This window comes from Peromyscus californicus, unplaced genomic scaffold (assembly GCF_007827085.1).
Source record: "Peromyscus californicus insignis strain IS unplaced genomic scaffold, ASM782708v3 Scaffold_8__1_contigs__length_139910024, whole genome shotgun sequence".
Lineage (NCBI taxonomy): Eukaryota > Metazoa > Chordata > Mammalia > Rodentia > Cricetidae > Peromyscus > Peromyscus californicus.
The window spans coordinates 90,685,982-90,757,295 of NW_026294606.1; the positions used below are offsets into that span (position 1 = coordinate 90,685,982).

The 71,314-nt window shown below is 51.9% G+C and overlaps 1 protein-coding gene across 2 annotated transcripts; it reads right to left on the reverse strand.

Annotated features, from left to right (window-relative positions):
• Positions 1–1,026: 1,026 nt before the first annotated feature.
• On the reverse strand, positions 1,027–59,330 carry Crispld2 (cysteine rich secretory protein LCCL domain containing 2). 2 transcript variants are annotated; one of them, XM_052728850.1, is made up of 15 exons: positions 59,232–59,330; positions 44,110–44,426; positions 41,283–41,401; positions 39,406–39,538; positions 38,928–39,043; positions 36,084–36,184; positions 30,969–31,112; positions 29,529–29,589; positions 26,486–26,552; positions 25,939–26,069; positions 24,884–24,927; positions 23,998–24,070; positions 21,747–21,822; positions 15,393–15,526; positions 1,027–2,318 (listed from the first exon to the last, which is right to left on the reverse strand). In XM_052728850.1, the coding sequence occupies exons 2-15, from the start codon at positions 44,347–44,349 to the stop codon at positions 2,264–2,266; spliced, it is 1,494 nt and encodes a 497-aa protein (XP_052584810.1). In that variant the 5' UTR covers positions 44,350–44,426; positions 59,232–59,330; the 3' UTR covers positions 1,027–2,263. The 2 variants fall into 2 exon arrangements, with proteins under 2 accessions (XP_052584810.1, XP_052584812.1); XM_052728852.1 differs by lacking the exon at positions 59,232–59,330 and having other exon boundaries at positions 44,082–44,186.
• Between the last annotated feature and the right edge of the window lie 11,984 nt (positions 59,331–71,314).

Sequence of the window (71,314 nt, forward strand, 5' to 3'; positions counted from 1 at the left end):
GAGCCTACAGATCATGGAGAGTCAGCACACTCCTCTGAAAAGACCGGGCACAACTTGGAAGCAAATGGAAACTATCACAGGACAGAGTCAGGGGATGCAGCTGGCATGGGTGTGGTCACTTTAAACTTGGGAGAGCTGATGGACACAGGGTCAGAAGTGCTCTGACATCAAGGTCTTGTCATTCAGAGCTTTGTTTCCTTTTTTTTTTTCCTTGAAGAAAAGGGCTTCCAGTTTCAAACTATTGTTGAAGATGAGCATGGCCCCTGTGCCCAGTGGAAGTGCCAGTCAGGGAACACGAAGGACCCCAGTGCACACCCACACAGCAAGTTCCCCTGGAAATGGGATTGGTTACTCATTCTAGAAACCCGGGAGGGGAGCGATTTTCCTTACCATCTCAACCTTGCCCCACAGGCTGGGTGAAGCCAGAGTCCCACAGCACTCCTTGAATCTGGAAGTTCCCAGATGTTAGATAGCAACCAGGAGCCTCCCTTCACAGGCTGAGCAGATGTCGGCTCTGACATCTGGGATGGAAGAGCCTATGCCTGCAAAGATGCCACACTCACACACGTAAGGTGGAGAAAGCCCAGTGAAGGCTAGCTGGGGCTGGCTCAAGGTTGTGTGCTTTTTATAAACTCCCCAGAAGGGATGGATTTGGGGAAAGCTATCTCAGTACTCAGGAGGCCAGCCTGGACTACATGATGCAACTCTGTCTCAAAGAAATAAACAAACATTTAACCCAACTAGGTCCACGTGGCTCCCTGGGGGGAGGGCTTTATTCAGACTCCCTTAGGGTTTTTTAAAGAACTACTTGTACTTTTATTCATGTGTATGGGTGTGGTACCTGTGGAGAGCCTAGACCATAGATCACCTGGAGTTACAGGTGGATGTGAACAGCCCGTGAGTGGTGGGAACTGAACTCAGGTCTTTTGGAAGTCACAGAGCCATTAACCACCAAGCCAGCTCCCCAGCCCATCCCTTGGGGGCGGTGTTTCTGTTTTATTTTCTGCTTTTCTTTCTTTCTTTTTTTCTTTTTTTTTTTTTTTTTTGCCGGGGAAATAGTTGGCTGGATCATGAAACCCCACTTGAAGCCAGCCCTCACGGGCAATCTGCAACATCTCCAAGGCTGGGGTGGGATTTCACCTTCTCTAGAGTAAGCTGTTTACAAAAGCATGTTTCATTTTACAGTGGGTTTGGGCCAGGCTCCTAAGTGATGGAAGCCAGGGCTCACCACAGTCTTGGAACCCTGGGGATGCTGGCAAGAGCTGAGCGCACCAATAGGAACAGGAGTCCTTCCTGTGTGTCCCGGCCCCTCTCCCTGGTGGCTGGTGTGTCACGGGCGGTTTTACAACCACAAGCCATTCCATTAACCTCCATGAGGAATGTGCCAGGAGTCCATTCCTCCCACAGCTCAAAACTAGGTCACCCAAACTAGGGGGAATGTGACATTGAGTTATCACTCAAACAGCAGCAGTGAGACAGACATCTACGGAGTGAGCAGACATCGAAGACCCAGAGCCTTGTGCAAAGCCAAGCCCCAGAGGAGGACACTTAGACCAACCCCGGGGTTGGGGCAGAAGCCACAGGGTCGCGGAATGGGGGGAAGGCTCCCGATGCATCGATCCTCCATGGGACCAAAGGTCATGTGAAAACAGGCCACACGGACAAGGACAAAGACAAGATAAATCTCTGGAGTGCTGCCAACTTTAAATAGACCAGCTCTGCTGGACACATAAGCACGTGACTGCCAAGAGGGTTGGGGACAGAAGCAAGGATACCACCAGGGCAGAGCCCAAGTCTCGCCCCAGGTCTCTCCTTGCAGCCTATCTGTCTGACCAGCAAACATAGAACCTATTTCTCTGTTGGTAGGATGCACTGTGACTTTAGGGCTGCCATCTCTACCCAGACAAGAGTCCCATTCATGGACACACCTCAAACCTGTATCCTCAAGGGTTTGAACACCTCCCCCTCCGCCCACCAAAGCAAACGTGGCGAGGAGTGCCTCAGTGAGCAGCTCCTGAAAGGACTGCACCCTCGCCAGGCTGGGCACTGGTTGTCCCATCCAAGACTCCCTGGCATGCTGCTCATGAGCTGATGGTGCTGTGGTACCCTCGCCAAAGGCCACAAAGGGACAGGACATTCAATGGCACTGAAAGAAAGAGTCCTGACTCTCTGTAACCCCCCAACCCCAAAGGACAAAGTACAGATAAAAAGCAGGACCCCAAGCCCAGTAGATGACGTTCCCCTTCTCCCCAGGTCTCCACATTCACTGCCTGACAGCGAAGATCCGGAAGGCATTTCCATTCTGAGGCGCGCTCAGGCTGCAAGAGAAGAGAGAGTGGGAGGTTACAAGAGCCGTGGGCAGGGGAATGGCTGACAGGGCCAGTGTGGTGAGGACAGAGCCCACAGAAGTCACACCCAGCTGGACCAGCTTGCTCGCACTAACAGGAAGCTACAGTGTGAGTTCAGGATGAGGCTTCAAAGTCACATTCTGACTCAAGGGTTTCTGGGCCCCGGGCCCTGGATCTGAGCCCACGCATCACCTCCCCCCCGCCCCCCCGCACACACACGGGCTTTGCTGACATCTATCTCAGACATCTGGTTGACAGATGATTTAAAGGATGGCATGAGGGAAACACACACCAGATGCTACCCGAATCTGCTGTCCTGGGTCCACTATCCTTTCCAAGGCAGGGCTATCGTTACTGTCTGTACACACAGGTGAGACACATAGAGAGCAGGGAATCAGGAGACCAACCAGAGTCGCACAGTCAATCAAAACCATGCTCTTCTAGTGGGAGTCAAGTTCTTCAGGGTCTCTTGTTTGTTTTTTTGAGACAGGGTTTTATGCAGCCTAGACTGATATCAAACTTATTATATAGATGAGGATGACCCTAAACTCTTGATCCTGCTGCCTCCACCTCCCGAGTGCTACCACACCCAGTTTATGCAATGCTAGGGATTGAACCCACCAGGGCTTTGTGCATGCTAGGCAAGCACTCTGCCATTGAACTACAACCCTGGCCCTCAACCAGATTTTTTTTTTTTTTGTTTTTCAAGACAGGGTTTTTCTGTGTAGTTTTGGTGCCTGTCCTGGATCTCGCTCTGTAGACCAGGCTGGCCTCGAACTCACAGAGATCTGCCCGAGTGCTGGGATTAAAGACGTGTGCCACTGCTGCCGGCTTCAACCAGATTTTTAAAACAGCTTTACAGGAATACAACGTACTGTGAAATTCAGCCATGTTCTCTGACCTCTCTACCAGGGCTGTGGTACGTATACACATGAGATGAATTATACACAGGAGATGAATAAACCTTCCCAAAGATCCTCCCAGCCGCCCCTCCTTCTGTGTGCACCTCTGCCTCTGTGGATCTGCCTGTTCTGGATGACAAATACTTTCTACCCTCAGAGTCATATACTTGGAAGGTAGATTGCTGTTAAACTATATCCACCTTCAAAAACTTCAAAACCAGCTTCTTCTAAAGTGGCCACATTGTGTCCATGCCCATCCACAATGCATTGAGCATTCTGGAGGCATCCGCTGTGGTCTTATGGCCATCTTACGGGTGTTCCGGGGACCGTTGCCTGGCTCTCCATGGCTCAGCAGCCATCCCTAGAACATGGCTAGTCAGGTGGATCTCCAAGCACTGGCAATTCTTTTTAACATGGTGGTGGGAATGGAACCTGAGGCCTTGTGCACATTTAGGCGAGAACTTTGCCACAGAGTTGCAGCCCCACCGCGTCTTCCAGTCCTCAAGGTTATCTCAGTGTTGAGTTGTAAGGTTTATACACATGCTCACACACATACACATGCACACTTGTGGTGTGAAATCCTTTAGTACATATATAATTTGCACAATCGTTCTCTCATTCTGTAGCTAGCCTTCCTGCCTCCCTCCCTCCCTCCCTCCCCACCTTCCTAATCCTAACCCTACCTCTCCTTCCCTCCCTTGAGGGAAAGTATATCTTCTCACAGGTCTAGGGCCCAGTCACAGAGCACTCCTGTGAGGCCATTCTCTTTGGCAGCAGCTAGGATTTTTTGTTTGTTTTCTGAGACAGGGTTTCTCTGTGTCAGGATAGCCCTGGCTGCCTTGGAACTTTCTCTGTAGACTAGGATAGTTTACAACTCAGAGGTCCGCTGGTCTCTGCTTCCAGAGTGCTGAGATTAAAGGTGTGCACCACCACACTCACCTCCTAGTCAGGCTTCCTGCGTTCACATAGATTACTCTGAGCACACACACACCTGGTATCTATTTTTTTTTCTTCTTTTTTTTTTTTGTTTTTTTTTTTGTTGTTTTTTTTTGTTTTTTTGTTTTTTCGAGACAGGGTTTCTCTGTGTAGCTTTGCGCCTTTCCTGGAACTCACTTGGTAGTCCAGGCTGGCCTCGAACTCACAGAGATCCGCCTGGCTCTGCCTCCCGAGTGCTGGGATTAAAGGCGTGCGCCACCACCGCCCGGCTCTTTCTTCTTTTAAGACTTCCTTATTTTTATTTTATGTGTGTTTCTGAGTGTTTATATGTGCACCATGTGCCTGCAGTGCCAATGGAGGACAGAAGAGTCAGAACCTCTGGAACTGGAATTACAGGCAGTTGTGAGCCTCTCAATTTGGGTGCTGGGAACCAAACCTGGTCTTCTGCAAGAGTAGTGAGTGTTTTTAACCATTGAGCCTTCTCTCTATCCCCTTCTCTTCATTTCCTTAGTGGTGTCTTCTATTTATTTATTTATTTATTTATTTAGAGACAGGGTTTCTCTGTGTAGCTTTGGTGCCTGTCCTGGATCTCACTCTGTAGACCAGGCTGGCCTTAAACTCACAGAGATCCACCTGGCTCTGCCTCCGGAGTGCTGGGATTAAAGGTGTGCACCACCACCGCCTGGCAGTGGTGTCTTTTTTTTTTTTTTTTTCCCCAGAGCTGAGGACCGAACCCAGGGCCTTGTGCTTGCTAGGCAAGCACTCTACCACTGAGCTAAATCCCCAACCCCCAGTGGTGTCTTTTAAAATACAAAAGTTTAAAATTACCCAATTCCCAATTCGGAGCTGGAGAGATGGCTCAGCAGTTAAGAGCACTGATTGCTCTTCCAGAGGACCCGGGTTCAATCCCCAGCACCCACAGAGCAGCTCGTGGCTGCCTATAACTCCAGTTTTAGGAGACTGGACACTCTCACACAGACATGCATAAAGGCAAAGCACCAATGCACATAAAATAAAAATAAATTTTTAAAAATTTACCCCATCCATCAATTTTTCACGGTTATGCTTTTGGTGTTGTATTTAAGAAAGCAACACCTTGCTCAAGCCCGTACAAGTTCGAGCTCACCTTCTTCTAAGAGCCTCTTAAGTTTTCCATCTTCCGTCCACCTGAGTCTGTCTTTATACATGGTGGGAGGCTGGCCCCACTTCACAATTATGCCTGTCAATTTTCAGCTAGGAGCCCTCTTTTTTTTTTTTTTTTTTTTTTTGGTTTTTCGAGACAGGGTTTCTCTGTGTAGCTTTGTGCCTTTCCTGGAACTCGCTTTGGAGACCAGGCTGGCCTCGAACTCACAGAGATCCGCCTGCCTCTGCCTCCCGAGTGCTGGGATTAAGGAGCCCTCTTTTTACACCAAAATTAAAGTGGAAAATAAAGGCCAGTGAGGTGACTCAGTGGGCAGAAGTCCTGGCTCCCAAGCCTGCTGGCCTGAGTGTGATCCCTAAGACCCTCTGGACTCCATGTACACAAGTGTACACACACACACACACACACACACACACACACACACACTTTAATGGAAAAAGCAGAGTCCTAGCTGTTTCGTGGGAAACCCTGTACACAGCTGTATACTGTAAAGGAGAGAAACCCTTCCTTTCCAGCCTTGCTGCTCCACAGTGAGCTCTGCTCCCCTAAGGCCTCTGCTGCTTAGGTTGCCATACCCCACCCACTACCTTCTACACAGACATCTCATGGATGTGACCACACACACACACACACACACACACACACACACACACACACACACACACACACACTGAGCCGAATCTTGCTTTCTTCACTTAACAACATAATTCAGAATTTTATTTGTATTTGTTTTTGGAGATGGGTTCTGGCTATGTACCCCAGGTGGGCCACAAACTTGTGGCAATCCTCCTACCTCAGGCTCCTGTGTACTGGGATTACAAGCATGGGCCACCATACCTTGCTATAATGTTCATGTACTGTTTTCTCAGCTGCAGAATATTCTGATAGGTTTAGATTATATTTATCTGGGACTCTACAGATGGAGACTGAGTTCTTTCTAGTCATTTCATTGTCTAGAGTTTTCATGCACCCACTTGTGAGTCCTGAAGCCCCTGGGAATAGAAATGCTGGATCAAAGTATGGATGTGAGCCAAATGTGGTGGTGCATGCCTATAACCTAGAACTCGGGCAGAAGGATGATTAGTTCCAGGCTAGCATGGGCTACAGAGCAAGATTCTGTCTCCAAAGGGTAAAGACAGCGTGAGCACTGGGGTCACGGCAACGTAGCTAGTGGTAACGTGCTTACTTAGAACGTGCAAGGCTCTGGGTTCCATCCTCAGCTCCACAAATAATAACAATAATGATAATGACGATAATAATAAAAGCATGGGTGCATCTGAGATCCTGATAGCTGCCAGAATGTTTCTCGTAAACATTGCACTAATTGATACCTCCTGGAGGAGGCGTACAGGGTGGCCAGTTAACCTCCGAGGTTCCGTTCTCAGTGAGGGAGGGCTTCCCGTTCACGGTTGCAGCGTGCACACTACAGACTATGGAAGTGCCCAAGCATGACCTGAACAACCCAGCCATGATTTATCAATGCCATTTCCTGCAGGGTCTCCGCCGGGAGCAGGAGATCCCAGACGGGACCAAACCCCTAGAGTTGACAGCTGGCCAGGCCCTGGGCGGCCTAGGGAGCTCCAGTCCTGCGGGAACAGCTGCTTGGAATTCCTGCTTGTTTGTCTGCCTTCCCCGTGGCAGCCTCATGCTCTTGGCTACCCCAGGGTTGAACCCTGGAAAAACGTATCCACTAGGCATACTCAGTGACATGGTGCTGCACAAAGGTGTGAGACCAGGACCCGGTGGGCTACTCCTAGTGGTTGCCAAGGTCAAGCAGAGGGAGACAGGCAGCTGCCCGGAGCCAGGCTTACCCAGCAGCTGGGCTGGTTTCTGAAAAGTGCCTTCTGCTCCTTGGGTTTCAGGCTGAAGAACTCCCGGGACTCTGTCCATTGAGTAGTAGCTGGGAGAACCACCCACTGCCACGTGCTCCCTGCCTGCCCCACACGTGGACAAGCCACGTGGGGGAAAGAACAAGGGAGCTGGAAAGGGTTCTGGTAGGATGCTGGGTGCTGGCACGCACAACCCTGGCGAGAGAGCCTGAAGGCTGCCAACCAGGCTGGAGGCTCCAGGCTGGAGTACCTGACGTCTTGCCTGGAACTATGGGGGCACTTCAGAGTAGTCTGGCCACCTTGCAGCAGGGAGCCCAGCAGGGGGTCCATGTGAATGCTGGTCCCTCCGTTCTCTTCCTGAAGCCGGGACACACTGAGCAGGCCAGTTGCTCTCCAGCCGTGTGTGTCTGGGAAGGTGTGCAGGGTGTGATGGGTCATAAAGTACTCTTCCCCCAGCCCTGCCTTTCTTACTCGACTCAGATGCTCTTTATGGGTCAACTCGTGACCCCCACATATGTCTGGAGAAGTATAGACTTCCAGGTTGTTTCTATGTAATTGGGGGGCGCGGGGGTTCAGGGGTGGGCAGGAACCAGAAGTTGACATCAGGTGTCTTCCTCAATTGTTCTCCACCTTACTTTTTTTTTGTTTTTGTTTTTGTTTTTTGTTTTGCAGAACAGGGTTTCTCTGTGTAGTCCTGGCTGTCCTGGAACTCTGTAGACCAGGCTGGCCTCAAACTCAGAGATTTGCCTGCCTCTGCCTCCCGAGCACTAGGATCAAAGGGGTGTGCCAGCACACCTGTCTCCACCTTACTTTTTGATACAGGGTCTTTCCCTGAAGCTGGAGTTAGCCCTTTTGGCAAGGCAAGGTGTTTAGCAAGCCTCCAGACTGCATCTGTCTCCACCTTCTTTAGAACATGCACCACCACCATGCCCAGCTTGATGTGGGTGCCTGGGATCTGAACCCAGATCTTCATGCTTGCATATTTTACCTCCCAAGCCATCTCTTCAGTCCTTGGGATAATTGGCTTCCATAAAAATCAAATATAACCAGGTAGTGGTGACACACACCTTTAATCCCAGCACTCGGGAGGCAGAGGTAGGGAGATCTCTGAGAGTTTGAGGCCAGCCTGGTCTATAAAGCGAGTTCCAGGACAGCCAGGGCTACACAGAGAAACCCTGTCTCAAAACAAAACAAAACAAAACAAAAATCAAAATAAAGAATTTGATAAAAGCCATCAGAAATCTCTCAGCTAGTTCCAAACGACTTGCTAGACTCAACAGTTTGTCTATCGTTCAACTGCTGTTTACTGCGGACCTAGGACATGCTGGGCTCTGGGTTCAGTATGTCGGGAGTGGGAACAAAACAGATGGATTCTGGCCCTCGAGGAGCCTACACCAGACAAACATGTGCAAGGAAATTCCACAGAGTGATGACTGAGGAAAGAAACAGGCAGGCCGGACCCGAGGAGGGCAATGTGAGGAGAGAGGAGGAGGGTGTCTCCCAGGGAGGCAGCACGTGTCTTCAGATCTGAATGGCAGGAATGGTCAGCCACAGGCACACAGGGAGTTGAAAAGGCTCAGGGTCAGAAGACAGTAAGTGCAAAGGGCCTGGGGTAGAAATGGGCTCCGCATGTTCCAGCGACAGAAAAGACCACGAGGTGGAAGTGTGGTGTGAGGTGGCAGGTGGAGCAGGCCTCTCTGGGCACCAACAGGTGGGTTTTGGTCCCCACACAGCAGGAGGCCATTGGTGGGAAGGGCTCCACAGGAGGCGGGGGCAGACAGGAAGAAGGTGGCTGTGGTGGTTCTCTATAAGGAAGCTACCTGAGGGGCCTGCTGGGAGTGTGTGGGGTTGCACAAAGATGTTCCTCACCGCTTAGTGCGGTAAGAACAAGGAAGGAAACAGCTGGATATGAGGCCATCCTGGTAAACAATGAGGCCAGCCTGGTAAACAAACAGCTGTCTGTCCGCAGCGTGAGTGCCCTGGGCCACCCAGAAGGCAGGATGGTGAAGCATACCCACAGCGTGCTCAGCCATGCTGCCAGTGTGGTCCCCCCTCATCGCGGCACACCCCTTTAACTCCAGCATTCTGGAGGCAGAGACAGGCAGATTTCTGAATATGAGGTCAGCTCAGTCTGCACAGAGAGTTCTAGGCCAGCCAGGGCTACACAGTGAGACCCTGGCTAAAACATAAAAAGTGATTTTCACTGCCAGAGCCCAGGAGGAGTGAGCAAGTAAAAGAGCTTGCCGCCTGAGCCTGAAGACCTGAGGTTGATCCCTGGAGCCCAAGTAAGAAGCCAAGGTGCTGGAACTCATCTACAACCCCAGCACTCCTACAGTTAGAAGGAAGGTAGAGACAGGAATTCTCTGGAAGCTCACAGGCCAGCTAGTCTGGAGTATGCTACTCAGCAGAAACAAGTGAGACCCTGGCTGAACAAGGTGGAAGGAGGGTACTGACTTCCCACATTTATCCTTTGACCACACACACACACACACACACAACACGTACACATACCACACACATGTATGCACATACCATATACACACACTACACACACACACACACACACCACACACACCATACACACAACACATACACATACCACACACATGTATGCACATACCAGATACACACACTACACACACACACACACATACCACACACAATACATACACATACCACACACATGTATGCACATACCAGATACACACACTACTCACACACACACACACACACACACACACACACACACACACACACCATACACACAACACATACACATACCACACACATGTATGCACATACCAGATACACACACTACACACACACACACACACACACACACACCACACACACCATACACACAACACATACACATACCACACACATGTATGCACATACCAGATACACACACTACACACACACATGTATGCACATACCAGATACACACACTACACACACACACACATACCACACACAATACATACACATACCACACACATGTATGCACATACCAGATACACACACTACTCACACACACACACACACACACACACACACACACACACATCATACACACAACACATACACATACCACACACATGTATGCACATACCAGATACACACACTACACACACACACACACACACCACACACCATACACACAACACATACACATACCACACACATGTATGCACATACCAGATACACACACTACACACACACACACACACATACCACACACAATACATACACATACCACACACATGTATGCACATACCAGATACACACACTACACACACACACACACACACCACACACCATACACACAACACATACACATACCACACACATGTATGCACATACCAGATACACACACTACACACACACACACACACCACACACACCATACACACAACACATACACATACCACACACATGTATGCACATACCAGATACACACACTACACACACACACACATACCACACACAATACATACACATACCACACACATGTATGCACATACCAGATACACACACTACACACACACACACATACCACACACAATACATACACATACCACACACATGTATGCACATACCATACACACACACACACACACACACACACACACACACACACACACACACACACTATTTTTTCTACCTCTTAAAAAAACCTCTTGGCTCCTCTGAAGGAGAAAAGAGGAGGCGGGAGGGGGCAGGGAGGCCCTCTGGAAGGCCAGGGCACAGCTGGTCTGGGGCTCTGCAGAGGCCCTGGGAATCAGGCCTTCCTCGGGGCAGGCAGGGCAGCCCAGCAGAGCTTCCTTCCACCAGGAAGAGCTCTTGCCATCTGGAACCTTCCAGCAGAGCCTGGAGTGAGAGAGGGAACAGCTGGTTCTGGAGCAGCACTGCCTGTGCCTCTGCGGGGTTAGCGGCTGGCCTCGGGGAGCCATGGAATCCTGGGACGCAGAGGGGTCCACGGCTCTGGCCACGGAAAGGAGGGGGTGTGAAGAGCCACTGAAGCTGGGCCTGGTAGTACAGGCCTGTGTTCCCAGCTCCTCAGGAGGCTGCGGCTGGAGGACCCTTGTCTCAAACCCTATCTGGGCTACACAGCATGATCAAGCTCGGCCTGTGAAACTTAGTGAGACCCTGTGTCAAAATAAAACACAAAAAGATGGGTTGGAGATGTGCGTCAGTAATAAGAGTGCTGGCCTAGCATGGTGAGACCCTGGGTTCGATCCCAGTATAATCAGGAAGGGAAGGGAGGAAGCCGTTGCTGGCTCTAGGCCATACATACATGCAGCTCTCTCCCTGGGCAGATACGTGTGCTCAGCCCTGCTTTGCCAAGTCCCACTTCTGTACTGATGGAGACTGCCAGAGGGTACACTTGGGAGGCTGAGGCAAGACGACCACGAGCTCAAGGCTAGCCTGGGCTACATAGTGAAGTCCTGCCTCAGGGGAAAATAACAAAACAAATGAGGCAGACCCAGACTCCAGCCCCATTTGTGTCCCTTTGTCTGAGTCTGTGTCCACACTTGAAAATCCAGGTTTGCCTCAATACTCACTCCCGAGAGACATTATAAGCACTGATCTTAAAATCAAATGCAAGCGACTGTCTCTCTTCTTTATTTTTTTTGCTGTGGCTACTAGTCCTGTGTGGCTCAGTGTGTATGTCTGCTGGCCCTTAGGATAGAGATTTTTATCTCTATTAGGCATGCCTGTCCTCAGCCCCCAGGTCAGTGCCCAGAGTTGCTCGTACTGAACAACTCCACAGCCAGGTGAAAACCCACCTGAACACACCCTCTGCCTATGGCTGACTGTTCACAGGTGACTGGGAATGCTTCTGTCGCCACAGTCTGAGCAGAGCCCTGGCTCACAGGCCTCTATCTGGGTGCCTGCTCTCTCTGAGGATGTGGCTTAGTCAATCTAGGCCCCAAGCCTGAGAGAGAACAGGCTGTCCTGGAGAGTCTCACTTCTACACACCCACCTTTCACAACTTCCAGGAAACCTCCTTCTCCAAGAAACCATTGTGAAATCCAAACGGCCACACCAACCAGTGTGAGCAGCATCCCACGTCACTCAGGATTTAAAATGCCAATTGCCAAGCTAGGCGTGGTGGTGGCATAGGCCTAGATAATCCCAGCACTTGGGAAGTAGGGGCAGGAAGATTAGAAATTCAAGGTCATCCTCAGCTACACGGTAAGTTGGAGGCCAGCCTGGTTTACCTGAGACCCTATCTCACATAAACAAAATAACAGGGCCTAGGGAGATGGCTCAGCAGATAAAGGCGCTTGCTGCCAAGCCTGACGAGAATTCCATCCCTGGGACTCACGTGGTGGAGGAGAGAACTGACTCTTGCAAGTGGCCCCCCAACCTCCACATGCTGCTGTGGCACATGTGAGTGTACACACACACAACAAACGTAAAAATAAATACAGTTAGTTTAATTAGCAAAAATATGCTATTTGGAAAACACTGGCCATAGAATGTCCTATGCCTTAATGACCATCAGGACCATCTGTGAGCCCTCCAAGTTCTCAGCAGCCACTGGGAATTGACCCACCCTCTGGCTCTGACACTGGTTCCTGCAGCTCACTGGTCTGGTTATAGAGGGTCCCCAGCCACGTCACTTCATGCGTCAAGGGTGGCTGAGGCCCTTCAGACACAAGAGGAGGCCAGAGCACTGCCACACTCAAAGAAAGTGTCTCTGCTGGAGTCTCACTGCCAAGGAGGGCCCAGGCTTCCCATTCCTCCACAGCAGACCTGCTCTACCCCTGGATCTTACTTCTGTCTGTCCCTACCTGGTGTCCAGGCCTGCACCACAGGACAGAGGTCCAGCTTCATGCCCCTTGCTGGATCCAGTGCCTGAGAATGTGAGGGCTTCCCACGTGGAGGAAACCACATGGGTGAGTAGGGACTAAAGAGCCCACTAGTAGCTGGGCGGTGGTGGCGCACGCCTTTAATCCCAGCACTCAGGAGGCAGAGGCAGACAGATCTCTGTGAGTCTGAGGCTAGCCTGGTCTACAAAGTGAGTTCCAGGACAGTCAGAGCTACACAGAAAAACCTCGTCTTGAAAGGACAAAAAAAAAAAAAAAAAAAAAAAGCCCACTTGTGTCAGGAGGAGGGAGTATGTTTAAGGGCTTTGTGCCCCCTCTGAGAGCCAATTCACATGGGCGTTTCCTGAACTAGAGACATCTGGCCCTGTGAAAAGATCCAGTGCCTCGGGGTTTAGAACAGACTGGAGTAGCCAGGGCTGTTGGACCCCATCATCCACTTCCTAGGGGCCACTCTGCCATAGCTTTTGTTTCCCAATCGGAACTTTCTCTCCTGGAGGGAAGAAGGAGCCTCACAAGGCTTAGGAAGCTCCTGAGAGTTACAGGATTCACAAGGCCCCTCCCACAGCCTGGGAGAGACACAGACCTGGGACACGTGAAAACACAAGAAGCAACTAACTGTCCATGGCCTCACAAGACAAGGAGCGTGCTCACACCTCTGTGGCCTCCAGAATCGTGAGAAAGAAAGATCACGGCAGCCAGAATGTACTAATGTGAGGCGGGTCCTCAACTCTATCTGCGCCAGGGAGGTCTCTTGACAATCCCTCCCACCTTATAGGCCAAGGCTGGAGGGGAGAGGGGGCTTCTCTGAAGTTAGTGCTCTCAAGAGGAAACCACAGGGGAAATGAGTCTTCACAATTCACTTCCACAGAATAGAGTCACATGAATAAAACAGCGTGGCAGCCTGGAGCAGAGGCTGTTCTGGAGAACATTCTAGAAAGCCATGCTAAGGACTCAGAGGTCAGCAGGGGATCTGAGAGTACACCTGGGGTATGGGCCAGTGTCCCACAAGAAGGGTGCTCATCACTGTGGCTCAAGCCTCAGTGGAAACAGCCCTAGACCTCAGTGGTAAAGTGCCCAGAGCCATGTGCACCCAACACTGCCCCATACTGCAGCCAACAGGCAGAGCAGAGGCAGGAAGTCAAGCCAGTGATTGCATAAGAGAAACCCCAGAACTGTCAGCATGACCCTTACTTCCTGCCTGTCACCACCAGGCCCTCCCTGCCAATGACTCTTATCATCAATCCTATGAGGTGGGGGAGGCTGGCAGAACTACCTAACAGAGACAAGTCTTCAGGGAGGACTGGGCCATCACAATTACACGGTCCTGTTATACTCACTTCACAGAGATAAAAAACAAACAAAAAACTTAGCAAGACCAGCCTCCAGGCTGAGGAGACAGGCCAGCCTCCAGGCTGAGGTGACAGGCCAGCCTCCAGGCTGAGGTGACAGGCCAGCCTCCAGGCTGAGGTGACAGGCCAGCCTCCAGGCTGAGGTGAGAGTCACCCAAAGCACAGGCTGAGGTGACAAACCAGCCCCCAGGCTGAGGTGACAGGCCAACCCCAGGCTGAGGTGACAGTCCAGCCCCCAGGCTGAGGTGAGAGTCATCCAAAGCACAGGCTGCAGACAGTGCTGGAGATAGGGACAGTCGGCAGGGCTCTGTGTTTGTGTGCAGCTTTCAGAACTGTCGGGAAATTAGACCTGGGTCCCCTATGTCTCTTGGAATAAATACACACACACACACACACACACACACACACACACACACACACACCCCTACATACGCATGCACATATGTGCACATATACACACAGACACATATGCACATACAATGCACACATGAGGAAAAGCTAGACGCCTACACACACACACACACACACACACACACACACACACAAAATGTACAGCAGTTTTCCCAGGTGATGGACAGCACATGGATGTTTTGCTCTGGACATATCTAAGATTTCTACACTTTTCACAAAGCGTGCATCAGAAATAGAAAAAGAAAACTTCTTGGAAAACAAAAGGATCAAAAGAGAATTGCCAGGCAGAGGTGGTGCACGCCTTTAATTCCAGAACTCAGGAGGCAGAGCCAGGCAGAACTCTGTGAGTTCGAGGCCAGCCTGGTCTACAGAGAGAAATCCAGCAGGCACCAAAAAACTACACAGAGAAACTCTGTCTTGAAAAACCGAGAGAGAGAGAGAGAGACAGAGACAGAGACAGAGACAGAGAGACAGAGACAGAGAGACAGAGACAGAGACAGAGACAGAGAGACAGAGACACAGAGAGAGAGAGAGAGAAAGAGAGACGGACAGAGAGAGAGAGAATCCAGACTCGACCTGAACACTGTGGCAAACCAGCTTTAAAAGTCAGGAGCTGCTGGGCCCGGGGGCCAGCCCTACCTCTCTGACTGCACCCCATTCCTGAGCGAGCCCACGTAGCTCTTCTTTTTGTCCACGGGCATCACATCTGCATAGCCACCACTCTCGTCTTTGATGACACCTGCATGCACGGCCGCCTTGCAAATGCTGGAAGTCTGCAAGGACAGAAGGCTGTGGTTAGTGCCAACACCCGGGCACCTGGGGCCGCCCAGCACACTGACTCCAGGAGACAGCCCATACCACCTTGGCTCCCGAGTGCCCTCTCATTCCACAAACAGCTTTCTGAGCAGTCACACAGCGCCCGACGAAACCCGCGGGGTTTAGCAGGCACGAGCGAAGACCCTGCTTCCATGGAGTCGAGGGAGCAAATAAACAAACACACAGGTCGGGGAGGAAAGTAAAGCTGGATTATGAGAGGTGACTGGCTGGAAGGAGCTGCTTTAGAGCAGCAGTGGGGAGGCCAGTGACAGAGAAGCCCCAGTCACAGCCATGTGGCTGTCGGTAAGCATAGCGTTCTAGGCAGAGAGAGCAGACTGTGCAAAGGTCCTGAGGGAGGAGTGAACACATCATGTCCCAGGAGGAGAAAGGAGCCTAGGATGGCTGAGATGCAGTGAGTCAGGGCACTGTTGACACAGACGGGCACTCTCAGATGCCTAGGATACACTAGGGCTCAGGCTGGTATGGGGTGCTCCATTTTCTAGAACTCAGGTGACTCGGGGCTGGGTGATGAGGCTCTGAGTTCAAGGTTCATCGGGGTCTTAGCACATTGGATAGAAGACAGGCAGGACGCATCCATCCACTTTTCATCCAAAGGCAGGACCATCCAAGGTGGTCCCAGCCAGGGGTCCGTTAAGGCCGAGAGCTGCCGAGTCACCAAACTGGCCATGTCCACGGTGCTTTCCTCAGGCTGTGGCAGCCTTGTGGTTTCGATTGTGGATTCCACCTCTTCTTCCTGTGTGCTCCATGGAGATGGAACCTGAAGCCTTGCACATGCCAACCAAGTGCCCTGCCCCAGAACTGCACCCCCCAGACTGTGGTCTTTGTCTTGGCTACACCACGAGACCAGCTGCAGTCTTGTCGCGAAGATGATGCCCAGGGATCTTAACCTCCTTCCTGGAGGTCTCAGCTGCACACACTGGGGCTGAACCATCTCCTGCCCGGTGTGAACACACGCTAGCCGTGAGCGAATCTCAGTTCTGGCTGTGGCCTATGATCCCATTTGATCTAATGAGGCAGGTGGTAACCATTCTTCCCATTTCTCAGGCCAGCGAGCTGGGCACATGGGGTCAGTCACTTTGCCAAAGCCACTTGAGAACTGTAGGCGCCAACTGAAACCAGGGTGAGGGCAGGGTCTGCTTCTGTGGTCAGCCAAACAATGGTCCCCAGAGATGACCACAGCCTAATCCCCAGACCCGTGAACCACAGAAGGGGCTTTGCAGATGGGATTAAGTTAAGGATGTTGGGGTGGGAGATTACCGGACTTATCCCAGGGGCCCAGTGACATCGAGGAGTCCTGTAACAGGGAGGGGCCCAGAGCTGGAGCACGTAAGACTCCTCTGGCTTTGCTGACTTTGAATAGGCCGGGAGCCAAGGCACGTAGGTGGCCTGGAGAGACCTGTAGAAGCCAGGGCACTGGCTCTGTTGGTTGTCCTCTTGTAGAACTGAAGAATGGAGTCAGCAGCACACCCCACAGTCTCCAGAGGTATGTGAGCGAAGGGTCACATCTGGAGTGTGGCCTCCCAGAACTGTGACCAAGGACTCCTTGGAGAGCCTTTTCCAGGCTGGTTGATGTCCATCCTCCAAAACATGGACTTCCAAGAGTCACCGATGCCCAAGAAGGTATGTGGTCATTTCCTCCAGGTTGGATTGACCATGGCCATCTTCAGTCAGAGCAGCTGTGATCATTACATGAGACCCTCACATGATCTGGCCTGTGAACATTCCCGAATGAAGGGAAAGAGGCTCCCAGGATCCTTCAAGAACCCCTGCTTCTTGAGGTTATTCAGAAGATAAAGAGTGGACTGGATGGGGTCTCTTCCTGTATAATTGTGAGTCACCCAGGTGGACTCTTCCCTGGTATGGCTGCCTAAACACCATCGCTGTGACTTCCTGGTGACCCGTGAGTCACCCACAGTGCCATAAGTAACCCAAATAAACTCACTGGTTCACCAGGTTGAACCTGGATGGAATTCTTTCTTTGGTCTATGGGTGACCTCACCATTTTGGGGAGTCAACATCGCATGGTCTCCTCAGGAAAAGTCACCCTCCCTGCTGGCCAGTTCTGTCAAAAGCTGAGCAGTCCAGGAGCCCCTCGGACACTCCCACACCCAACTCAAAAAAACCAAAGGCCTGGTCTTTAACACTGTGGAGACACTTCTTCAGTCAACAAATGGTGCAAACAGAAAGATTAGTCCCAAGTGGTCCTGGGAAGAAGCCTGTGAGGCCAGGAAGAGCTGATTGGCGATTGGCAGGGTCTGGTTCCAATCCTGAACACAGCAGGACAGCTGGTCATCCTGTCTTCATGGAGAAGCATTTTTTATTTTCTTCCCTTGAAGAAGGATCCACAGCTTCCAATTCCCAAAGAGGTTTGTGCTTTGAAAGGTTAAGAGGTAACAGACTACATTCGCCTCCAAAGGGACACTGGTGACATGAAATCATTCAGTTTCAGAGTCCCCAGAAACTACTTCTCGGAGGTGGACATGAGTGGACACAAATCACTTATTGCGCCAACTGGAAACTGGCCAGTCACTATGTCTGCCCCTCAGTAATGCTCATCCTGTTGAGGGACTGCCATTTCCAGAAGCAAGGCGTCAGTTCCCACTGAGGCAAATGCCAGGAAAGGCCTCTTAGTATTCTCCAAGTCCCCCAGGGTTGCACACTCACCCCAAGGAGGCCAAGAGGCTGTGGCTGCAGCCTCAGGGACAGCCCTTCACACACACACACACCCGGAGGATTCCAGAAGCCCACATTTCCTGGATGAAACATCCACACATGGCAGGCTGTCTTCACCTCGCATGCCTGGAGATGCTCACATCTCTGATTACTGATAGACAGACACGTTCTTTCTTCTTCCCTCTCCCAAGATCTTTCCTGCCCCTGCCTCTCCCACCACATGTAGCGGATGTTCACTATCTGCTCATGCTGGTTCAACAATAATTCGGGGCCATTTCATAACAACCCCTGTGAGCCTAGAGACTCATCAGCCTGTCCTGGTATTTGGTAGCTGTGGGGCCCAGGATGGTCTATACCCACTGCTCACTGTGACACTGGAGCTGTGCCCAGCCTGTGACTTACTCTGACTTCATGGGCCCCCAAGGTAATGGTCATTATGGATCCCTCTCAGCAGATGACAGATGGAGGGCCAGGAGCTAAACAACCTCCCCACACTCACTCAAGAAGGACAGCAAAGCCATGATCCCACAGACACGGACAGTAAAGAACAAAGGCTACGGTGTTCCTCAAAGCGAGGTTCAGGACTGCCCATGACCTGATGCACAGGAACTGCCATAGGCAAAGGACAGCAACTGCCAAGCCCACGGTCACCATCACCAGGACCCCAAACTCTCAAGGACTACCCTTGACCACCAAGGACCTTTAGCAGCAAGCCACAACCACCAGCAGCCATGGCCCCTGGGAAGGTGTTCAAACACAGATTCTGCAGCTCTACTCAGGTCCACAGGGACAAGACAGCTGAGGAGGGGATGGGAGGCCCATCTAAACACAGCTCCTCTCCAGGATCCTGACGCCCACACAGCGGGAGTTTGCTTGAGCAGTAGATGAGGCCAGAAGGATGGGTAAAGGAAACTGAGGCTCAGCGGGAAAAGACTGTGGAGAACTCCCCTGGCTGGGCCAGCTAGGGCCTCCAGACCTCAGCTCTGCTGTCTGAGCCACACCCGGACAATCCTGCCTGCAGCTCACCACAAAGGGAGCTGCCGCCAGGACAGGCACTCTGCAAAAGGCTGTATCCGTGGCACTCGGAGGCCCTTCAAAGGTCTGGAGACTACACTCCCAAAATAAATCTCTTAGCTAAACAGACATTTTCCAAGAGGCAGCATCATTTCCCAGAATACAAAGTGACCTAGAAACACAGGCCAGCAGAGCCGGGGGATGGAGGTGCTCTTCCTCCCTGCTCCTGCCTGCAGCCCTCTCTGTGTCTTCACACACACACACACACACACACACACACACACACACACACACACACACACACACACACACCCCGCTTCCTTACTACCTTCTTTTCGAAGGGTTTTTAGCATCAATGACTGCATTATCTTTTCCTGTTGTTTAATACCGAGCCATTAAAGTGTACCAGGCCCAGACAGAAGCCCCGCCGCTTCCAAGGCTCAAAGCCCAAGTGGATACACTCGTTAAAGGCTTCCCTCAGGTAGGTGCCTGCTCTTGCCTGTGGAGGTACGGTAGGCAGAAACAAGCAGAATAGGAGGAGAGGGAGGGCGCAAACCATCTCACTTTGCCATGCATTCGCGGTGGGACTTGAGTCAGGCTGTTCAGAGCCTTATTTTCCCCCTTTGCAAAATGATAAGGATTCTTAAACAAGGTATTAAAAAAAAAGCTTGAAACACAGCAGGTACTGAATAAAAACCTTTGCAGCATTACCACCACACAGCCCCATGGAGGGGAGAAAAGAGTGACGCACCCTTGCTTTGGATTTCTAACTTTTTTTTTGCTTTATGTGTTTAGTTGCTATGTTCTTTGGTGCCTACAGATTTGATTTTCATATCTTCATAAACTGCCCCCCTTGTGCTCTTGCATGAAGGATTGTTTTGTTCCATTCGGTGTGTTTAAATCTGAGTTTTATTTTATCAGCTAATAACAAGGCAACTTTTTAAAATGGTTTGTATCTGGTTGGAATAGTTTTGTCCATTCTTTTATTTTGAAAACCTTTTTAAAAATCACAATCTGGGGCTTATTTTGTTTTGTTTTCTCTTTTCTGTTTCTTTTCTTTTAGTTATGAGGATGGAACTCAGAGCTTCATACTAGGTGAACTACAACAACCAACGCACGATATTTTACCTCTTCATAAAAATTCTAGCCTTTAGAACTTAATTTCAGCTAAACAGCTTTCCAGAAGTTTTTTTTTTTTTTTAAGCTCATAAAGAAAAAAGAAAAAAAAGACAAGGAAAAAAGCTTAGTCATGAAGGCCACTCTGGCCTTATGGAACCAAGTGACTTCACAGTTACAGGAATCTGGGACAATTGAAGGCAGCTGGACGCAAAGATGGCGGCGGGGGGAGCCGACCATGGACAGGCTGGGGAAAGTGTGAGCCATGCATTAGCTGGAGACAAACGATATGACCAGTTGGCACGTTTTAGAGCTAGAAGATGCCCTGGGCTGAGACAAGTCTGGCTGGCTCTGGGATTTCCACTCACAAAGAGGAAAAGAACTCAGAGGGATTGCATAGCCTGTGGGCAGCTGGGGGTGGAGGGCTCGAACCTTCTGGGTCACTGTGTCCCTAAACCCTGGACACCAGAGGGAACAGGCTGAGCTCTGAAAATCAACAAAGGAAAACTGGGCCTTTCCATCTGAGTTAGGAGAGGAGATGGGACACAGGGGCCAACGAGTGTTCTAGGGTCTCGCCAGAGCAAATTTGTTGTTTGTTTGTTTGTTTTTTTTTTTCCTGTGTGCTTATAGTTGAGAGCCTACAAGGTGAAACAAAACAGTGAGTAAACTAACCGACACCTGTCAGAAGAGTACAGAGAAAGGAAAAGGTGACTGAGGTGACTGTCCTGACTAGGTTGCTGTCAACTTGACACGAGCTGGAGTCATCTGGGAAGAGGGACTCTCAACTGAGAAGCTGAGGGCAAGTCTGTAGGACATTTTCTTGATTTATGATGGATGTGGGAGCGCCCAGCTCACTAGGGTCGGTGCCTGGCCCGGGCAGAGGGTCCTGAGTTATATAAGAAAGCAAACGAGCAAGCCGTGAAGAGCAAGCCTGTAAGAGGCAGTCAGTCGGCTCTTGCCTCCAGATACCTGCCCTGACTTCCCTCGGTGACAGGGTGTGTGACCTGGGAGCTGTAAACTGAAATAAACCCTTTCTTCCCCAAGTTGCTTTGGGCAGCAATAGAAACCCTAACTACGGCAATGATTAAATATCCGAGAAAGTGAAGTCTGTGAAACACAAAGACCTTCAAACCAGGAAAGGCCTTTTAGGTAAGAGGAGACATGCTAGAGCTTTCATTCACAAAGACAGATGGGCGGGAGTCCGGCCCACCTATGAATGGAACACTGGGACCGTGGCTGCAGGACGGGTGGGCTACGTGTAACCAGAGGCCATGTCATGGGCTCTCAGGTCACGGCTTCCACACCTTGGGACTGGGGTTCTGAGGTGGCTGCTGAGGAAGCTGGCCTACTCACATCAGCGTAGATGTTGGTTCCAAACACAGGGGCCCAATAGGATGGCTCTTCTCCACAGCGTGCAGGACACTGGACTCTGGAAATGAGAAGCGATTATAGGGAGAGAGGACCGGCAGGAGATGATGTCCTGGACTCACTCCTTGTCTGAGTTTTCAGACTCATGTTCTTTAAATGAGGAAACAAAACTACCATACTGTCTTGCTCTTTCTCTTCATCCCATTTTTATTTGCTGTGTGTGTATGTGCGTGCGTGCGTGTGCGTGTGCGTGTGCGTGCGTGTGTGTGTGTGTGTGTGTGTGTGTGTGAATTCAAACATGCCATGGCATATGTGTAGAGGTCAGAAGACAACCCACAGGAGTCTGTTCTCTCACCACATGGGTCCTGGGGATCGAACTCGGGTCGTCAGACTTGGTGGCAGGTGCCTTTACCCATTGAGCCATCCTGCTAGTCTCCAGCTTGCTCTTTAGAGAAGACAACACAGAGGCCTGGGAATCATAGCTCAGGGGTGCAGCATTTCCTCAAACACATAGGGCCCAGGATCAAGCCCAGAAGGGAAGGAGACAATTGTCCCCACGGTGGCCGTGGTAAACACATCCTTGTCTTTATTTAACCATGCATGTAGAACTTGAGAATCCCATAGAAAAGGTCACAGAGAAATAAAACCGAGGAGTTAGGGCCCCAGGAGAGGCGTGTTGGGCTTTGGGATTGCACCTTCCTTCCCTGGGTGTTGGTGGGGTGTGCTGTGGGTGTAGAACATAGATTGTTATCAATAGAGTTTTTAAGGCCACTTCCCTATGTGGGGAAGGAAGAAGGGTGGAGGGCCCTCACCTCAGTAACTCAGGATATTCCAAGAAGGGCACAGATAACTTGAGGCAGAAAGGGTTAGATTACCATGGCGCCGGTGGCCTCAGCCCAACTGATGGCCCCAGGGATGAAGAGGGCTCCTCAGACTGGAAATGGGTGGGCCCAGGTGGTTGGCAAGCTCCATGCCAGAGAGAAAAGCATGAGCTTTGCTTAAGAAAAGGCCTTTTGTGTCTGTCTGGAACAGTTTACCACAGGCTGAGCCCAGGGACCACGAAGCCAAGATGGCGGCTGAAAGCCACTTGGCCCAGAGACAGGGCAGGATGCTTGGCAGGAAGGAAGCCAATCAGCCGGGCTGAGGCAGCTCCTGAGGAGAAAGGGAAGGAACAGGCAGGGAAACAGTGTGTGTGTAGTACGAGTGTGTATGTGAGTGGTATGGGGTGTGTGGTGTGGAGTGTATGGGGTATGTGCTGTGTACGTGTGTTTGTGGTATGTGTAGTATGTGTTGTGTGTGTGTGTGTGCTCGGGGTGGGGTGGGGTGGGGGAGGTGTAGATTTAAAAAGCAGTTTGTGAGTCTAAGAACTCTCAATCTGGCCGTCTCCTGGTGGTGTTAGGTCAGAAAGTGGCATGGACACGTGGTTTTCTTCCTTTGTCTTTCCTGCCCTCTCCTTCTGTTTCTCTGTAACACTCAAGGAGTCCACTAAATTGCTGTGGATGTTTCCTTGACTGCTCGAGCCAGAGTTGTCCCCTAACAGTATCTTTGCAGGTTTTCCCCCTGTGCAGACCCGGGGGTGGGGCGGGGGTGCTCTACCCACCATCCCTTCCAGAATCCAGTCTCCAGGCCCCAGGGCTCCTGGGACAGCATACCACGCTGCACTAGAGGCAGCTGTCTATCTCAGAGTGTTGGACACCACCACACTGTAGCTACTGTGGGGCTGAGTCCTGCTCTGGCTGGAGGTCAGCTTCTCTTTGCTGTATTTTCTGACATGGAGTAACTTGTAACAAGCAGGTGCATCTAGGCTCTGCTGAGTCTGGGGGGGAGGGCGGGGGCGTACATTTCTGTGTCCCTGTCCAAGGGGTTCTGTGGGAACTTTAGAGATGTGAGTCCCCAGGACCAGGAGACCCCTTTCTGGTGAGTCAAGGCTCAGCCAGACATGGTTGCTTTCTGTTATGTTCACCAAAGCTGGGTAGGGAGGCTCCCAAGCTGAAGGCTCTCTCCACCGAGGCTCTGGTGTCTGTGGAAGGCCCTGGTATTTAATGATCTTAACCTGCCCCTCATAAGGAGTAGGGAGACTTATGGTGGGAGTTAGCTGTCTCCAGCTTAGATAAAGGACTGAATTCTGGGTACAGTTCGGCACCGAGCCTTCTACTCATGCCTGGCATAGACAGAGCCATACCCCAGGCAGGCCTGTAGGAAGACACCTCAGGAGAGAGGCCTCGGTCCCTCTTACCTTGGGCAGTGGGTGGCCGGCTTCTCAAAGGGGCAGAGCTGTGCGACCGTGGTGTAACAGTCCACACCCTTCTCTGAGAACAGGAGACAAAGTGTCACGTCAACAGAGGTCACAGGTCAACAGAGGTCACAGGTCAACAGAGCAGAGACAGCCCCACAGCCCAAGGTGTCTGCAGGTGCCTACATCTCTCCTGCTCTCTCCATGAGAGTCTCATACTTGCCATTTGAACACTGAATCTTGCTTGCGAAACCCGCCCCCTGCTCGGCCATCTTTGACCATCCCAAGTGTGATTCTGTGTCTACACGTGGAGAAACTGGAGGATCCCAGTGGCCACAATGGCCTGATCACTAGCTGCTGCCTCAGTTTCTGATCTCCCTGGTATCTATCCCTGCCAGGATAGTGATTCTGCCCATCAGGACTTTAAACAGCAGACCTGACGCTGACCATGACTATGGTATTCAGATGGCAGCCATGCCCCGTGTTTCTGGCTCAGCCATTTAGAGCCGGGTTCAAATCTAAATATGCTTAGAAACCAGTGAGAGACCAAGGGGTGGTGGAGGCGGAGGCAGGCAAATCTCTGAGTTCAAGGCCAGCCTGGTCTACAGAGTGAGTTCCAGGACAGCCAGGGCTACACAGAGAAACCCTGTCTTGGAAAACCAAAAAAAGAAAACAAAACAAAAAAGAAAGGAAGGGAGGGAGGGAGGAAGGAAGGAAGAGAAACCAGTGAGAGAAATGGCCTCTCTGAAGCCACCTGACAGAACCTTCCTGGGAACCATGGCTCAAGCTGAAATAACTACAAAGCACAGACCCAAGGGAGGGAGATTCCCTGGGAAATCCCAGGCACCCCCACACATCATTCTACTCCCTCGGGGCCTGGCTTGCTTACCTTTCACTTTCGACACCGTGAAGGAGCTAGAAGGCTTGTATTTGCTGGAAAGAAAAACATGAGTCAGTGCATACTGGGTACTCCTACAGCCCACATGCCTCACACTGCCCTATCTGAAGCATGCACGGGAACTTGAAGAGCTTAGACTATTCTAGAGTGGGACCTTATAATCTTTGTCACCAAGAACTCTTCCAGCAGCCTGGGGAAGGCTTTAGAACTCCTCTCTTTCCTATGTTTTGTTTGTTTGTTTTTCAAAACAGGGTTTCTCTGTGTAGCTTGGCTGTCCTGGATCTCGCTCTGCAGACCAGTCTGGCCTTGAACTCACAGAGATCCGCCTGTCTCTGCCTCCCAAGTGCTGGGATTAAAGGTGTGCGCCACCACTGCCCGGCCAGAACCCTTCTTGGAATAACACATTTCTTTTCTGGTTTCTTGATACATGTTCCAGTAGGGTTGGAATGCATAGTGTGGGCTAGCCTCAAACTCACGGTGATCCTGCTTCAGACAGAATAAAGGTTTTTAAATGCGTAAGACGAAGCAGGCCCAGTGGTCAGAAGGCTAGAGGAAGATCCAGAATGGAACAGGTGGCCCAACTCTTGGAGACATCAAGAGTTAGTCAACTATGTCACGTGAGTTGTCCTTTGTTTTCCCGTTTCCTTAGATGATTCTCAAAGTTTCAATAACATGTGGGGGAGTGCATGTTTGTGGAGGGTGCACTCATCAGAGTGTGCATGTATATGTGAAGGCTAGAGATTGGCCTCAGGCACTATCCACTCTTTAGGGGGGAGGGGGGGAGGGACAGGGTCTCGTACTTACCTGGAACTCAGCAGGTAGGCTAGGCTGCCACTGAGCTCCGGAGACCCTCCTGTCTCTGCCTCCCCAATGCCAGGATTACCAGTACACCTCCCACACATGGCTTTTTACACAGGTCCTGGAGATCAAACTCAGGTCCTTGTATATGCATGGCAAGCGCTTTACCAATGAGACAGCTCCCTGGCCCTCAAACCATTTCTACACTGAGAGACCCCTGCCAGGATCCCCACACACAGGACAGGTACCTCAGGGACTCCACGCCATTCTTTTGAGATTTGACAAAGAAGGGTACCATCCCGTTCCTGGTGACATCCACCAGGCCACCTTGATCATCGATGACGCCGTAGTGGACAGCAGCCCGACATAAGCTGGAAGACTACAGAGCAGAAAAGAGACCACAAATGTACAGGGTTCCTCTCCCAGAACCATTGGAGACACTTGTCCCTGGCCAAACAAAAGCCAAAAAGTTGGACCAAAACACACCCCACCCAACCAGTCACTGCTGGCCTTAGCCACACCTTTGTTCGTGCGTGGCTTAGGGGCTCAGCCTAGCTGCTTAAGCCCTTTTAGCCAAGCATGTTGACCCTAGTCCTGCAGTGACATTCAGTCCTGGTTCCCAGAAGTGGCTTCAGCAGCATTTGACCCACTAGTCCATGCGGTGTTCTGTCCTGGTTTAACCAGGCATTCCAGGTTAAACCAGGACAGAACACCTGTCTCTATGAATCTCATTCGCTTTAAGCTACCTGCTGGAGTTCCCCATATGCAGCGTACAGTAACACTGGACACACTCACACTTTCATAAAACAGAGATCCAAAAACCTTCGCCTTGTTGTTCAGACAGCCTGCCGGGCACTGGTACCTGATGCGTGAATAAAGAAAAGCTCGCTGGTAAAATTGCCCAGTGACATTGCCATGTTTCCTCACTAGCTTTCTTACTGAATTTAGAAATGTCACTGATGGATCCCACTGATATGAACAACGATGTGTGTTTCTGTGTGTATGTGTGGGTGCCTGCGGATGCCGGAGAGCTGGTTGGATCCCTTGGAGAGGAAGTTACAGGTGTTGTGAGCCACCAGGATGAGTGCTGGGATTCGAACCCTGGTCTCCATGTAGAGCAGCCATTCCCAACTGCTGAGCCATCATCTCTAACCCATCTGTTCGTTTTGAGACTGAGTCTTCCTTTGTGGCCCAGGCTGGCCTGGGACTCATCATGTTGTCAAATATGTGACAGTCTCCTGCCTCTGTTCCTCAGTGTTAGGATGACAGATGTCCACTGTCTAAAGTGTGTGTGTGTGTGTGTACATGTGTGTGTACATGTGTGTGTACGTGTGTGTACGTGTGTGTACATGTGTGTGTACGTGTGTGTGCATGTGTGTGTACGTGTGTGTGTACGTGTGTGTACATGTGTGTGTACGTGTGTGTACATGTGTGTGTGCGTGTGTGTACGTGTGTGTGTACGTGTGTGTGTACGTGTGTGTGTACGTGTGTGTGTACGTGTGTGTGGTGAATGAGAACGGCAGCCAAAGGTCAATGTTGGATGTCTTCCTTGATCACTCTCCACCTTATTTTTTGAGACAAGTCTCTCTTTGAACCCGGAGCTCACCAGGTCGGTGGGCAGACTAGCTGGTAAATCCTTGGGGTCCCCCTGTCTGTGCTTCCTCCCTCCAGCCCTGGGGTTACAGACCCACATCCAGCTTTCCCGTGGATGCTAAAACTCTGGTTTTCACACTTGCACAACCAGCCTTCACCTGTACTGAGCTGTTTCCCCAGCCCAAGGTTCGCTGTTTAATGAGGTTAACAGAACAATGAGGCCCTGTTCACCACAGACCAAAAACCAACCTATAGGAAAGCCTTTAAGTTCATGTCCACAGACCCTCCCCAACTTCCCTTGTAAACATGTACATGCCGAGTAAAAAGTAAGCCAGTTTGCAGGGCGGTGGTGGCGCACGCCTTTGATCCCAGCACTCGGGAGGGCAGAGACAGGCGGATCTCTGCGAGTTTGAGACCAACTTGATCTACAGAGCCAGTTCTCAGTCAGCCAGGGCTACACAGAGAAACCCTGTCTCGAAAAACCAAACCAAACCAAAAAAAGTCAGCAAGTTACCCAACTGTCCATCAAGTGTACCGGGACTTTAAGAACAAAGGCACAGCCAAACACAGTTTTGTGTCATCGTGTGTCAGCTTGTTAGGTAGCTACTTAAAGTGAAGGGTCTGAGGAACACTGGTGAACTTTGGAGAATGATCAGTGATGGCATGAGCAGGACTGGCCTCAGCCACAAAGATGGGCAGGGGCGGAGGCATGCCAAGCTGAGGGTTTTGGGGATGCTGGTTTTCTTTCTTTTTTCTTTATGGATTATTATTTTCTGAATTATACAATGAGTTAAAATACCTTTTAAAGCCAGGGGTAATGGGGAAACCTAGTGGATGTTGCTGCTACAGGTAAGGCTGGGCTGCCACAGTTTGTGGTTTGGGTTGTGTTACCCTGGCTGACTGGAGGCCTCTGGAGCCTCTGTAGACAGACCCTCAGCCTCTTCCTGCCCAGGGAATGCAGCCTTACCTTCTGCTGAGCTTAGACAACTCCAGAGCTGTCATAAGATGAGGTCCAGGCATACCTGCTTGTTACCCAGTTCACCCAGTGCAGACAGCGAATACCGCCTGGGGTTTGGGTGTGTCATCCCACCACATCTGGCTCGTGTCACTAACGCTCAGTGGTTTCCTCCCAGAGGACAGTACTGCAGAGACTTCCACAGCTGGGCAGGGCACCCAGTGGGTGTGCCCCTGGGACAGCCACATCCTGGCTACTGTTTCATGTCACTCCTTGTGTGAGTGAAGGACTCTCCCACAGAATGGACTTCAGGTCCATTGGGTGATATGCAGAGCCACCTTGTTCTTTCAATGGGTGCTTCAAATAACTCTGCTTAGCTCTTGACAGACTCCGACTGTGCCAGCACCCCTGGGCAGAGGCCTTGAGTGACACTCTCTAAATACTCCCCTGGATGAGACTAACACCCCTCGGGGAACAGGACTCATGTTCTGTGGGGGAGGGCCCCCCTCAGGATCCTCCCCGCACATTCTTAGAGACTACAGGCTGCTGGCTAAACCTCGGGTGGCTTAAAGCCAGTCCCAAAGGTAGGATTCACACCAAGGGGTCAGCCACAAACTGAAGTGAGAGTTGGCTTGCGGGCATCCATCAGGGTTGAGATACACAGGTTACAATAAGAGGGTTCATGTCTACTATTCCCATAATGCACTTCATGAGGGCCCCTGCAGGGTGTAGCCCTCTCTGGACCAGAGACAAAGCACTCGGCAGTAATGTGTGCCCAGCAGGGTTATTTTAGGATACACTGGTTATTTTAGGATACTATCCCCAGTTTTGGTTATTCCCACTGGCATTTGCTAGAGATCAAGGTCTTGGAGGTTGCTCAAAATTCCCTAATATACAGGGTATCCCACCTTAATGTCTCATGTACCCTAGGAGTGACAGCTGAGAAACTCTGGTGACATGTGACAGAGATAGATCATTCGTCAGCCAAATGCTCAATCTGAGGCGGTGGTCAGGGGTGACAGTGGGTGTCACGGTTGGGGGATAGCAAGATGCCACAGTCAGGGGGACAGAGGAGTGTCAGGGTCAGTCTAGGTACACATGGTAGCTTCTAGCTCAGTCTGGTGTATGCTGTGCTAACAGTGTGAGTACCATTGTCCCATGTGTCCAGGAGGCTCAGTGTAGGAAGTAAGGCTTTAGCACATCATGTGACTGACTGACTGTGTCTCAGGAGGGTCCCAAGGGCAGGTGGCCCAGCCAACCCAGCCCTGCTCGGCCCAGCTGGGCCCTCACCTGTTACACGTGGATCCCTTGCATGTATCCTTCATCTTGGTGTCACAGCGGACTACTTGGGCTAGGAGAGACATGGGAAGGGGACCATGAGACCAGGAGGGTAAATCTGGGTTAGAAGACCCTCCCCCATTCCAAGGGATATTCTGGAATGCTCTGGAATCCGTACCCTAAATAGAGCAAGAGCAGTACCTCCTGGTTATGGGCTTCCATGGGAGGCTTGAACAGCAGAAATAAATAGATTTTATTTATATTTCTTTTTTTTTCTTGTCATTTTTTTTAAGACAGGTTTTCACTATTAGTCCAGGTTGGCCTCAAATTTGAAATCCTCCTGCCTCAGCCTCCAGTATGCTGGGATGACAAGCCTCCATCATTATAGAGCTCTAGAGGCACTTGTGACCTTACGTAAGTTATTTCCACTGAGATCCAACTACCACCCTCAAGCAGGGGAGACAGGGGCAGTGTCCCCCTCAAAAGGTTCTTGAGAACATTAAATAAAAAAATCATGTGACCGTGAAGGTTGCCTGATACACAGTCAGTCCCCACGGCCCCACCTGGCTTACAAAGGTTGGGATATACAAGGGGCATGGCTTGTGGAACACAGACTATACACAGGGGTGGGGTTTAAACAAGGTCTAGGTGTAGGGGGGTGGACTCCTAGGCAGCAGGGCCTTGCAAGAGCCCTCATTCCAGCCTGGATACATGGATCCTGGGGATCGGAAGCAATTCACACTGGTCTCAAAGTGCAGGGAGCCGTTCACTCACAGTGCTGCAAGCCATCTTTTCAGTCAGCCCGTCACAGCTAAGGTCACCCCCTTGTATGGATGAGTGAATGGAGCCTTAAAGAGTCGAGAAAGGGGCTGATCTCAGAGGCAGGACCTGGGAAAGGATTCATGGACCATCCCAGCACTGACCTAGATGTGATGTGCACTGATTTCTGAGTGGCCAGGATACCCGGGAGAAGCCCAGCTTCATCCAAGATTCCCTTTGAAAGACTCTGGGGAAATGTAACATTAAAATATGTGCCTTGGGGTGGGGGTGTGTGACTCAGTGGGTACAGTGTTTGCCTTGCGTGCAGGAAGCCCTGAGTTATGTCCTAGGTACCACATAAGTGAGGCGGGGTGGGTGTAGAAGAAGAATGAGGGGTTCAAGGTCATCCTTGGCTATATACCAAGTTAAAAAGCAGTCTGGGCCCCATGAGACTCTGCCTTCAAACAAATAAACAAACAAAAACAACATCCTGCCTGGGGAAAGGCAGCAGCCTCCTGTCTGGTTTACTTCAGTGACTGAAAAGCATCATTTTCAACTAAGAATTGCTGTTGCACCCCAGCCAGCTCTGCCCCACCATCTCCCTGTTGCCGGGTACCCAGCTCCCCTTCTCCACCAGCCCCTAGCAAAGGTGGCTGGGGGCAGGCGCCCCAGAGGTTGGGAACATCGACTCACTCATGAAGTTGATGGCTGGGGTCTTCTTGGGCTTCGAGGGTCTGACCACCCTGGGCTGAAGCCAGACATGTGTTTCCTCGGGAGCAGGCGGCGATTCCACCTCGTTCATCTCATCCGCCTCCGGTTTCTGACTGTAAGGCTCTTCTAACAGAGGTAAGGGAGAAAGAGAACATGCTGGGTTCAACCAAAATGCTCTTGGGTATGGTTTTGTTGTTAAGACTGGATTTTGCTGTGTAGAGCAGGCTGGCCTCAAACTCCTAGAGATCTACTTGCCTCTGCCTCCCACATGCTAGGATTAAAGGTTTGCACCACTGGATGGATCCGTCTCTAAAATGCTCTTTGGAAAAAGCACCCTGTAGACTAAGCTCTGAGATTTGGCTTCACAAAGAGTCGTTTCAACTAGAGAGAGGAGGTTGTGCTGGGGACAGGCCTGCCCAGGTGGAATTCTACCAGCCCTGAGAGGACGGATGGTCAACACACGTCCATGTTTACTTTGGACCTCAGAGAAGTAGCCCTGGGTGGGGATGGGGTGCAGCACCCACACCTGGATGCCAGAATGGTCACTTGTCTCACCTCCTCTTCCCCCACAATCATCTGCCCCCCGTCCCTAATCATAGCCTCAAAGCTGTGGCTGTCCCTGAGGTCCCTCTGATTTCTGGTTTGGTTGGGCACAGTCACAGAGAGTCTACCCCTAGAGACGGGGACCACTCACCTGGATCAAGCCACAGTTCAGCAATGGAGATTTACTGTCTTAATGTTGGACCTGGCTAGATAGAGTGGCTCATGCCTGTAACCTCAGCATGCAGGAGGCTGAAGCAGGAGGATTGCTTCAAGTTCAAGGCCGGCCTGGCTATAAAGTAAGTAACCTGACAGTCTAGCCCATATTATGAGACCCTGTGCCTTAACTGGCTTTCTATTGATGTGATAAACACCCTGATCAAAAGTAGCTTAGGGAGGAGAGGATTTATTTGGCTGACAGCTTACATTTCAGTGAGGGAAGCCAAAGCAAGACTCTGGAGGCAGGAGCTGATGCAGGGGCCATGGAGGAGTGTTGCTTACTTTCTTGCTCTCCATGGCTTGCTCAGCCTGCTTTCTTTCTTTTTTTTTTTCCAGAGTTGAGGACCGAACCCAGGGCCTTGCGCTTGTTAGGCAAGCGCTCTACCACTGAGCTAAATCCCCAACCCCTCAGCCTGCTTTCTTATACAACTCAAGACCGCCAGCCCAGGGGTGGTACCACTCACAGTAGGCTGGGCCTTCCCACGTCAATCATTAATCAAGAAAACGCCCCCCCCCCCCCAGGCACACCTACTGGCTGAGCCAACAGAGGGATTTTCTCCATAGAGGTTCCCTCTTCCCAGATGACACTAGCTTGTGTCAAGTTGACCAAAAAAAACAAAAAACAAAAACAAAAAAAAAAACCCTAACCAGTACACTCTATCTCAAACTACTTCAAGGGTGGGACATATGGCACAGACCTGCAATCTTCATATTACAGAGGCTGAGGCAGGAGAATTGTGAGTTCAAGGCAGCCTGGACTACATAATGAGATCCTATCTCAAAAAAGCGTTAGACCTGGTACACAGAACTACCCAAAGCCCCGGCCCCTGCTTTAAAAAATGGCAGCTTGCTCAGTCTCAATCTTTTCCCACCCCAGGGCTACATAGGCCACTCCTTCTCCATTATCATCCTCCCCCCTTCAAAACACTCACCTCATGGGCTGGTGGTGCCTCTGAGGATCAGTTCCCCAATCTCCACTCTCATTCAGAAGGACAATAGAAGAAGGACTACCAGGACACCAAACTCTGACCTCCAGCCAAAGCCAAGCCCGAGGGTGGGCTGCCCTCCTGTGCCACCTGGCCCATGATGAGCCCCAGGGAGCCCCACCAAGGACCCCAGTTCTCCACAAATGTCTGTATGCCAGAGCCAGGAAACACCTTCCACACACCTCAAAGGAAGCTCCCTGACATCCAATAACCCACTGAACACACCTCCCTCACTGCCTCTTCGCAGCTCGACCCACCCACCTTAACCTCGTTCATTAACACTTCCGTAGGCCCGCCCCCGAGGCTGGCAGTCTCCTTCATGAGAAAATGTTATCTCTGGGGCAGAGTTGGATATCAGTGATGTGCTTGGGCCAAGACTGTTTCAAGGAGGGAAATGAAGCACCCTCAGGCCTCTCTGATTCCATGGAGACCCATCATCCTCAAGGGCTACTGTCTCTCCTGGAGCAAAGCACAGTCTTCACAGAGGGGCAGCCTGGGTCTTGATATCCCCTGCCACCATGACAGGTATCCAAATGAAGGGCCAACGAGTGAGGCGCCCCTGTCTTTCTAGGTAGAGCACTGGAGAAGTGAGTGGGGACTAATTCATCCCAGGCTAGCCCTGGCCTGAGAGGAGAAGGGATAGGAAAGACAGAGGTGAAAAGACATGCATATGGCTGCTTGGCTCTAATTTCACCTTTGCTACCAGGAGCCCCAGCTTCATGGCCCACCGTACCCCCGACACCCCAACATAGGAGAAGTTCAACAAAATTCCAAGTGAACGAGCAACTCAAACCCCACCCCCTGAGAGCCAAGGAAAAAGCACGCCCACCGACAAGGTCTGAGGTTGCCAAGGCTGGAATTCCCAAGGCACAGTAGCACCAACTCCGGGCTGAACCTCCACTGAGCCCCTAGGCTACCTACACAGGCAGCCTCAACACCTGTCCCATCAATGCGGCCATTCACAGCCTGATGCTGACAGCCCGTTGCTGTCTGGGAGTGAGCTGGGTTTCTTCCGTTGGCTTTAGGATCTCATGACTTTAAAGGCAAGCTTTACTGAGAGAAACCTAGTTTGGGAGGGTCTGAGGTGGCTTGCTCTTTCAGAGCAAGGGCAGGTGGTCCTGGTCCCCAGCCCCACACATGAAAATGGAAAGCAGAAAAACATGCACCCAATCCCCCTCTGTGAGGTACCCTAGGGATGTGTGACCCAAAGGGAATTGAGTACTTCCTGGTAACCATCCCTGCACAGAGCAGGCAAGCTCTGTTCACTCCCAGGATATTCTGCTCCAAGCCAGGAGTCTCAGGTCCCCCTGGCTCTGTGAACGGTGACATCACATCTGAGCAACAGGCCCTGCCCCCCGCTCCTCATCTTTCTGCCATAAGAGACACAACAACCACTTTACATACGAGGAAACTGAGGCTCAGAGAGGCAAGGGGATGTAAAAGAGACCCATCTGGGTTCACAGAGCTGGGATATAGCTGGACCGGGAGTTGAGTACCTCCCCAGCCTGTTATCCCCCCACAGGGAGGTACCGGATAGAAGGAAACTTCTGTCCTTATCCCTAAATCCTCGTGTCCCCATTATAGGTCATGGCCTTAAGGGTGCCACGGCACACCCTTATTTAGTGGCTTATGTAGATAAGCTGAATTAGGGGAGGTTTTCTGCATGGTTAGCTAAGAAAATGAGAATGTCTGCCAAGCCAAGTTGGGTGTTTTCCACCACAAATAAAGAAATAAGCACAGGGGCACCGAGGGACGGGTAGGCTAGTGTCTGGGGCCTGTGTGTGCTCTGACTTCTTGAAAGAGCCCTCTGTGGAGGGGAGGCTCTGTTTATTCCCCAGCATGCAGGGCACACCTGCCCAATGCCCTTGAGTGTGCCAGCAGCTGTAATAACAGGGCAACCAAGTTCCTGAGGAGTTTGGGGGGTCATGAGAACATGGTGGCAGGTGCATGTCTGCCTGACACCCAGAGACTCCCTGGAGACGGAGACATCAGACTTGTATCCAGGGAAGAGCTGTCATGGGGACTTGGCACAAGGCAGTTGACGGGACAGACTGCAGGCAGGCCCACACACCCAGGGGTCTGAATTGTCCCGCTTCTGTCCCAGCCCCCTGGTAGTGCCCCTCTCATGAGCTAGCTGGAGTGGCAGAGAGCCTGGTCTTCTATGAATGAGGACCTCTGCTATTCCACATCCCAGAGCCCCACAGACTGACCCCGTGTCCATCTCAGGGACAGTCCAGGAAAGAGGGTCACCGCTGCATGCCCACCCTCCCCTGCAGCAGAGCCTGCCCACTCTCTGCCTTGTCAGCCCTGGACAGTTATTGGAGCCACACAGAACATAAATCTCAGCCACAGACATTGCTCAGCTGGGGAGCATCCCCCCACTTCTGAGACACAACTTCTGAGAGCCAGAACTATTCCAGGACGTCAAGTGCACGTTAAGCGTGAGAATGTATGGTGACTACGGTTAAGCGTGAGAATGTATGGTGAGAATGTATGGAGAGGAAAAATGGATGCTTTCTAAGCAGCCCTGTGGGAGCCAACAGAGCCCCAGGCAGAAAGCAGCCTGTCCCCCAGGCAGCCTTGACAGCAGTCAATCTCAGAAAGATAAGGGAATACATCGGACAAGGGTACCAGTGCCTATGTCTGACGGGGTGAAAACTCAAGCCGAGCTAACCACTTGCTTTGGGTTCCATGTTAATCATCTGGATTTTGCTGGGTAGTGGTGGTGCATGCCTTTAATTCCAGCCCTTGGGAGGCAGAGGCAGGTGGATCTCTGTGAGTTCAAGCCCAGCCTGGTCTACAAAGTGAGTTTCAGGATAACCAGGACTACAAAGAGAAACCGTGTCTCAAAAAACAAAAACCAAAAAAACAAACAACAAACAAACAAAAATCACCCGGATTTTTTGTGCAGGTCTTGTTTTGGGGAGATCCCAGGAGGTCAAACAGAGTACTGTTATGTAGCCTAGGCTGATCTCAAATTCGTGGCAATCCTCCTGCCTCAGTTACCAAGTGCTGGGACGGCAGGAGTGAGCCACCACTTCTGACTGACAACCCTCTGTCTTAAGCAGACTGCACATGCTAAGGAAGGTGAAGAGGGAGTCTGAGTCCAGGGCCATGTCCACTGTCCACTGGGGCCAAGCCAAGGAGTTGCCTGGGGGCAGGGGCATCTCGGGACAGTGGGATCTGCAGGTGGCAGGGGCCAAGGGCAGAGAGCAGAGGGGCACAGACCTAAACGGTGGCAGGGGTGGCTGCAGGGGTGAGTCCGGGTCTGACTTTATTTCTATTTCAGCCATCCCCATCTGTGGCCCCAGGGTGAAAAGCCACACCAGGGTGGGGCCCTCGTGCCACCTACCTTTGTAGCATAGGTTGTTCTGGCAGCCACCTCCATAGCTGGGTGGGCACTCAGAGCAGGGACGGCCATGCTTGTAGGGAGCCTCACCAATCCAGTTTCCCCTGGAGACAGAGCAGAAACACCATGAACCAACCCCACACGTCCTTTAGGCCCAGCGGCCCACTAGGGAACCTCAAACAGAGCCCCTGATGTTGGGAGAAGGACACAAGCCTGGTACAGGAAAGGCAGCTTCTCGGCCTCCCCTTCCAGTGCCAGTCAGCCAGGGGGCTCTGGGTACCATGATGAGACCCTGTCACTGAGCACTGTGTAAAGAATGACTCCCTGGGTGACAGATGTAGCCCCAGACTCATCTGAGCGATCTCAGACAGTGTCCCCTACCCTGAGGTGGCTCTTTACTCATACAGTGGATAGCCACCAAGACATCCTTGGGCAAGGCTCTTCTTGATAGTGTCTATAAAGCAAAGAGGCCCACCAGGGGGGTCTGTGGTTGTTTTCTAGGGAGGCAGGGGCTCCTGCTAGAGTCATGGAGAGACTGTACAGACTCCTCTGTGCACCCTGTGGCCCACTCCAATGACCAACGAGTGATGACCTCACTGAGCCAGGGAGGGAGGTGGTCCACACTGGGGGAGGGGTCCTGCCTCCTCCTCTGCCACTCTCACAGTCCACCCCCCTCTCTATAGATCCACCTGGACAGTTGGAACAGCCTCTGGGCATTGGTGTAGACCCCACAGTTCTAATCCTGCAAGTATTTGGGCTGGGGACACACAGTGGAGGACACTGAGCTGAACCTCAGTGGGACATCAAGCACGGACCCAAATGCCACCCACTGTTCATGGGAGAGTCTGATGGTCTCCTCAGAAAACGGAGTCTCCACAGGGGTTTGTCCCGCTCTGCAAGACCAGTTCTCCTCAGTACACTGGACTCCTTCCTCAACAATAGATCATGCCCCCAGGCTCTCAGGCCCATAAGGGCAGAGACCAGTGTTCATAGAGACTGGGTGGCCTCTCCAGCCAGGCAGCAGAGAGCCAGGCTCCAAAACCTCCGATGAGCTCATGGATGGCACTCTCCTTACCCATAAGGCCGTTGGGGCAAAAATCAGGCTCATCTTGTACCATTCCCAGCTCTTGGTCATTGTTCCCGCCCTGGTTCCATGATGGTGACCTGACCAGCTCAGAGATGGGGAATGCCTCTTGGAGGAAAAGGCCCTGGGCAGCATGGGATATCATACAGCCGTCGAAAGTAACTAGGCAACGAACTGACCATGGATGGGTCTCCCAGGCAACGGCCTCCTCCATTCACAACGAAGCCCAACCTCCCCTGTGGCCACATTTCAATATGGGCTTTTAGGAAAGTAATTAAGGTTAATGGAACCAGGAGAGTGGAGCCCTGCTCCAGGAAGACCAGTACCCTCGTGAGAAGAGTCCCAAAGCACATGCTCACGTTCTGCCATCTCTCACGGCCATGTGTGCACACAGCGGGAAGATGGGCGCCTACAAGCCAGGGGAGATCTCCCCAGAGTCAATGCCTCCAGGCCTTCATTCTAGATGTCTACCCTCCCAAACAGGCCATGATATGAGCAAGTGTCTGCCATCAGGCCCTAGCCTGAGGTGGCCACTACAGGTTCTAGGCTGGTTAAGCAGAAGACCATGATGATATGGTGCCTTTACCAAGAAAGGGGAGAAAATACTGCCAGGGAAGGGGAAAATTTATTTCTGCTAAAAATCCTTTTACATATATTTATTTAGTGTGTGTGTGTGTGTGTGTGTGTGTGTGTGTGTGTGTGTGTGTGCGCGCGCGCATGAGAGTTGGTTTTCTCCTTCCACTATGTGGGTCCTGGGGATCAAACTCCGGTCCCCAGGCTTGGAGACAAGTCCCTTTACCTACTGAGCCATCTCCCTGGTCCCAAGAGTTATGTTTCTGATCAGAGCTGCCAGCGTTTTTAAACATAAAGCTTTGATCCAAGTTGTCCCTCACTTTCTACCTTCAACCGCGCTAGGAATCGCCTTGGGGACCGGAGCCTGCTGGAGTGCAGCGGCTGCTCAGCCCCAAAGCCCCAAAGCTGTGCTCCATGGTTTCTCCGCAGTCTTTTCCCTCCCAACCCCACAGCTCCTGATCCCCACCTCACTCCACCTCCTCCGGCCTGCTCCACTCCTCCAGTAGGTAAGCAGGTCGGAGAAGCCACCACAGCAACTGTGCCCGTGCCGGGATGGCGGCCAGCATCCCTGTTCAAACCGCAGACTGCAAACGGGTAAGTGACTCTGTGCTCTGCACATATCTGTGCAGTGAGCCATTTTTGGGTGAGTGACGCACTGTGACAGGGATGCTTAGGAGAGAGCAGGAAGGGAAGCAGAAGTCAGTCTGGTAGGAGGACAAGTCTTCTAGGACGCCATCTGTGGCTCCATTTCAGAGAAAACAGCACTACTCACCGCCCTGCCCCCTTTATCTTTTACTCTCTCTTGCCTTGCTCCTCTCCCCACTCCGTGTCTCCCTCCTCCCAGACAACAACTATTCTTGCTTGTACACCGCCTTGGGAGATGACTCAGAAAACCAGTTGGAGCCATTGTGGTCCCCCCCTTGTCTATGATTGATCTAATTCTGGCCACTGACGTTTTGTGGGGAAATGCCGACGGACACAACCATCTCTACATTTCTGCTATGTGAAGTAGAATCGTACGGGAAGACACAGTGCTGGAGCTCTGCAGCCACCTTGGGGCCAGGGGGACCTTAAAAAGAGCCCAAGTCCTTGCTGACTCTCCTAACCATTGAGACCAGTTTTAGTTAGTTCCCCTGAGGCAAACAAGTGCACCCCAGCCAGCTTGTACGACTGAGACAACGCAGTCTTACTTTGGAGAATAATTGCAGACGAGATACACAGCATTCTCCCAAATGTCTCCCCAGACGTTCATGCTCCGACAGGTGTGCACAGCACAGCCAACCTTGTTGGTGGTGGCCCAGACCATCTGAAAAGACAGCACTGTGTTAGAGCTCAGGGGCAGGCTGCCCTGGGGCAACTCTGGAATATAGGGCACCAGAGAAGGCCAATCCACTGGGGGAGTGCACATGCCTTTTAAAAACAAGCTATATGCACACAGTGGTGAAAAGCCTCAGCCATGTAAATTGCCATAGAAGTTTCCAGAGCTTACTCCAAGTTTCTCATCCCGTGAACTCATCCATAGCAAGCAGCAGGACCCCAACCAGTGTGCTCTGAGAAGCAAAGAATTAAAGCAAAGGCCTCAGGCAGGAAGCATGCCAGCATTCACATTTCCAAACACACTCCCCAGGTCTGGGGCACAGGCTGAGCGGAGATCAGCACCCGAATTACCTGTGTGTAGTGGGTGCACATAGCCCCTGAGCAGCGCTCTGGGCACCAAGGGTTGCACTCGTGAGAGTAGGGGTAGGTGTAATCCTTCACCTCGTCGTACCAGGACTGCACGTGGAATCCAGGAGAGCGGTACCTAGAGGGACAGAAGTGGGGGGTGGTCCACAGAGCCAGGCTTCCAACCCTGCCGGTACCTGCCTGAAACTACCCCATGTTGGGTGGCCTCCGAGGCACCTGTGTGTGCAGGATTTACATTTGCTACCTTAATGATGTATTCATTGGCATGCACACCAGGTAAAATGCAAGCAGCTCAAGAGCTCAAGGTTTCAGACACACTGCAGCCAAGACCACCTCGATTTAAGATGTGAATGCGTGCAGGGCTGGCGAGGGGCTGCAGGCCGGTCATCTCAGCTACTCCGGGGGTTAAGGTAGGAGGGTGTCAAGTTCAAAGCCAGCCTGGGCTACAGAGTGAGTTCCCTGGACAATTCAGTGAGACCTTAACTAAAATAGTGAGAAAAGGGGTGTGGTGTGGCTCAGCAATAGTGATGGCATGTGGGAGGTTCCACAGAGAAAGAAAGGGAGAGGGAAGGAGGGAGGGAGGACAGAAACAGAGTTGAGCAGGGCCAAGCAGGGGGTCGGGACTTTGCAAGGAGACAGAGAGGAGAGGGATAGACATGCTTTTTTGTTTGGTTTGGTTTGGTTTTTCGAGACAGGGTTTCTCTGTGTAGTTTTGGTGCCTGTCCTGGATCTCGCTCTGTAGACCAGGCTGGCCTCGCACTCACAGAGATCCACCTGCCTCTGCCTCCCGAGTGCTGGGATTAAAGGTGTGCGCCACTGCTGCCCGGCTAGACATGCATTGTTATAGGCTCACTTGAAGCTGATGTAAAGGCCAGCAGACATTAAGTAAATGGCTGAAGAGTGACACACAGCTAGGACACTGTGGTGAGGCCACTGATCTGAGGCCACTTCCCCAGGCTGGCCTTGAACTCGAGATTCTCCTGCCTCCTCTTCCTGAGCACTGGGATTCCAGGTGTGAGTCACTATGTGCTCACTGTTCTATTTTGTGTCAATCAGGAAAAAAAATAATAACTTGTCTGTGAACCCGCAGTCCCTTGGTCACCAGCAAGTGTAAACAGAGTGGTTGGTTCATAGAGAATGACCCTTTGTGACAGCATTGTGGTCAGCCAAGCAGTTTGAGGTCTTGTAACAATTACCGCCCGGGCCCAGCACCAGCAACTGCGGTCAGCAAGTCCCCAGGACACGGCCTCCCACCCTGGTCAGCCCCTTGGAAGCACGTGCCATGAGGAGCTAGGGCAGAAGGGAGCCTGCCTGTCACTCCTAGGAACACTGTACGCATGCCAGCATGCCTGAGGGAAGGAAACCTACCCATCAAGGATGGGACACTCTGAGCCTCTAATCCCATCACCGGCCCAGGGCCCCGGGAGGGATGACCAGAAGGCCTCAGAACAGGACCCAGCACCAGGCCAAAGCCATGGGGATAGGACGGCTGTATGTGGGTCTGTCAGATGGACAAGCCATCTCAAACGAGGAGACACCATAAATCTAGAGGGAAGTGGGCTGATAGAAGGAAAGGGGTACCATCCAGGGTGGCGGTCTGGGCAGCAGCTGGAATTTTGTATAAATACTTTGCTGTCTGGCCAAGCAGTAGGCCGTAAACGAAGAGCCGAGCCTGTCAGGGCTGCAGGTTGCACCATTAGGTGGTTGGTTGGTTGGTTTATGGTGCTGGGGACGGAACCCAGAACCTCAAATCTTCCACATCTTGACAACACACAGGAACACCAAGCCAGTCATCCTGCAGCAGCCAGATCCCACTCAAGTGGGGGGGGGGCGCTGCAGTTCGGGGTGCCGGCAACTCTTACCTGCCCCAGTGCACAGCCAGGTTCTGCCCAATGGATACCAACAGGCTGGCGGGCCCATGCTCCCACAGGCACTCCTGTGCCCATGCTGCCGCAGACCTCTCCAGCTCCTCATCCCAAGTCTGCAGGGGAGAGACGGCACAGGGCACAGACGTCAGGAGGGTTGAAGCAGAAACCCCAGCCCCGGGGCTGCCAGAGCTCTGGCTGTGCCTCTAGCAGATGCCTGTGAGCCCAGCTTCTCTCAGCCTCAGTGAGTGGGAGACTGGAGGGGGACGCCACATGACAGCAATCAGACACATAGAAGGCAGGTGAGAGCCCTGGTCACCCTCGGGCCGTCCTCAGGAGCTGAGAGCCCACCCACACCCTCAGTGATAGCCCTGGATTCATCCAAGTCTATCCTGCCACAGTCCTGGAGAGTGCCCATCTCATTTCATCCTACAGAGAAGAGGGCCGAGGCTGTGAGAAGGCAGGCCATTGACTCACAGTCACATACCCACCTAGTCTAGAGCTAGACTCCGGCTCCAAGTCTGTGGGACCCACTGGGGATACCCGACTCTCCAGGAGCACCATGATACGTTGGCAAAAAAATCAGAAATCCGCCGGGCGGTGGTGGCGCACGCCTTTAATCCCAGCACTTGGGAGGCAGAGCCAGGTGGATCTCTGTGAGTTCGAGGCCAGCCTGGTCTCCAAAGCGAGTTCCAGGAAAGGCGCAAAGCTACACAGAGAAACCCTGTCTCGAAAAACAAAAAAAAAAAAAAAAAAAAAAAAAAAATCAGAAATCCAAGCACCACACAGCTCCTCAGAGGCACCTCACTTGTTTCCTTTTTAGGGAGCAAGATGTGGGAGGTGGTGAGGTTTCTCGGTTCTGTTCCCTCACACCGTTCCCTGTCTACGAGCTCAGTCTTCCACTCCCACTTGTGACTCCCTCAGCCTTTAGCTTCTGCAACTGCCTCGAGTCCTTCATCAGCCTTTTGGGTTCCCTCCACCTCTGGCTCTGCTCAACCTGCCACCATGTTACCTCAGCCTCTAGAAGCCTGCTGATGGGGGTGGGGGTGCCCATCTGGTCAGCAGACCCATGAGGACAAGCTCTTCCTCTGTGCATGCATACAGCATATGTGCAATAACTCCACAGAACTCACCCGTTAGCTAAGCCCCAGGCATGCAGAAGGCTGACAGGTAGAGAAGGGAGCCTCTCCCCCACACTCCCATGTTTACCATACACCTCCTCAGAGCAGCAAGTATGGGAGCAGGAAGCCTCACCACGTATGTCAAGGGCCAGTCCCTTCCAGTTCAGCCTCTCTGAGTCTAGTTTCCCATCTTCAGATTGGGGTTAATACTTCCTGTTCTCCCAGGTTCCCCCAAGTCCCCACGCTCACACCTCCAACCCCGTTCTCCATGGCATCTCTCACGGGAAGACACACCACACCACCCACCTGCCCAGGGAGTGCCCCTAGGGCATGGTCCCCCAGCAGGAGCTGTCTCAGCCTTAGCAAGGTGGTATGAGGACAGTCTGAAGCTACTATCGACAACATGACCTCTCTGAGCTATCACTGGACACACCATCCATGTGTGAGTGGTACTCAGCCACCCTGGGCAGTGCCTGGTAAGCCAAGGACCTCAATCTCTGAAGGTTTAAAAGCTACCAAGGTAGAGAGGGTCTGGGCCTGTGGGCAACAAGTGACCCTGTGGGGTGTGATCAGCCTCTCCTCATCTTCACCCCCACCCCGATTCTGGGAAACCAGTCAAGGGGGACGTTTCCTCTTTGGAACCCAGGCACAAATGACCACTTCACCTGGCCACCCCAAACAGCTTGTAGGAAGAGCTCAGAAGGGATGACCACTCTGGCTTCTGTCATCCTTGGCAAAGGCCAGGCAACAGACAGAGCAGCTGAAAAGGGAGACTACCCAGAACCCAGGTGCTGTGAGATGTCTTTCTGTATGCTGTGAATATATGTTGCTCCCATTGGTTAACAAATAAAGCTGCATTGGCCTATGGCAAGGCAGAATGGAGCCAGGCAGGAAAATCCAAGAGGGATAGAGAGAGAAGAAAGGCAGATACCAGCCTGCCACCCAAGGAGCAACAAGATGCCAATAGACTGGTAACACCATGGCCACGTGGCAACATATAGATTAATAGAAATGGGTTAATTTAAGATGAAAGAGCTAGTTAACAAGAGGCCTGAGCCATAGGCCATACAGTATGTAATTAATATAAACCTCTGAGTTAAGCCAGGCCTTGACTCCCCTGAAGGGAAGAGAGAAATGAAGGAGAGAAACAGGGTATCAGAACAGAAAAGGTGAGGCAGGGGTGTGGTTCAGTGCGTAGAGTGCTTGTAGCTGAGTTAGTTGGTAGAGTGCTTGTAGCTGGGTTAGTAGAGTGTTTTTGGCTGAGTTGGTAGAGTGCTTGTAGCTGAGTTGGTAGAGAGCCTGTAGCTGAGTTGGTAGAGTGCTTGCCTAGCATGCACAAAACCCTGACTCCATCCCCAGCACTGCATAAACTGAACGTGCAGGTGGACACCTGTAATCCTAGCACTTGCGAGATAGCAGAAGATCAGAAGTTCAAGGTCGTCCTTGACTACATAGCGATCTTGGAGCCAGCCTAAGCTGTCAGAAAAGGAGCCAAGCACACCTGTAACCCCACCACTTAAGAGGCTGGATGCAGACCAATCAGAAGTTGGGTCATCTTCAACTACATAATAAGTTCAGGATGGCCTGTGCTACATGAGAACTCTAAAAATCAGAAGATAATGCACTGGCCCTTGCCTGCCATCACCCCATGTACTCCATGTTGGAGGCCACTCACCATGTACTCCATGTTGGAGGCCACTCACCATGTACTCCATGTTGGAGGCAGCGGGATACACCTGGCCCCGAAGCTTGTTGTGCAGCATGAGGATTTCCTGGCGGTCGGACCAGGGGATGGCTCTGCGCACCCGTGAGTGTGCCTCTGCCTGCTGGTACTTGCTCAGCAGCTTCTCCAGACTTGTGGTGTTGGGCAGGAAAAAGGCCTGTGCTCCACAGACCAGCAGAGCCAGCCCCACTGGGACCATACTACTCAGAAGACAGCTCATGGCCCCACACCTGCAGCCACAACTAAAGGGAACAGGGCAGCCTGGGCTCCTGAGACAGGGCTGGGCACCGGAAGGTTCTGGAAAGAAAAGAGGAAGCAGGAGACAGCAAGTTAGAACTAAGTCAGCTTTGCCCAACACAACCAAACCAGCTGGGCGGGGGGTGGGAGGGTGGGAGGGGGTGTCTGTCCCTTTAGCCAAAGTCTCCCCTAGTCTTTGCTCACACAGAAACGCCTGGTGTGTACTGTACCTGTCACGTGGGCTTGGAACTGTCAGCGGCAGGGTGAACAGAGGCGGGGAGGGGATGCAAAATGAACCAGAGTTCTAGAGAGAGCTGCCGCCCCAGGGGGCAAGGCAAAGTCAAGGTGCCCTGAGAAAGCCACAATTCTCACCCCCACCCTGGAAACCCTCCAGGGTCCCCACTAAGCCTGTGTGAGACCAAAGGCGCAGCATAGAGAGAGGGGCAGGGCTCAGCTACTCTCTGGTGTGCCGGAGTCAAGCCCTGCCTGCCCTGCTCCAAGGGAGGAGGCCTCAGGCCAGAGCCCAGGGGACCATGGGATGCCCACTGTGTGCAATGGCCCAGCCAGAAAGCACACCAAGAATGTAGAGCGCTCCCGGTGCCCAAACTCCCTCAGGTCGACCACACCACTCTCGAGGCACAGCTCCGGCTGCAGAGTCAGGTCAAAGGGACACACCAAGGCATGTCACTGCCTGTCCACCCTGGGATCAAGGCAACGCCCCACCTGTGTTACTTGGTGCTTGAGGAGCGAGAAGGGCAGGGCCCAAAGGCCCAAAGCATCAACTGTCACGTGACACTAGGATCAACCAGATGAAAACCTAGGCCTAACCAAAGCAGAAGCGATCGAAGTGCGATCAGCAGGGGAATGGTAAATCTGCTGGTGATGGAAAGGGAAAATGAGGTGGAGAGTTATACAGCAGGTAGGAGCCAACCAGGGCTCTGCTTGGGTCTTAATAAACAGAGCATGGTGGTAAGCTTAAAAGCACCCTGTAGAAGATGGCACTAGTGGTACTGTACATATTTTTGAAACATGGGTTGGGACTGCAGTTCAGCAATGGGTCACCTGGCTGCCTTCCATTCCTAGAGCTGCAAAAGGGTAAACAGAGAAAGACAAACACACATATGCACACATACACACACAGAGAAAGAGACACACACATACATACAAACATACATACATACACACGCATATATATACACACACAGAGACATATACTCATAAACACATGTATACTTGTACACATACACATGCACAGATCCATACACACATACCATATACATATACAAAATATACACATCATGCTATAAATAAATAAACAATAATTTTTTAAAAAGGGGGGCCAGGTATGGTGGCACACACCTTTAATCCCAAAATTTGGGAGGCAGAGGCAGGTGAGTCTCTGAGTTTGAGGCCAGCCTAGTCTGCAGAGTGAGTTCCAGGACAGCCAGGACTGTTACAGAGAGAAACCCTGCCTCAGGGAAGAAAAAAAAACAAAATAGAATAAAATAAAAAAGAAGAGATCAGGACACAAACACACACAGAGGGACAAGCATGGAAGAACACAGGGAGGCAGTGTCACTTGCAAGTCAGGGGAGACCTCGGGAGGAGCCAGCTCCACCCACAGCTCCATCTCTGGCTCCTGGTTTCTGGCACTGTGGCTGACATGTGACCTGTGGGGCCAGGCCACAGCGGACCAACCACACACCAGGCAATACCAGCTCAAGAGGAGGTGTGTCTCAGGTGTTGCTGGGCGGAAGCCGTAAGGAGGGAGGAGACCTGGTGCTGGCTGTCAAAGCAGTTAGCCAGCATGGGGCACAGGGACGCGTCCAGCATCCTAGCCTGTGGGGACCATTCCCCATCCACTGCCCCAACAGCTGCATCAAAACTAGCATCGAGGCCAGATGTGGTAGCACATTCCTGTACTCTAAGGCTGAGGCCAGAAGATCACAAGGTCAAGGCCAGCCTGGAGTACATGTTGAGTTCAAGGCCAGCCTATGCAACTTGGCAAGGTCTCACGTCAAAATAAAAAAAATTAAGGGGCTGGAGAAACGGCTGAGTAGGTAAGAGCACTTGCTGCTCTTGTAGAAGACCTGAGTTCGACTCTAGCACCAATATGGTCACATACACTCATCTATTAACCCAAGTTCCATGTGATCTGATGCCCTCTTCTGACCTCCATGGACACCAGGCATGTTCATGGTGTACAAACATACACAAAGGCTAATTTGGAAAATGGTGATAAAAAAAATTGAAAGGGTTGGAATGCATGGGACCAAGCTCATTCCTCGGCACTGCATATGTATGTCTGCCTTTTCTACCATTTTAATTTGTGTATAATAGATGTTTGCCGTGGGGTGCACGTGGAAGTCAGAGGACAGCTTGCTGGAGTCAGTGTGGGTCCCAGGAATCAAACATAGGTCATCAGGCTTGGAGGCAAGCACCTTTACCCATTTCCTTAATCATCGAACTGGCCCAAAAACCTTTTGTGAAGGAGGCATACGTGCTGTACCACATGCCCAGAACTTAGCAGTGACCGAGCTGATCCTGACACGGAGTCTCGGTGGCTTCTAGAAGGGGTCCTGCCCTTCTCTAAGTTACCAATGGGAGCACCTTGCTGCCTTGGCTCTGCATTACCCAGAGCTGCGGTCCTATGGTTCCCATGCTACAAATGGGATGGAGCTTGAATTAAGATGGCTGCCCAACATTGGACAGCCAGAGACAAGAGCTGAGGCTAAAGGGGTGCTCACCCGTTTCATGATGCTCTCCAGAAGGACCCCCCTTGGACTGGAGCATACCAATGTACCATACTCAGGGACAGGGACATCCAAAGCACAGCAGCAAGGCCTGGCTCTGGGGTGCTGGGACTCTGTGCTGCCTCCTGTGAAGGATGCTGGGAGGCTGGTCAAGTGGTGACTCTGTAGACGAGGACTCGCTAATGAGTCACTCCAGGGAGATGAGCAAAGCCTCTGGGGTACTCACCCAGGACATGCCCCCTCCTTGGCAAACACATGCGCAGTACCATGGGTGCTGTGTCCTTGACACGCAGTGTGAGCCGCCCTCTCCAGCTGCAGCCACATCCTCGTTTTCCTCAGTCTTTCACCTGGTCACAGTGGGGGACTGGGCCCCAGCTCCCCCAGTTTCTGGGGTAAGGCCCACACTCCTGCTCTCTTCCATCTCACCTGCTTCCCCTTGGCCTTGCCAAATTCAACTCCCTCACTTCTTTTCTGCATACGGTATGCGTGGGTGAATACGTATGTCCCCACACATTTGCATGCATACCTGTGCAAAGGCGGACGTCAGGTGTCTTCCTCGGTCACTCTGCACCTTACATATATTGAGGCAGTCCCTCACTGTTTCGTCTGGTCTATGGAGCCAGCTTGCTCCAGGGATTCCGCCTCTTATCTCCTGCGTGCTGGTATTACACGGGGCTGCTGCACCTGCCCGAATTTTACAGCGGTTCTAGCTATCTGAACCCGGGTCCTGACACTGGCACAGGAATTTATTTACACACCGAGCCATCCCCCTAATTCTCAACACCATTTCTAGGGGAGTCCCCCTACCAACCTTCTGACACTCCATCGCTCACCAACTTGGAGCCACACAGCCAAGAGGGTCCCTGCAAGATCTTGTTCTCTTTTGCTAGAGTTACAGAACAGAACTCAGGAGACCCCAGGTAGCTAAGCATCCAGTTCTCACAAGAACAAGGCAAGAGGGTTGCAGGAAGCTTGGACGGTGCTCTCGGATCCCAGGGTCAATGGCAAGACGCAGATTGTGAAAGCAGCTCTCCTGGAGTGCCAACATTCCCAGGGCTGCGGCGTGCATTGGGACATGACCATGGACAGAAGATCTGCAGCCCCGTTTTACAGCAGACAAAGCTGAGCCCTGTCCACACTAACAGGCTTGGGAGTCTGCGTGGCCAGTTGGAGGGAGGACCAAGACTGGAAACCCAGCTTTCTGAAGGCTTGAGGACAACGAAGCTGCTGTCCTATTAGCCCTCCAGTGACCCCACCAGTCCCGGATGGCACTTGATGTCATTTAGAGGTCTAAAAGCAGTTTTGTTGAAATGCTAGCAAAGCCCCTGGTCCAGAAATGAGGGGCCAACTGGGAAGGTTGTTGCATCATGTGGCCCAGCTGCTCTGTGTTTGGGGAAGCCTGCCAAGAAGATGTCAGAGCTAAGACACCAGCTGCTGGCCCAGCCTCTGCACACGCTGTTCCTACAGCCCAGCCCCTGACCCCAGAGTGCCCGCTGCCAAGCCCGCCAGTGAACCTCTGCTCACCATGGGCTCCCCTTCCTGGAAAGCCTTGTGGGAATTAATCACTCGGCAGATCTGTCAGCCTACTCACCGCTGAGTCCCAGAGTCTGTCTGAAACAACTCTGCTCAATAAATATTTATGGAATGAACGGGGAAGGGCATGCCTCCTCTGTTCTGGATCAGAGGAGCCATATAAGGACTGTGGTCCATGGTGGCCTCTCTGTTGGCTGCATCCTGGGCTTTCAGGGAAACAGAACCTGGGTTCGATCCCTGACATTGCCCCTCATCAGCTGTGTGGTCTCCGACAGAGCATTCAGCTTCTCTGGGATGCAGCTACATATGTGGGGGGGGGGCACTCTAAGCCCCAGGGTTTTGAGTGATAGAAATAATGAGTTAGTCCTGCTGGAAATGACATTGCAGGAGGCGTTCAATGGCTTGGCCTAGGGCTGGGGACTCAGCTCAGTTGGTAGGGTGCCCAGCCCTCGGTTCTACCTCCAAACTCTGGTGATGCACTCAGGAGGTAGAGGCGGGAAGATCAGAAGTTCAAGGCCGTCCTTGGCCACATAGTGAGTTTGAGGCTAGCCTGAGCTACATGAGACCCATTCTCAAACAAACAAACAAAAGAGGGCATGTGACCAAGGGCATGGAGCTAAGAGGAGGGCAGGTCTCCCCGCAATTGTTATTTCAAGGTCTAACCTTTGCCATAGCCAAATAGAACCTTAAAATGTTAGACATCTCACACTTGGGAGAAATGAAGCCCCAGGACACTTGACTCAGCTGTTAGCTGAGGATGGCCTGGGCTACTTGACTTTTTGGGGAAGAAGGTCCCAGGACGTAAGGCTGGGGAAAGGGGGGGGGGGTAGTGTCAACCCTATGGCTGGGAACCACCCAGACAACTGTGCATGGATATGAAGCTCATCATCCTTCTGAAGGCCCCTCTCTTCTGCATCATGGCCTGTCTGTCTGGGAGCTGCCCGCAACCCCACTGGGTTTGTGATACACCCCTCTCCCTCTAGCTGTCCACAGTGGGCTGCTTATGTGTTGGAAACTCAAGAAAACAGCCTGTTCTGTGGCGCTCACCCATCCCTTTGGTGTACACGTCCCACTGTGGCCAATTTCAAGCCCCCAACCCACGTTAAGTCACTAAGGACTGTGTCTTTAGGAAACACCACCGCAATTGCCCGCTGGCCATCCGCCACCTCGGGACATAGACAGAGCGGGATGCAGTCCTAAAGGTCTCAGCCTTAAGACTCTGATGCCTTTGGTTCAAATGGGACTTCCTTTTTTCAAGACTGTGTGAATTAGCCTTAACAGAGGTTCTGTTATCTGGTCGGTGACCTATCAGAAAACTGAGCTGTCAGCACCCCCAAGCTGATGTGTCAGCCCCGGAACACCAAAGGCTAGTGAGTCCACATCCGTGGTGATGACCTGGCCAAGGTGTGACGAGTGGGGATGGCCCAGCCGAGTAAGCTTCCTTCATTCCTGGAATCTCCTGTGTCATCATCTCCACAATGGACAAGGTCACTGATTTTATGAGCCCATTTCACAGAGGAGGAAACTAAAGGACAGTAAACAAGCATAGTAAACAGGCTGGCTACGGTCATAGAGAGGCCTGGGGGCAGGGCCAATACACTCCTTATACCCAAGCCTCCCATCTGTCCTTCTCACCCAGGCAGCAACTCTGCCCCACTGCCCGACATCGGTGTGATGCCTCAGCCCAGAGCCCTGCTCACCGGATGGCTACTGACCCCACAAAGCCGGCCTTCCCTGGCTCTGCTCCTCCTTAATTTGACAAAGAGAGAGCTTACATCTGAGTAAGAAGCCAAGGACGGATCACAGTCATACCCACAAACCACCCAGAAACCCTGGGAATGAAGTGTGCTGGGAGGAGGGACACCCTCACCCCCACTTCCAAGCAGTGATCCCAGGGCTAAGCAGGGAACGTCCCGTCCCGTTACAGATGCCTGAGTGAGCAGCGGACAGCAGGCTGCGCCGTCTCCCCTCCTCACTGGACCCTGTCTGCTTTTTGACAGGATCAAGGTCAGGCCCGCCCGAGGAAGATGACAGGTTGGCTCCGTCCCTGCTGGCCACCCCACAGCACCCAAGCTCCCCACACCCAGGTGCTGGCCAGCAGTGCAGTCATCCTCACAGGATCTTGTGTCCTCTGTTCCCCCACCAAGAGACACAGTCCTTGGGGGACTCATGGATCAAATTCAGATGCATAATAAACACAATATGCTGAGCCAATTTGATGGAGTGTGTGTGTGGTGCTGGGAATCAAGGTTAAGGCTTCTATCATGGCAGTCAATTGCTCACCCTATCATAGAACTACATCTCTGGCCTTCTTTTCCCTTTTTATTTTGAACGAGGGTCTCTATAAGATGCCTAGGCTGTCCTTGAACTTGTGATCCTCCTACCTCAGTCTGTCCAGTAATTAGGATTCAAGGCCTAAAATATTATGCTGGACTAATTCTGGACATAAATAATAGTCAACAAACGTTTAAACCACTTTGTGCTAAAACCAAGCATGTTCCATGCAGGCCAAGATAATATGTTTTTTTAAAGCCAAATTAAGTGCCCAGATAATAAATTAAGATATTCTTAAAATAACCCATGCATAACTCCTAGGTCTGACTTCTGCTGATGTGTGAAGGTTTCCCTAGCAACACTTCATTTCAAACTCTGGATAAAGAAAGGGAGTCCCGCCGGGCAGTGGTGGCGCACGCCTTTAATCCCAGCACTTGGGAAGCAGAGCCAGGCGGATCTCTGTGAGTTCGAGGCCAGCCTAGACTACCAAGTGAGTTCCAGGAAAGGCGCAAAGCTACACAGAGAAACCCTGTCTTGAAAAACCAAACCAAAAACAAAAACAAAAACAAAAACGAAAAAAAGAAAGGGAGCCCTCCACCTCCATGGAAAAGGAAATGATTGGTGCCAGAGTCATGAGCAGTGCGGGAAACATGTCTGAGTCAGGCCTGGGTTCAAATCCTACCCTCTGCCAGAGCTGAGAGCTACCCAGAGGGTCACCACCTTTCCATGCCTCTATTCCTCAGAGATATGGCAAGGCTGGGCCAGGATGGGTGCAAAGGAATCAATGCCTATCTGGCCATCGGCCACCGCATCTCTTCCTGTGTTCCTTCTGGGTGAATTTTGGTCCCAGGAGGCCTTTCCTCTGAGAGACAGGCTGCAACCTGGACTAGCCTCACAGCCCTACTGCAATGCCCATAGAAGGGTGGGACAGCTTCAGCAAGGCAGAGCAAGGGCCTGGACACGGAGTCTCCTCTGTAGGGCTCCACAGATCCCAGGAAGTCCTGGGATCCTGTCCAGGAAGGGAAGTAACACATAGTCAACGCTGGTGCCGGAGCTAGGCTGGAAAAGGCCCTGAAGGGGTAGAGCAGTGGTCCCTGTGGTTGGGGTGGACAAAGGAGGAAGATGTGGAGGCGATGCCACCTGCACGTCCCAAAGTCAAGCACAGAAAAGAGGCGGGGTCATAGGCAGCCAGGGTCAGGCAGCCAGGAGCTTTGAAGGTCACTATGGGAAGTCCTGCTTTCTGCCTAATGCAGAGAGGAGCCTCTGCCGGACGGACTGCTGGGTGAGGTCTGGCTTAACTTTGAAAGCCTGTCCCTGCGCAGCAGACCAGCAGAGTTTCACCTTTGTGTGTGACGCCAAGCCAGCCAGACTCTGAGGATTAAACACACACAGTTCCTTCATGTGAAGTTCAAACCCAGCCTGCGCCATTAGAAGTCTGGAAATGGTTCCCCTGGGGGTAGGGGTGCCAGGAGGGCCTGAGAGACTCCCGTAGTCTGGCTGAGCTCTGTAGCCTCTCTGGGAGGAGATTTCCCTGACAGCAGATGAGTGATGGTCCATGGTCTCTGAGATGCTAAGCTGCAGTGAAAGCCGAGTTTGTTTAAGTTTGCTCAGACTGTTTGAAGGATGAATTACGAGAGGCATGAATGGCCACTCAAGAACCTCACCAGCACACAGGAAAGAACTGCACCCACCCCAGACTGGCCCCTCAAGAGTCTCTAGGCTGAGACTGGCCCCGACAGCCCTGAAAAGTAAACGGAGAGGAAGGAGTCCAGATAAGGGCCCGCCAGGCAGCATAGAACCTCACCCAGACAGGGCTGGGTTCATCTCCTAGCTGGCAGGGCACTGTGTCCCACATTGCCAAGGCCCCGATGAAAATATCTCTTGGTGCTAGCCAGGCTGCCAAGGTCCTGGGAATAAATAGTGTGTTCAGGCATGGAGGAGGACAGCCAGGATGTGTGTGGAAGCTGTGTGTGTGTGGTAACGAGGCTACTTGCTACAGATATGCCTGAAATTGTGTGTGTGTGTGTGTGTGTGTGTGTGTGTGTGTGTGTGTGTGTGTGTGTGTGTGAATGCTCTTCAGGAGTCATATACCTTATTTGTTGATTTACATTTTTGAAACAAAGCTTCTCACTGGCCTGTGACTTGAAGATTCAGCTAGGCTAGCCGGCCAGCAAGCCACAGAGCTGAGATCACAGGCACACACCACCACACCCAGCATTTTTACATGGGTTCTAGGGATTGAACTCGGGTCTTTGGCCTTGCACAGCAAGCACTTTGCCGACTGGGCTGTCTCCACAGTCCTGCAGCTGGAGCAGCTCTGGGTCAGTGCGGGATTGGCTCCAGAGCAGGTAAGCAGATGCACCCAGCGAGGTCCCTGTCACTCAGAGCCACTGCACACTCTCTGGAAGGCGCCAAGATCCTTTGTGACACTGGTTGGGGCTCCAGAGCATCTGGAATCAACCCTGCGCATGGTGCGCCACCAGGCGGGGCATGCTTCCCAAGAAAGGTTTTGGTTTGGGCTTATTGGTTGCTACTAAACCAGGCCTCCCACATGCGGTACTGTTAAGGGGAACTCCAGCCCCAAACACCCTGCTCCTTGGCTTGGGGTTACAAGAATGTTTCAGCAACCAATCTCTTCCAGAGGCAGAAGGATTAGCAGATTCAAGGCCAGCCTGGGCTACATAGTAATATCTGTTTCAAAGACAAGAACAGATAGATAGCAGCTGCACTCCCTGGTTCGGGTCTGGACTGAGACCTGGTCACCTATGTTTCTACTGAGGTCACAAGGGTTGCTGCTGGTCTGGGGACCCCACTTAGGGAATCACTGCTCTAAAGAGCCCACCTGTCGCTTGGTGGTGGTGGTGCATGCCTTTAATCCCAGCACTCGGGAGGCAGAGCCAGGCGGATCTCTGTGAGTTCGAGGCCAGCCTGGTCTACAGAGCGAGATCCAGGACAGGCACCAAAACTACACAGAGAAACCCTGTCTTGAAAAACAAAAACAAACAAACAAACAAAGTCCACCTGTCTCCTCCTTCTCCGCCTTTAGTTTTGCTCTAGTATTTGTTTACTTGGGACAGGACCTTCATACAGCCCAGGCTAGCCTCAAACTCATTATGTAGCTGAGGGATGACCTTGAATTGCTAATCCTCCTGCCTCTATCTGTAGCACTAGGATTAGAGGTGTGTGCCACCATGCTTTCTGTTTATGGGGTGCTGGGAATGGAACCCAGGGCGCCGTGCATTCTAGGCAAGCGCTCTGCCAGCTCAGTCACATCACCAGTTTACCTTCCCCTACCTTAGCCGACATTTCCCAGACCCCAACACTTCCAGAGTTTGGCTCACCTTCTTATCACCTGTCTAATCCTAGAACATACTTCATATTTCGCGGGGGAAGGATTGCTTTGAGTGTGCCAAGAAATTCCTATTTTCAAGTCATTTTCTATCCCTGCCATTCATGAAGACTCCGATGACTTCTGCTAGGAAGAGGCATTGGGAATAAAATCAGACGAGAGCAAACATCAGTGGCCACAGGTCAGCTGGACACAGCACAGGCCTGAGGTCAGCGGTGGAGGGCTTGCTCTTTGTTGGCAAAGGAGGTCAGGGCATGGCATGGTGTGATGCACAGATAGCCCCACCCAATGCTTTTACCGTGCGCCCCCACGCCTCTGCCTGTAAGCACAGAGCTCCAGAAAACCCCATGAGTAGTTCTCATATTCCCAGAGTCCCTGGGGTACCCTTACTTTGGCAACACAACATAGTCTAGAAAAGGCTATATCCCAGGGCAAACGCCTCCATTTCCTTCATGCCTTGCTCCTAGGCAGGGGTTGCTTAGTGGTACAAGCCATGATGGCAGGATAGACACTGTTACCCTGAGCTGATCCTCACTCTGGCCATTCCCATCCCAGGCCTGTGGCCCTGTATGGTGCTCTGCATGGTGCAGTCAGCGGCTCCCCTCAGCCCCCTTTCTCTTTTCCCTGCAGCTGGAACATGCATGGTCTCTTTGGCCTGGTGGCCGGGGCCCACTCCACGAAGGGTCAGAAGACACAGGCTTGATACCAGACCCCAGTCCTCGAGAGCAAGTGGAACTCTTCCTGCCTGAAAGTTTTTTGGGACAAGGTTAGCTAATGAGATCTCTGGCCTCCAAGCAAAATGGAAGCGTGGCTGCCTTTTCTTCTGGAATGTTGCCATTCAGCATCAAAACATGACACATTCCAGAAACTGAATTGAAAATTCGGGCTTTCATAGTTTGTAATTTTTTTTTTTTATGATGGTCCAGAAGTTGCAAAATCCCTCATTAGGCCTTTCCCCCCAATTTTGTGGGTTTTTCCTAAGCTGACGCAGCACTGGAGGCCAAGCAAACCTCCCTCTGGCTAGATCATCATGTCCCCATGGCCTGGAAAGGGGGGTGTCTGCCCAAAAATACCACAGTTGCAATCTGGGGGTGGGAAACAGAGCAGGGCTCCCCCAGGGCAATGTCTGAGACAGGAGTCTCAGTGGGTTGCTGTGACTCAGGACAAGACGTCAGCCCTGCCACAAAACTCCAGGCAACAGTGTCTGTCTGTACCCACCATGGAAGAGCTCACTGTCATCTGGGTGAGAACAGCCAAGCTGATGATGCTTCCTCACAGAGGATGAAGGAGCCAGCTTGCTCACGGTTAGACATCCAATGACCACGTGACCTGCTGCCTCCTCTGTGTACACATCCACAGAACCATATGCACAGTGTTCCCAAAACACTAAGCAGGGCATTTGTAGAAGTGTGAGAAGAAAAATGTGCTCTACAGAGGATGGGATTTACAACTCAGAGATAGAGCAGACACCTGCCTAGAATCCCTCAGTGAGGGGCGGGGGGTGTGGCTCACCAGCAGAGCACTGGCCTTGTGTGCCTTGTTCCAACCCCAGCACAAAAATGGGCCATGGTGGTGGCACACTTACAATCCAAGCAATAAGAAGATGGACCAGCCTGGGCTATATTGTGAGTTCTAGGCCAGCCAGGGCTACACAGTGAGACCCATCTAAAACCAAAAGGAAAGAAAATGCTGTAGAGATGAGCAGTGGTAAGTGCTGGAGGAGAAGCCTGAGGCACAACTGCTCATGGACACAGGATGAGGAGAATGTTCTGGAATGAGATCGTGGCATTGGCCATACAACACTGCCAATACACTAACTGCCCTCAGCTGTGCACTTTAACATGGCAAATTTTTTGGAGGGCTGGAGAGATGGCTCAGCAGTTAAGAAAGAGCACTTACTGTTCTTGCAGAGGACCCAGGTGTGGTTCCCAGCACCTTCACGGGATGATTCACAACCATCTGTAACTCCAGTTCTGGGGGGTCTGATGCCTCTCGGCCCTCCTTGGGCAATACTATCATGTGTACAAGCACACGTGCAGACACACACATACACACAAAAAATAACTAAATAAGTACGTTTTTTAAAGTAGTGCGTTTGGGGGCAGTGAGATGGCGCCATGTGTAAAGGTGCTCGGGGCCAAGCCCGGAAACCTAAATTCCATCACTTGCTTGAATCTACAGTGATGGAAGCCAAGATGGAGACCTATGAGTCATCCTCTGATGTCTACACACGCAGCCTGGCATGGACATGCCTACCTACATACATGCACACACACTCAATAAATAAAGATGGTTTTTAAATAAAAATGATAAATTTTACGTGTATGTGTACTTTATACTTTTTTCAAGAAAACAAAACAAAACAAAAACCGAACATGACTGGTTCTGAAAACCCTGGACTCAGCACCTAGTCATGCGACTGCCCTGGCCTGCTCTGGCGCGGGGTGCTCTGTTGGGGACATCATAAGGTGTCCTCCGTCCCCTAGCTGAAGAAACTCTCCATGAAGTGAAATGATGGCCTCCTGGCTGCCCTGCAGCTTCCCTTCCTGAAGAGCCATCAAGCCATCAACCCTTTTGACTGACGCGGGATCTGCACATCTGGGACTCATCAAATGCAGTGAATTTAAAAAAAAAAAAAAAATTTTTTTAAAGCTTCCAGTTCCCAGAGTAGCAGACACAGAGGCACCTCCCCTACGCACAAATTACTCTGGTGACAGAGAAGAGCCCGTTGCCAGCTCCCACAAGGCCCAGGTCAGCACCAGGGTCCTGCCTGCAGATACTCCCAGTGTAGTCCACGCAAGAAGGGTGCCATGTGGGAGCTTTGAAGGGCCTCACACTCCCCTTAGTCCACCTAGGGCCCCTCCCCCACTGCTGCAGATCAACTCTGCCCCTCTGCAGCAGAGCAGCCAGAATCTGGGAGCACCACCGACCCAGGCCACCAGGCAAGGCTTTGGGCATACTGACTACACCCTGGTAAAGAGCCCTGTCAGTACAGCCCCTTCTTGCCCTACCCCCCACTCCCACCCCACCTACCTGGGCCCAGGTGCCTGGAGATGCTAAAGGCACCCTTACGGCATGAGAGAAGCCTTGTGGCACACTCTGCTGTGGCAGTCACATTTGTCACTTGGTAAAGCGACATTTGTCCTTTGAACCTGGTGGGGGAGTCAGCTAGGGGGACAGCGCTCCCTAGGTCCAGCTGTTTCATGTTCTGCACATGTGGGCACGTTACGCTTCAGTGGATGGAGCATGCCCACTCACTGAGCCGTCTGAGATATTATTACTCAAGGAAGTCCTGGACATAGCTGGTCAGCAGTTGTTTCAGAGAAGTCTCAGGTGCCGACCTTAGCGTAACTGTCACTTCCCTATAAGAATCGGAACCTCCCTCTTCGTTTCTCCTCTCTGTCTGTTTTTCCTTGACCCCTGAGATAAAGCCCCCCTTGAAGGTCAGGTCGAGAAGCAGAGGCAGCAGTGGGCAGAGAGCTGTCTTTCAAAAGGCAGGACTTCTAGGTCATGAGTGTTCAGGTCTAGACCCAGGCCCAGCTGGGGTGGTAATATCATGAGCCACATTCCACCTCTAGCCCAGAGGCAGGACTCTGAGCCAGCACTGACCAGGACTCAGAGCTAGCACTGACCGAGGTCCCCAGGCACAGTCCCCAGGCACAGCCCCCAGCACAGGCTATATAGCCCCACACCTGCTACTCCTCCTGGGGTGGGAGATGGTGGTAGACTATCAGACACATGCTACACACGTCCCTAGCACAGCCCTCGGTCTGTGTGGTGCAGGGGATGTGGCCCATCCTTGTTCTACAAGGATGTCAGACTCCAGACCTGATGTGTGCAGTGTGGGATTATTTGGAAAAGGCAGGCCTACCCTACTTCACCAGGGCAAGGAGTCCAGGGCTAACGGTGAACATTCAGAACCCACTCTTGGCTCCAGAAGAGCCAGGCATCCAGACAGCGTCTCGCACAGTCTTAGTCACCCTAGCAACTCACCTTTCCCTGGAAAGATGGCCAGTTCAAATTGGACTGCAGGAGCAGGCATCTGGCCCTGAGTCTGAACCCCATAAGGAGCTGGCTTTGGCTTGCCTCATCTGGGGCAGCCAACCTCCTAAGTTCCTGGGGCCAATTCTCCTGACAGGAGGAATTATTCAAGATGCCCACTCTAGCAAAAAAACAACAACAACAAAAAACCTGTAATATGTTCCCAAAAATATTCTCTAGAATAACTGCCTGTAATCCCAACAGTCAGGAAACTGAGAAGGAGGATTAATTTGATTTGGAGGCCAGACTGCGTTATACCTGGACACATCCATGCAAGCTTTGGAAGCAGTCAGAAGTGGGTTCCAGTCCTGTCTGTGCTGGCACAGCTCACTTTACCTCTCTGACCCTCAGTACTTTGAACTAAAATAGGGAGAGAAGACCTCCTCGCTGCAAGCCTGTTGCCAATGAAACTGTAAAGGGGCGTGGCTCTATAACTTGGGACAAAAGGAACTTGCCCCTGTGGTCCCCTGGATTCTTCTATCCATACAGCATGAAACATCCCTCTAATGCAACCAGCTTTCGATGCCCTCTGACAACACACTACGTCCCCAAATGATGGCAAATAGCACTGGGAGGGCAAAAGAGCTCGGAGCTGCCTGCAGCCAGACTGGGGATCCTGGCTCTTCAGCCTTCCTAACTGTGAGTCAGTCAGTCCCAGCCAAAAGGCTTCGTGGCTGAGCCTCAGTTCCTTCATCTGAAAAGGACTTTGCAGGTAGGGGCTCCGCAGAGCGCCGCCGACATGCAACCCTGAAGCACCGCATCTGCCCTAGTCAGGGAAAGAGCATCGCAAAAGACAGAAAGAGGGTACATCGCCGCTGAGGCAGGGGAATGGCTGAAAGTTCGATGACAGCCTGGGCTAGTGGAGAGACCTGTTCTCATACAAATAAAAGAGCAGCGGGACGGAGTCCCTCTCACCTGCGCAGGACACTGGCCTCAAGCTAGGCAGAGCTGAGCGAGCAGATTGCGGCGCTGGGACCCTGCCGATGCTAGACGCAGCAAGTGAGTCCGGGATTAGGCGCGCTGCCCCTAGTAGTAGCTGGGAGCTGCTTGGGCCACGCCCCCGAGCCCACAGGCGGCGCTGATTGGGCTGCGCCGGCCCGGCCCCGCCCCGCCCTGCTGCCTTCGGGCGGGAGGCGGCGCTGAGGACCACAGTGCTCAAGGAGCGCGCGGCCCCTAGCCGTGACCATAAAAGTCGTTTTCATTGAGCACTTACTGTGCGCGGCGGGCTGGGCACTTTCGGCCAGGCGGTGGCCCACGGACCCCACCCGACTCTGCCACTCAAATGGAGGACCTGACAGACCACCGAGAGGCGCGTGCAGAACCCGGGTGTGCAGATTTATCTGCCACTGCGGGTTCCTAGGCTAGGAGATGGAAACACTGGATCTCCAGGTTCCCAGCCATACAGGGAGCATGCAGCATCCCACTTCCTGTGAAGAGGCTGCCTGCCTCCTCAGGAGCCCCGGGACAGGTTCCAGCAAGCTTAGTATCATGTGTCTCAGGGCATTTGGCACCTACCCGGGGCAAGTATCCAGAGGTCAGAATCTGGGAAATTAGGTATGGTTGACTCCCAAACCGTTAAGGGCAAGTGAGGAAATGGGCCAGAAGAGCTAAGAGGCACCCCAGACTGCAGAAGACCACCAGCCCACTAAGAGGCTGGCGTTAGCACCCTTACCGATAAGGCCTCCCACCAATACCTCCACAAACACCGCCAGGAGCAGGTGCAGAGGGCCCCCCGCTGGCATCTCAGGTCTGGGGTTCTCAGGTACCTACACATGTTGGGGAACCTGAATTCTGACCAGAGATCTTTGCCCAAGTCCTTGATGCAGCTCTGTGCAGATAAAGATTCAGATGTATGTTAATATCTTTCTTTTCTTTTTCTTTCTTTCTTTTTTTTTTTTTTTTTTTTTTTTTTTTTTTTTTTTTTTTTTGAGACAGGGTTTCTCTATATAGCCCTGGCTGTCCTGGAACTCGCTCTGTAGACCAGGTTGTCCTCGAACACAGAGATCCACCTTGCCTCTGCCTCCTGAGTGCTGGGATTAAAGGCATAAGCCACCACCACCCTGCATCTTTTTCTTCCTTCCTTCCTTCCTTCCTTCCTTCCTTCCTTCCTTCCTTCCTTCCTCTCTTTCTTTCTTTCTTTTTTAAATTTTCTTCCTTTCTGCTCAGTTTTGGAAGCATCATGGTCTGAGTGCACTCAGCCGTCCTGTACTTAGGAAGCAGGTAAGCACCTGCTGCTGCCTCTAGCCCCTGCTGGGCTCTCTTCCAAGTACCAGAGGAGTCAATGCTGAGTAAGAGGGCTTCAGAACAGTCCTTGGTGTGACCCAGGACAAGGCCAATGGGAGAAGAATTGTGTGCCAAGGACCCCGCCTGACCACCCTCAGACACTATTGCTGTTCCCAGCATCCCCATTTTCCCACATGAAGGGACTGACCAGCACGGAAATCCTGGACACATTCCTGAGTCACAGGCTTCCATGTTCATGCCCACTCTGTTGAAATTGCCTGTGACCATTAAGCCTTGGATGCAGGGGAACAGGATAAACTGGGTCCTAGTTCCATACCCACCCAGGAGCTGGAAATAATAAAGGACAGGGTTCTTCCGCAGGCCCAACGTTTGGGTGGGAGGGGCTTGTTACTAAGAAGTCCCAGGCTCTGGTGGGCCCCAGCACACCTCCCTGCTGATGCTATTCATGGCAACCTTGTAAGGTTCCTTGATGGCATGGGATGGTTCTTAGGACACTCCTCACCCAAGTACTCTACAAGTCTGTCATCTTCAGGGCAAATTGCCATGCTAAGTCTTCCTCAGCCTGGCCATCCCCGCACCAGCTCCAGAACCTTCAGCTCTCTCTCTTGCTCTTCCTCAGGTTCCCCTTTCCCTTCCCTCTGGTCTTCTCTCCTAACCTACCCCCTTTCTCCTCCTTTACCAAAAATCATTTCTGTGTGTCAGGAGCTCTGCATGGAAACTTCAGGGGAAGCTTCTGGTCAACTTCTCACAGCCCAGTGGAAAGTGGGACTCTGCTTACAGATAGGGACACTGGGGGACAGGTCAGTGAAGGCACTTGTCCAGGGTCACCTGGTTGTCCATTTGGGGGGCTGGCACCCCAACCTAGGCACCCTGTGCCAGAACCTCTACTATGTCTTAGTGTATCGCCTCAAGATTGCTACTTTGAGACCTAACTACCCAGGGAAGATATGGGGGTGGAGCTGGGATGTGGTGACATTCCCAAAGACTTGTGAAGAGAACCAGAGAGCTCCGTTGTTGCCCCCTCCACCTTGGGGGGGGAGGACAGGGAAAGCCCATCGATGAATGGAGGAAAAGCCTTCAGCAACCTCAGCTCCCAAGCTCCACTGTGTACAACCCCATCAGCCTGTGGCGTTTTGTCCTAGGAGCCCAAATGGGCCGGGACAGCCCATGACTTTGGCCTGTAAGTGGCTGGAGCAGATTAGGGAGTCTGTATCTATACAAGATAAACGCATTGGATACTTCAGAACTATTTCATTTCTTGCTAATGTATCAGGGAAACTAAACAAATTTCTCAAATGGAATGTCACAGTTAGTACTACTGTGTAACAAATTGTCCTGTATTTAGTGGCTTGGCTGGCAGTGTTCCAGTTGTATAGTGGTTATTGGTTGCTAGTGATGTATGTGTGTATTCATATATACGCTTTGATACCCAGCATTATGATTATGGTACACACACACACACACACACACACACACACACACACACACACACACTTTTTTTTTTTTTTTTTTTAGGTTTTTCGAGACAGGGTTTCTCTGTGTAGCTTTGGAGCCTGCCCTGGAACTTGCTCTGTAGACCAGGCTGGCCTCAAACTCACAGAGATCCCCCTGCCTCTGCCTCCCGTGTGCTGGGATTAAAGGCGTGCCCCACCACCATCTGACCACACACGCCATCTTTAACAGCCCCCCTTGTTGGCCTATACTGGACTAGGTGGGGGAAGCTGGGAAGGTGCAGCTGGGTCCATCCTTACAGCCACTCCTTAGCTGCAGTCCACTGTTGACTGGGGCTAGACACTGACTATGGCATTTGACACTGGCTGCAGGGTGGGAGGGGCCCAGCTGGGCTGCTGGCTGTAGTGGCTCCATCCACCCTCTCCAGTGGACAGTGCCTGCCAGGTGGTCACACTTTTCCCGCGGTACCTACCTGCCCCTAAAGCAAGTATCCTGGAGAGCCGGGTGGCTTGGGAGGCCTTTGATGACCTGGTGTTGGAGGTATGCCTCTCTCTGATGCTGAAACCATAGAACCTAATCAGCCTTAAGGAGAAGGGCACAGACCACAGCCCTACACAAGTGGAAATGAAGGAACTTGCAGAGCTCTTAGAAAAAGCTCCACAGATGACCAGGCACCATACAGCCACTCAGTTAAAAACAAGCTGTCATTCCTAGGGGCTGAGCACCTAGCCTAGTAATGAACACCATCTAGGAACCACGACAGATTTAAGCTTCCGTCCTCATCACATGCCCCAGCTGTGTGTCTTTGCTCAAGTCACCTGACCTCTCTGAGCCACAGCTGCTTCCAAGACAGGAACACCCGTGGGGCAAATGGTGTCTTCGGTTTACTGGTTGGTGTCGTCCTGATCCAGTGAGTTCAGACCCCAGCAGTTCCCTTTTGTTCCCTTGAGAACATGGCGAACTTCTGTGTTCAAGGTCCATCTGTCCAATGAGGACCATCACAGCCACCACCCCCCTTTCTTAAAGTATTAAATGGTTAATGTGGAAACCACTGGAGCGGAATGACACATTGGGGACTGACACAGGTGCTGCCTGGGCCAGAGGGAGTTCGGCTCTGATCAACTTTCCCCTCATTTTGCAATCTCAGGATGTTATCTCTTTAAAAAGGAAAAGAGGAAATGTACAACCTTTGTATTTGAAAAATGGTAACGTAGGCGTTGTGGATGCCTGGGAGGTTCCAGAAGAAAAGGAGCCAAGAAGCATGTAGTTGTCCCTGGGGGAGGGACTGGCCACAGACATCCTGGGAAATCCGAGCAGGAGTGCCCTTGTGACCTGGGAGAGGGTTGGGTTCTGGGGAAGTTGAGACAAACGGGAAAGTCCTTCCAGGCCTAAGGGAGCAGGATCTGGAAAGATCTGCTCAGGCCTAAAGGGGAATGTGGGGCCATCCGGAGCCCACTCTCCCCTCCCAGGGGCCAAGGGGGATGATGAGGGCCTGCACCAGGCTGTAAGACAAAGGTGGTCAGTGGTCCAATGATCTGATCCTTTGATGCGAAGACGCAGGCTCTCCTGACCCTGGTCTCTGGCTGCTGGCTCACATCCCACTCAGAGTTCTTACTCACCGGCTATTTTTATCAGAGTTTGTGAGCTGGGCATGGAGCACCAAGGCCAGGGAACGCCACCGCTCACTGGTTTCTGTGCACCAACGAACAGCTGAAGAACGTCACCAGGCCTCAACTGCGTCAAAGACCACTGATGATCGGCACTAAAGAGACATGGGGTTCCGCTTTGCGATGGACACAGCTCAGGAAGAGCAACTGAGATGACGAGGTGGTGACCCTCGGCGTCCACGGTTGTCATTCCTCTGGGTGAGACTGACACGGGCTGGGTGGGGAGGAGGGTACATGTGGGGGTCCTCAGCTCACTCTCACAGGAACTCTGAGGACACTGGAGCCAAGAGCCTATGAAATCAACGTTTCAACTGCCACAAAAATCTTCACGTAAGCTTCACAGTGGGCTATGGGGAGGACACAGGATAGCAGGCAGCCCCAGCCCACTGAGACACTCCAAGGACTAGAGTCCCAGACTGGCCCCAGAGGCTCTGAAATCCTTTCAGATGCAGAAATTTAAATCAGCAAGGGGAGAGAATTATGCAGCATCATTAGGGGTGAGAGCAGGGTCCTTCCAAAGGGCTGAAGGAGAAGGTTCATTCCTTTTGCCATTAGGAGTAAAGACATGGCAACAAGGTACCTCAGAAGCAGCATGCAGCCCTCACCAGACAGCCTTGACCTTGGCCTGCCTGGACCTTAGAACTATGAGCAAAATGTATGCGTACTGTTTGCAGGGCTGGGAGTGGAGTTCAGTGGTAGAGCACTTGCCTCGTATTCCTGAGGTCCTTGGTTCAATCCCCAGTACCATAAATTTTTTTTTAAAGTTTATTTAAAAAATAGACTTCTGGGGCCTGGAGAAATGACTCAGAGATTAAGAATACTTGCTGCTCTTATAGAAGACCTGAGTTCTGTTCCCAGCGCCCACATCAGGTGGCTCACGAACACCTATAAATCTAGTTCCAGGGCATTCTAATGCCCTCATCTGGTTTCAGGGGCACCTGTACACAAGCACGTGCAGACACAGACACATAATATTAATAATAAAAAATAAATCTTTAAAAAGATTTAAGTGTCTAGTCTCGGCTTTTTTTGTTTTAGCAGCACAAGCAATAGAGGACAACCCATGGCATGGTGACCCCAGTGCCTTGGGCTTAATTTTCTCTGGAACCTTAACAATGGTCCAACAACACAAGTGTACATCACTCAGACCCCTGTCCATGGCTGGAGGATGTGGAGATGTTTCCTGAGTTCTCGGAGATTCCAGAGCCAGGCGTTCCAACACATCAGCTCCTGTTCACCCCGTATCACGACCCACCTCCCCATGCCTTGCGCTTCTCACCAGTGACCCTGCCATCCTTAGCTCCAGGTCTACTACTGGAATCAGAACCAAGACAAGGACCCAGAGTTTGAAGAAGGTGACCCAGAAGTCACGGGATGCTCTGAGGACACCCAAGGAGACACCCATGTTCCCGATGAGCATTTGTTGAGTGTGTGCTGGGTGACACTGGCAAACACCATTTTGTCATTGAGAAATGAGAAAGGCCAGGAGGAGTGTCCGAGGTCACACAGAGGGGGTGCCTGGCTTCTTACAAGGGACAAGAGTGAGACTTAAGATTATGCAGCTACATAAAAACTGTGACACCACCCCCCCACACACAAATAAGTGACTCGACCCCAGAGTGAGTGGCAAGGCTACAAGAGTCTGGGTATTCTGCCTGTTTCCTGGCTTACACGCATGTGCGTGCGCATACACACACACACACACACACACACACACCTGGTCATTTGATGGCCTGACAGCTGCTCCCATCTCTAAAACTGTTTCAGTGAAAAAAAAAGAATGAACAGTTGTGTGTGACTCTACAGGATGTCTTGGCTTTTTGTTTTGTTTTTCACATGTGTGTAGTGTGCATGTTTGTGCATGTTTGTGCATATGTGTAGTGTTCAAATGTGTTAGGGCACATGTGTGTGTACTTGTGTGTGTGGTAGAGGTCTGAGGTTGATGCCAAGTGTCTTCCTGAATGGGTCTCTCACTTGAACCCAGAACTCAAAGAGTTGGGGGTCTAGTTGACCAGCCTGCTTGGGGCATCTTGTCTGTTTCCTGAGTGCTGGGATTACATGTGACTTGCACGTCCACCCAGCTCCGCTGACCCATCTCTCAGGACTGGGACGCGTTCTATTTATATTTATAGACAGGGTCTCACTGTGTAGACCTGGCTGGCCTGGAACTCACTATGCCAACTATGTGGCCTCAAGCTCACAGCATGCCAGATTAGAGGCCTACACCTATGCCCAGCTGTTGTGGGCTCGCAAATCACCCAGCTTTTAAAAAAAAATGTTATTACATTTTGTGTGTGCATGACTGGGCACACACATGCCACGGTGCTCATGTGGAGATCAGAGGACCCCGTGGGCTCCCAAGGATTGAACTCACGTCATCAGACTTGGTCGCAAGACCCCTTAACCTCTGAGCCATCTCACCAGCACTGGGGTTTCTCCTCAAAAGAGAGGAGGCGACATGGCCTTTACTGCTTCCTGGCATTCTTGTTCTCTGTATCTGCCGCACTGCCTGTGGTATGTAAAGCGGCGTGGTCAAATGAGGGAGGACAGATGTCTACCCCTAGTCCGGTGGAGAGGAGGGGAGGTCTTTCTTATTCAACATGACTAATCCGGATAAACTTTTAAAAGTGAGAGTAGGCCAGGGTGTGGCTCAGTCTGGAAAGTGTCTGTCTAGTGTACACGAAATTGGGTTCGGTCTTCAGCACCCAGTAGACCGTTGGTGCTGCCAAACTCCTGTAACCTCAGCAGCCGAGAGGCTGAGGCAGGAGGATCGCCATGACTCTGAAACCAGCATAGACTCCACAGGTGAGTTCAAGGACAGCCTGGGCGACAAAGTGAGACTCTGTCTTCAAAAAAAAAGTGATAACCGGGGCTGGAGAGATGGCTCAACAGTTAAGAGCACTTGTTGCTCTTGCAGAGGACCCGGGTTTGGTTCCCGGCACCAACTGGCAGCTCACAGTCACCTGTAACCCCAGGTTCAGAGGACTTGACACCCTTTCCTGGCTTCTGTGGCACCCACACACCCGGCATACACTTACCCAGGTACATACATATAAACACACATACATAAAAACTGTTTTTTGAGACAGGGTTTCTCTGTGTAGCCCTAATTGTCCTGGAATTCACTCTGTAGACCAGGCTAGGCTTGAACTCAGAGATCCACCTGCTTCTGCCTCCCTAGTGCTGGAATTAAAGGTGTGTGCCACCACCTCCCACAAGTTACACATAATAAAAAAAAACAAAACTGTCTTGTGTTTGAGCAATGTTTTTCTTTTCCTGTTTCTATGTTTTCTCCTTGACTCCTAGATCTGTGTTTCTGTCTCCTGGGGAAAATCACAAAGCGGAAATCTGATTGTATCTCCACGGAGAAGGATGGTGACTTGGGAAATCCCAGGCTCCCAGCTCATGCTGCCTCTGGCCATTCACCTAGCACGGCTTCAACCCCTACAACAGATGCGCTTGGACGCACATCTTCCTGCAAGCTCCCCATTTGGGCTCTGGAGCCCAACACCTGTCAGGCATCCGGTTACAGGCACAGAGTCCACGGGAAGGCGCCCCAGCGTGGGCTTCTCTGGTCAGCCAGCATGGTGGTTGTAACCCTGCCTGGGACCAGCAGGAGGCTCTGCTGGGGGACGGGGCGGTGGCCTTGGGTTGCACAATGAATTCTAGAAGATTATAGACCTGAACCTGTAACACTGCAGCTCTGACTTGGGTCCCATCTTCAACCCTAGGGTATGAACCAGGCCTTCTAACTGATCAGCCAGATCACTTCCGCCCAAGCCTAGGGTGGGAAGGAAACACTTCCTTCAAGCTGCCAGCCAGATCAGTTCCCAGGTCCCAGTTTGGTCACTTCCAGGCTTAAGACAATGACCAAGCCTTGCACTCCCTCCCGCCACCCCCATCTAGAAAATGAGCAGTGTTAGTATGTGCTTCCAGAAGCCAGGCATGGTGTACACTTTTTTTTTTTTGAGGGGGGTTTCAAGACAAGGTTTCTCTATGACTGTCCCAGAACTCACTCTGTAGACCAGGCTGGTCTCAGAGATCCACCTGCCTCTGCCTCCTCAATGCTGGGATTAAAGGTGTGCAGCACCACCCCCCTGCTGGTGGTGCCCACTTCTAATCTCAGCCCTCCAGAGGTGGAAGCAGGCAGAGCTCTGAGTCTGAGGCCAGTCTGGTTGAGGCCAGTCTCAAACAGTCTACAGAGCGAGTTCCAGGCTAGCCATGGCTACATGGTGAGACACTGTCTCAACAAAACAAAGAGGTGCACCTCCCAAAGCCAATGTGTGCTGTATGAGTTACCGCTGAGGATTCTTCAGCCCTGTATGTCTCCTCCCTGTCTGATGGCTGAGTGGTCAAAACTCCAAAACTAACTACCAAGCACTACTTCTTCTTTTTTTTTTTTTTTTTTTTTTTTTTTGGAGACAGGGTTTCTCTGTGTTGTTTTGGTGCCTGTCCTGGATCTCGCTCTGTAGCCCAGGCTGGCCTCGAACTCACAGAGATCCACCTGGCTCTGCCTCCCGAGTGCTGGGATTAAAGGCGTGCGCCACCACTTCCCGGCTTCCAAGCACTAACTACTTCTTGGGAACCACCCTGAGCATCCCACTGCAGAGAAAGAGCATGACAAGCACAGCCTGTGGTCTGAGACCACCCCAGCCAGCTGACCAGCATCCACACTGGAGTACCTCCCCAGACCCAAAAGGCAGCACACTTGTGCTTCCTCCCAGTTCTGGGACCAGGGGCCTGCTCTCAAGTTGTGGGTGGGGTCATTAGTGGGGTCATACTGAGAGGGCTCTAAGGGCACATCTCCAAGAGTTTGAGGCCCGTCTGGTCTACATAGCGAGCTCTGGGTCAATAGAGCTACATAGATGCAGTTTCAAAAGCAACAATAAGCCGGGCAGCAGTGGTGCACGCCTTTAATCCCAGCGGCGGAGAGCCAAGTGGACCTCTGTGAGTTCGAGGCCAGCCTGGTCTACAGAGCGAGATCCAGGACAGGCACCAAAACTACACAGAGAAACCCTGTCTCGAAAAACAAACAAACAAACAAAAAGGCAACAATGAACAAAAGAGGGGTTAGAGGCAGTGACACATGTGATTGGACCCATGTGTCAGAAAAGGAGAGACTCTCAAGCCCCGGGATATAGGTTAGATAAGGCTTTGCATCCTGAACTAACAGGATGGGAAGTTGGGGGAGGGGGATCTAGACACAGGGAAGATTGTACCTCCTGAACTAAAAGGAGGCGGAGACATGCAATTAGGGTTCCAGCTTTTTTTTTTTGCCTGTTGCCCAGACTGACACCAGCTTCTGCAGAACCCAAAAGAAAGCTCTGTTTCACAACTTGAAGTCTCTTAAATTTGTTATTACACGGAACGAGAGTCTTGTTTCTCCTGTCACTTTACAAGGACATCTGTCACCCCCCCTCCACCCCCAGCACCCATCAACTTGAACCCTAACTCAGCCTGAATGCATTTAGCTCACCCCCTTCCACCTGTGAAGATGGTGTCTGGACAAGGCCACACTCTGAACAGGGTGCCAGAGGGCATGGTCACGGGGGGGATGGATGGAGTAGTGCCTGTACCACCTAACACAGGGGCCTGGCAGAGAGGAACTGTTGTGACTAGAGTCTGAGGAGGGTTGACTGTCACAGATCCTAACCATCTGGAATAGGAAGCAGGTGGCCCTCATGTTCCCCTGGCTTGGAACTCCATGGGGTGGGGGTGGGGGTGGCAAGAATTGAGCCCCAGGGCTGGGTTGCCTGGGCAGGAGAGAGTTCCTGCACCCACACCGGCAGGCGGCTCCTTCAGCGCAGAGGCAGAAGGGCTGACCCAGCAGGGATCCCACCAGGACAGGATGGAGCCCAGGGCCTCACACTCCAGAGTCCAGGGCCCACACCTTCCTTAGCCCCCTTCCATTGTGTGGGAATATTCAGACAGTTGGGCTAGCTCACCTATGAAAGTCTTTGTTCTAGTTTTTAAAATGGCCAGAGGGACTGGGGAGATGGATCAGAGGTCTAGAGCACTTGCTGCTCTTGCAGAGGACTAGGGTTCGATTCCCAGCACCCACATGGTGGCTCACAGCCTTCTGCAACTGCAGTTCCAGGGGACCCAATGTCCTCTTCTGGCCTCTGCGAGCATTGCACACACAGGCATGCGCGCCTATACATATAAAATGATAATTTTAAATTAAATAAAAAAAATGTCCTCAGGACGTAAACTGTTACAACCACTACAGAAATCAGTGTGGAGATTCCAAAAGAAAACAACTAAAAATAGAACCACCCTTGACCCAGCTACCAATGCTGGCGTGTGCCCAAAGGGCCCAAGTCAACACAACACAAGGTACCCTTCACCTCCTGCGTGGTCACTCCTGCTGTGTGCAGGGTAGTTGGGAAACAGAAGCAGCCTAGATGGCTATCAACAGGTGACTGGACAAAGAGAATGTGAACACGTAGACAACGGAGTCTTATTCAAGAAAAATGCTGTCATTTCCAGGGATATAGATGGAACCAGAAATCACCAAGTTAAGAGAAATAAGCCAGACTCAGAAGGGCAAATGCTCATTTCCTTTTGTAAGAAGTGTCAAAAGGGCCAGGGAGATGGCTCATACAGCTGTGAATATTTACTGCCAAGCCTGATGACCTGAGTTCGATCCCCTAGACCAGTGGTTCTCGACCTTCCTAATGCTGAGACCCTTTAACACAGCTCCTCACGTTGTGGCGCCTCCAACTGTAAAGCTATTTTCGTTGCTTCTTCGTAACTGTAATTTTGCTACTGCCATGGATCGTCATGTAAAATCTGATATGCAAACCCCCGTGAAAGGGTCATTCTGCCCCCAAAGGGGCTGCAGCCCATAGGCCGAGAACCACTGCCCTAGACCCACAGAGTGGAAGGGGAGAGCCGGTTTCCATAGCTGTCCCCTGACCTCCACACAAGCTTCCCTCCCGCCTAAGCCAAGACAAACTAATGTGACAGTGCAGCTTTGGGGAAGCAGAGTGAGTAAATGACCTGCGGCCCCAGGCCTGGCCATGGACAATATAGGATGACATCACCTGATTCATCCTGCGTTTACTGCAGATTGTCACCATCAGTCATGTAGCCCACGGCTGGCTCTATGCACACTGTGCCTGGCGATGGCTCTCCCAGAGAGCAGTGATCACATGGTCCATCAGAGCGCTAGCCCTGGGTGATTCTGCCTTTACTCCCTTGATCCTTTGCTGTGATACCCCCCTTCCTGTGCCCACAAAGGCCGTGTGACTTTGGCCTACGGAATGCAATGGGACTAACCATGCGTCAGTTCCCAGCTTGAAGCAGGAGACTCGAGCCTTGGCTTTAGCTCCCAAGGGACCTCTGTGACCATCTAGCCAACCCAGAGCCTGAACTGACAGCCAGAGCCAACTCCTGGGTGCAGCAAGTCACCTTAGGCCCTCCCACCCCGGCTGAGATGTCAGCTAACTAGCAGCAGCATGAAGGAGCCCTGATGAGACCCTCAGAGGGACCACCAGGTTGACAGTCTCAGAGCATGAGGACTTGTTGAGGTTTCAGTATCTGCAATCTGGGAACTGAGATCATAGCATGTCACCACAAACCACACTGAGGACAGAATGCTCTGGAAGCTACATGTCCCTTTTAACACAGCGA

Bases quoted from the DNA above. Each gene is read 5' to 3' on its own strand.
- Crispld2 (XM_052728850.1), bottom strand. From the start codon at position 44,349: ATGAGCTGTCTTCTGAGTAGTATGGTCCCAGTGGGGCTGGCTCTGCTG. The intron at 39,539-41,282 runs GTAAGAGTTGCC...CTGTCCCTCTAG, and splicing joins CTGGCTGTGCACTGGGGCAG to GTACCGCTCTCCTGGATTCC. The intron at 26,070-26,485 runs GTGAGTGTGTCC...TCTGCTCTGTAG, and splicing joins GATCTCTGTTTTATGAAAGT to TCTTCCAGCTTATGTCGGGC.